General features: G+C 42.3%; 1 protein-coding gene across 1 annotated transcript; it reads left to right on the top strand.

The window, feature by feature from the left end:
* Positions 1–13,674: 13,674 nt before the first annotated feature.
* btbd3b (BTB (POZ) domain containing 3b) lies at positions 13,675–54,237 on the top strand. The gene is made up of 6 exons (XM_031800032.1): positions 13,675–14,769; positions 20,117–20,207; positions 41,295–41,413; positions 47,327–47,528; positions 48,821–49,015; positions 51,332–54,237. The coding sequence occupies exons 1-6, from the start codon at positions 14,429–14,431 to the stop codon at positions 51,965–51,967; spliced, it is 1,584 nt and encodes a 527-aa protein (XP_031655892.1). The 5' UTR covers positions 13,675–14,428; the 3' UTR covers positions 51,968–54,237.
* The last annotated feature ends 17,852 nt before the right edge of the window (positions 54,238–72,089 follow it).

Genomic DNA, 72,089 nt, shown 5'->3' on the forward strand with positions numbered 1-72,089 from the left:
TTCCTCCCCTTACCATTACATTCCTATACCATTAGGTCCCCCTTACCATTACATTCCTATACCATTAGGTCCCCCTTACCATTACATTCCTATACCATTAGGTCCCCTTACCATTACATTCCTATACCACTAGGTCCCATTCCTCCCCTTACCATTACATTCCTATACCATTAGGTCCCCCTTACCATTACATTCCTATACCATTAGGTCCCCTTACCATTACATTCCTATACCACTAGGTCCCATTCCTCCCCTTACCATTACATTCCTATACCATTAGGTCCCCCTTACCATTACATTCCTATACCATTAGGTCCCCTAACCATTACATTCCTATACCATTAGGTCCCCCTTACCATTACATTCCTATACCATTAGGTCCCCCTTACCATTACATTCCTATACCATTAGGTCCCATTCCTCCCCCTTACCATTACATTCCTATACCATTAGGTCCCCCTTACCGTTACATTCCTATACCATTAGGTCCCCCTAACCATTACATTCCTATACCACTAGGTCCCATTCCTCCCCCTTACCATTACATTCCTATACCATTAGGTCCCCCTAAACATTACATTCCTATACCATTAGGTCCCATTCCTCCCCCTTACCATTACATTCCTATACCATTAGGTCCCATTCCTCCCCCTTACCATTACGTTCCTATACCATTAGGTCCCATTCCTCCCCCTTACCATTACATTACTATACCATTAGGTCCCCCTTACCATTACATTCCTACACCATTAGGTCCCCCTTACCATTACATTCCTATACCATTAGGTCCCATTCCTCCCCCTTACCATTACATTCCTATACCATTAGGTTCCCCTTACCATTACATTCCTATACCATTAGGTCCCCCTTACCATTACATTCCTATACCATTAGGTCCCCCTTACCATTACATTCCTACACCATTAGGTCCCCCTTACCATTACATTCCTATACCATTAGGTCCCCCTAACCATTACATTCCTACACCATTAGGTCCCATTGCTCCCCTAACCATTACATTCCTATACCATTAGGTCCCCCTTACCATTACATTCCAATACCATTAGGTCCCCCTTACCATTACATTCCTATACCATTAGGTCCCCCTTACCATTAAATTCCTATACCATTAGGTCCCCCTTACCATTACATTCCTACACCATTAGGTCCCCCTTACCATTACATTCCTATACCATTAGGTCCCCCTAACCATAACATTCCTACACCATTAGGTCCCATTGCTCCCCTAACCATTACATTCCTATACCATTAGGTCCCCCTAACCATTACATTCCTATACCATTAGGTCCCATTCCTCCCCCTTACCATTACATTCCTATACCATTAGGTCCCCCTTACCATTACATTCCTATACCATTAGGTCCCCCTTACCATTACATTCCTATACCATTAGGTCCCCCTTACCATTACATTCCTATACCATTAGGTCCCCCTTACCATTACATTCCTATACCATTAGGTCCCTCTTACCATTACATTCCTATACCATTAGGTCCCATTCCTCCCCTTACCATTACATTCCTATACCATTAGGTCCCCCTTACCATTACATTCCTATACCATTAGGTCCCCCTTACCATTAAATTCCTATACCATTAGGTCCCCCTAACCATTACATTCCTATACCATTAGGTCCCATTGCTCCCCTAACCATTACATTCCTACACCATTAGGTCCCCCTAACCATTACATTCCTATACCATTAGGTCCCCTAACCATTACATTCCTATACCATTAGGTCCCATTGCTCCCCTAACCATTACATTCCTATGCCATTAGGTCCCATTCCTCCCCTAACCATTACATTCCTATACCATTAGGTCCCATTGCTCCCCTAACCATCACATTCCTATACCATTAGTTCCCCTAACCATTACATTCCTATACCATTAGGTCCCATTCCTCCCTTACCATTACATTCCTATACCATTAGGTCGCATTCCTCCCCCTTACCATTACATTCCTATACCATTAGGTCCCATTCCTCCCCTTACCATTACATTCCTACACCATTAGGTCCCCCTTACCATTACATTCCTATACCATTAGGTCCCATTCCTCCCCCTTACCATTACATTCCTATACCATTAGGTCCCCCTTACCATTACATTCCTATACCATTAGGTCCCCCTTACCATTACATTCCTATACCACTAGGTCCCATTCCTCCCCCTTACCATTACATTCCTATACCATTAGGTCCCCCTAACCATTACATTCCTATACCATTAGGTCCCATTCCTCCCCCTTACCATTACATTACTATACCATTAGGTCCCCCTTACCATTACATTCCTACACCATTAGGTCCCCCTTACCATTACATTCCTATACCATTAGGTCCCATTCCTCCCCCTTACCATTACATTCCTATACCATTAGGTTCCCCTTACCATTACATTCCTATACCATTAGGTCCCCCTTACCATTACATTCCTATACCATTAGGTCCCCCTTACCATTACATTCCTACACCATTAGGTCCCCCTTACCATTACATTCCTATACCATTAGGTCCCCCTAACCATTACATTCCTACACCATTAGGTCCCATTGCTCCCCTAACCATTACATTCCTATACCATTAGGTCCCCCTTACCATTACATTCCAATACCATTAGGTCCCCCTTACCATTACATTCCTATACCATTAGGTCCCCCTTACCATTAAATTCCTATACCATTAGGTCCCCCTTACCATTACATTCCTACACCATTAGGTCCCCCTTACCATTACATTCCTATACCATTAGGTCCCCCTAACCATAACATTCCTACACCATTAGGTCCCATTGCTCCCCTAACCATTACATTCCTATACCATTAGGTCCCCCTAACCATTACATTCCTATACCATTAGGTCCCATTCCTCCCCCTTACCATTACATTCCTATACCATTAGGTCCCCTTACCATTACATTCCTATACCATTAGGTCCCCCTTACCATTACATTCCTATACCATTAGGTCCCCCTTACCATTACATTCCTATACCATTAGGTCCCCCTTACCATTACATTCCTATACCATTAGGTCCCTCTTACCATTACATTCCTATACCATTAGGTCCCATTCCTCCCCTTACCATTACATTCCTATACCATTAGGTCCCCCTTACCATTACATTCCTATACCATTAGGTCCCCCTTACCATTAAATTCCTATACCATTAGGTCCCCCTAACCATTACATTCCTATACCATTAGGTCCCATTGCTCCCCTAACCATTACATTCCTACACCATTAGGTCCCCCTAACCATTACATTCCTATACCATTAGGTCCCCTAACCATTACATTCCTATACCATTAGGTCCCATTGCTCCCCTAACCATTACATTCCTATGCCATTAGGTCCCATTCCTCCCCTAACCATTACATTCCTATACCATTAGGTCCCATTGCTCCCCTAACCATCACATTCCTATACCATTAGTTCCCCTAACCATTACATTCCTATACCATTAGGTCCCATTCCTCCCCTTACCATTACATTCCTATACCATTAGGTCGCATTCCTCCCCCCTTACCATTACATTCCTATACCATTAGGTCCCATTCCTCCCCTTACCATTACATTCCTACACCATTAGGTCCCCTTACCATTACATTCCTATACCATTAGGTCCCATTCCTCCCCCTTACCATTACATTCCTATACCATTAGGTCCCCCTTACCATTACATTCCTATACCATTAGGTCCCCCTTACCATTACATTCCTATACCACTAGGTCCCATTCCTCCCCCTTACCATTACATTCCTATACCATTAGGTCCCCCTAACCATTACATTCCTATATCATTAGGTCCCATTCCTCCCCCTTACCATTACATTCCTATACCATTAGGTCCCATTCCTCCCCCTTACCATTACATTCCTATACCATTAGGTCCCATTCATCCCCCTTACCATTACATTCCTATACCATTAGGTCCCCCTTACCATTACATTCCTACACCATTAGGTCCCCCTTACCATTACATTCCTATACCATTAGGTCCCATTCCTCCCCCTTACCATTACATTCCTATACCATTAGGTCCCCCTTACCATTACATTCCTATACCATTAGGTCCCCCTTACCATTACATTCCTATACCATTAGGTCCCCCTTACCATTACATTCCTATACCATTAGGTCCCCCTAACCATTACATTCCTACAACCATTAGGTCCCATTGCTCCCCTAACCATTACATTCCTATACCATTAGGTCCCCCTTACCATTACATTCCAATACCATTAGGTCCCCCCTTACCATTACATTCCTATACCATTAGGTCCCCCTTACCATTAAATTCCTATACCATTAGGTCCCCCTTACCATTACATTCCTACACCATTAGGTCCCCCTTACCATTACATTCCTATACCATTAGGTCCCCCTAACCATTACATTCCTACACCATTAGGTCCCATTGCTCCCCTAACCATTACATTCCTATACCATTAGGTCCCCCTAACCATTACATTCCTATACCATTAGGTCCCATTCCTCCCCCTTACCATTACATTCCTATACCATTAGGTCCCCCTTACCATTACATTCCTATACCATTAGGTCCCCCTTACCATTACATTCCTATACCATTAGGTCCCCCTTACCATTACATTCCTATACCATTAGGTTCCCCTTACCATTACATTCCTATACCATTAGGTCCCCCTTACCATTACATTCCTATACCATTAGGTCCCATTCCTCCCCTTACCATTACATTCCTATACCATTAGTTCCCCTTACCATTACATTCCTATACCATTAGGTCCCCCTTACCATTAAATTCCTATACCATTAGGTCCCCCTTACCATTACATTCCTATACCATTAGGTCCCCCTTACCATTACATTCCTATACCATTAGGTCCCCCTTACCATTACATTCCTATACCATTAGTTCCCATTCCTCCCCTTACCATTACATTCCTATACCATTAGGTCCCCCTTACCATTACATTCCTATACCATTAGGTCCCCCTTACCATTAAATTCCTATACCATTAGGTCCCCCTAACCATTACATTCCTATACCATTAGGTCCCATTGCTCCCATAACCATCACATTCCTATACCATTAGTTCCCCTAACCATTACATTCCTATACCATTAGGTCCCATTCCTCCCCTTACCATTACATTCCTATACCATTAGGTCGCATTCCTCCCCCTTACCATTACATTCCTATACTATTAGGTCCCATTCCTCCCCTTACCATTACATTCCTACACCATTAGGTTCCCCTTACCATTAAATTCCTATACCATTAGGTCCCATTCCTCCCACTTAGCATTACATTCCTATACCATTAGGTCCCATTGCTCCCCTAACCATTACATTCCTATGCCATTAGGTCCCATTCCTCCTCTAACCATTACATTCCTATACCATTAGGTCCCATTGCTCCCCTAACCATTACATTCCTATACCACTAGGTCCCCTAACCATTACATTCCTATACCATTAGTTCCCCTAACCATTACATTCCTATACCATTAGGTCCCATTCCTCCCCTTACCATTACATTCCTATACCATTAGGTCCCATTCCTCCCCTTACCATTACATTCCTACACCATTAGGTCCCCCTTACCATTAAATTCCTATACCATTAGGTCCCATTCCTCCCACTTACCATTACATTCCTATACCATTAGGTCCCATTCCTCCCACTTACGATTAAATGCCTATACCATTAGGTCCCCCTTACCATTACATTCCTATACCATTAGGTCCCCCTTACCATTACATTCCTATACCATTAGGTCCCATTCCTCCCCCTTACCATTACATTCCTATACCATTAGGTCCCCCTTACCATTACATTCCTATACCATTAGGTCCCCCTAACCATTACATTCCTATACCACTAGGTCCCATTCCTCCCCCTTACCATTACATTCCTATACCATTAGGTCCCCCTAACCATTACATTCCTATACCATTAGGTCCCATTCCTCCCCCTTACCATTACATTCCTATACCATTAGGTCCCATTCCTCCCCCTTACCATTACATTCCTATACCATTAGGTCCCATTCCTCCCCCTTACCATTACATTCCTATACCATTAGGTCCCCCTTACCATTACATTCCTACACCATTAGGTCCCCCTTACCATTACATTCCTATACCATTAGGTCCCATTCCTCCCCCTTACCATTACATTCCTATACCATTAGGTCCCCCTTACCATTACATTCCTATACCATTAGGTCCCCCTTACCATTACATTCCTATACCATTAGGTCCCCCTTACCATTACATTCCTATACCATTAGGTCCCCCTAACCATTACATTCCTACACCATTAGGTCCCATTGCTCCCCTAACCATTACATTCCTATACCATTAGGTCCCCCTTACCATTACATTCCAATACCATTAGGTCCCCCTTACCATTACATTCCTATACCATTAGGTCCCCCTTACCATTAAATTCCTATACCATTAGGTCCCCCTTACCATTACATTCCTACACCATTAGGTCCCCCTTACCATTACATTCCTATACCATTAGGTCCCCCTAACCATTACATTCCTACACCATTAGGTCCCATTGCTCCCCTAACCATTACATTCCTATACCATTAGGTCCCCCTAACCATTACATTCCTATACCATTAGGTCCCATTCCTCCCCCTTACCATTACATTCCTATACCATTAGGTCCCCCTTACCATTACATTCCTATACCATTAGGTCCCCCTTACCATTACATTCCTATACCATTAGGTCCACCTTACCATTACATTCCTATACCATTAGGTCCCATTCCTCCCCTTACCATTACATTCCTATACCATTAGGTCCCCCTTACCATTACATTCCTATACCATTAGGTCCCCTCACCATTAAATTCCTATACCATTAGGTCCCCCTAACCATTACATTCCTATACCATTAGGTCCCATTGCTCCCCTAACCATTACATTCCTACACCATTAGTTCCCCCTTACCATTACATTCCTATACCATTAGGCCCCTAACCATTACATTCCTATACCATTAGGTCCCATTGCTCCCCTAACCATTACATTCCTATGCCATTAGGTCCCATTCCTCCCCTAACCATTACATTCCTATACCATTAGGTCCCATTGCTCCCCTAACCATTACATTCCTATACCACTAGGTCCCCTAACCATTACATTCCTATACCATTAGTTCCCCTAACCATTACATTCCTATACCATTAGGTCGCATTCCTCCCCCTTACCATTACATTCCTATACCATTAGGTCCCATTCCTCCCCTTACCATTACATTCCTACACCATTAGGTCCCCCTTACCATTAAATTCCTATACCATTAGGTCCCATTCCTCCCACTTACCATTACATTCCTATACCATTAGGTCCCATTGCTCCCCTAACCATTACATTCCTATGCCATTAGGTCCCATTCCTCCCCTAACCATTACATTCCTATACCATTAGGTCCCATTGCTCCCCTAACCATTACATTCCTATACCACTAGGTCCCCTAACCATTACATTCCTATACCATTAGGTCCCATTCCTCCCCTTACCATTACATTCCTATACCATTAGGTCCCATTCCTCCCCTTACCATTACATTCCTACACCATTAGGTCCCCCTTACCATTAAAATCCTATACCATTAGGTCCCATTCCTCCCACTTACCATTACATTCCTATACCATTAGGTCCCATTCCTCCCACTTACGATTAAATGCCTATACCATTAGGTCACCCTTACCATTAAATTCCTATACCATTAGGTCCCCCTTACCATTAAATTCCTATACCATTAGGTCCCATTCCTCCCCTTACCATTTAATTCCTATACCATTAGGTCCCATTCCTCTCCCTTACCATTAAATTCATATACCGTTAGGTCCCCCTTACCATTAACTTCCTACACCATTAGGTCCCATTCCTCCCCTTACCATTAAATTCCTATACCATTAGGTCCCATTCCTCCCACTTACCATTACATTCCTATACCATTAGGTCCCATTCCTCCCCTAACCATTACATTCCTATGCCATTAGGTCCCATTCCTCCCCTAACCATTACATTCCTATACCATTAGGTCCCATTGCTCCCCTAACCATTACATTCCTATACCACTAGGTCCCCTAACCATTACATTCCTATACCATTAGTTCCCCTAACCATTACATTCCTATACCATTAGGTCCCATTCCTCCCCTTACCATTACATTCCTATACCATTAGGTCCCATTCCTCCCCTTACCATTACATTCCTACACCATTAGGTCCCCCTTACCATTAAATTCCTATACCATTAGGTCCCATTCCTCCCACTTACCATTACATTCCTATACCATTAGGTCCCATTCCTCCCACTTACGATTAAATGCCTATACCATTAGGTCCCCCTTACCATTAAATTCCTATACCATTAGGTCCCCCTTACCATTAAATTCCTATACCATTAGGTCCCATTCCTCCCCTTACCATTAAATTCCTATACCATTAGGTCCCATTCCTCTCCCTTACCATTAAATTCATATACCGTTAGGTCCCCCTTACCATTAACTTCCTACACCATTAGGTCCCATTCCTCCCCTTACCATTAAATTCCTATACCATTAGGTCCCATTCCTCCCACTTACCATTACATTCCTATACCATTAGGTCCCATTCCTCCCACTTACGATTAAATGCCTATACCATTAGGTCCCCCTTACCATTAAATTCCTATACCATTAGGTCCCATTCCTCCCCCTTACCATTACATTCCTATACCATTAGGTCCCATTCCTCCCCTTACCATTACATTCCTACACCATTAGGTCCCCCTTACCATTAAATTCCTATACCATTAGGTCCCATTCCTCCCACTTACCATTACATTCCTATACCATTAGGTCCCATTGCTCCCCTAACCATTACATTCCTATGCCATTAGGTCCCATTCCTCCCCTAACCATTACATTCCTATACCATTAGGTCCCATTGCTCCCCTAACCATTACATTCCTATACCACTAGGTCCCCTAACCATTACATTCCTATACCATTAGGTCCCATTCCTCCCCTTACCATTACATTCCTATACCATTAGGTCCCATTCCTCCCCTTACCATTACATTCCTACACCATTAGGTCCCCCTTACCATTAAAATCCTATACCATTAGGTCCCATTCCTCCCACTTACCATTACATTCCTATACCATTAGGTCCCATTCCTCCCACTTACGATTAAATGCCTATACCATTAGGTCACCCTTACCATTAAATTCCTATACCATTAGGTCCCCCTTACCATTAAATTCCTATACCATTAGGTCCCATTCCTCCCCTTACCATTAAATTCCTATACCATTAGGTCCCATTCCTCTCCCTTACCATTAAATTCATATACCGTTAGGTCCCCCTTACCATTAACTTCCTACACCATTAGGTCCCATTCCTCCCCTTACCATTAAATTCCTATACCATTAGGTCCCATTCCTCCCACTTACCATTACATTCCTATACCATTAGGTCCCATTCCTCCCCTAACCATTACATTCCTATGCCATTAGGTCCCATTCCTCCCCTAACCATTACATTCCTATACCACTAGGTCCCCTAACCATTACATTCCTATACCATTAGTTCCCCTAACCATTACATTCCTATACCATTAGGTCCCATTCCTCCCCTTACCATTACATTCCTATACCATTAGGTCCCATTCCTCCCCTTACCATTACATTCCTACACCATTAGGTCCCCCTTACCATTAAATTCCTATACCATTAGGTCCCATTCCTCCCACTTACCATTACATTCCTATACCATTAGGTCCCATTCCTCCCACTTACGATTAAATGCCTATACCATTAGGTCCCCCTTACCATTAAATTCCTATACCATTAGGTCCCCCTTACCATTAAATTCCTATACCATTAGGTCCCATTCCTCCCCTTACCATTAAATTCCTATACCATTAGGTCCCATTCCTCTCCCTTACCATTAAATTCATATACCGTTAGGTCCCCCTTACCATTAACTTCCTACACCATTAGGTCCCATTCCTCCCCTTACCATTACATTCCTATACCATTAGGTCCCATTCCTCCCACTTACCATTACATTCCTATACCATTAGGTCCCATTCCTCCCACTTACGATTAAATGCCTATACCATTAGGTCCCCCTTACCATTAAATTCCTATACCATTAGGTCCCATTCCTCCCCCTTACCATTAAATGCCTATACCATTAGGTCCCCCTTACCATTAAATTCCTATACCATTAGGTCCCATTCCTCCCCCTTAACATTAAATTCCTATACCATTAGGTCCCATTCTCCCCCTTACCATTAAATTCCTATACCATTAGGTCCCCCTTACCATTAAATTCCTACACCATTAGGTCCCATTCCTCCCCCTTATCATTAAGTCCACATCCCCCCATGTCTACCGTCACCTTTTTCTGCCAGTCTTGATGCTGCTGTGGATATGGTTACCAAGGTAACGTCTCCAGTGGCTTTCAGGTTACAGTAGTTTATAATGTTGTTGCATGATGGGAGAACACACACACAGAGGGTACAGTATTATACAGCATTGCTGCATGGAGGAGTGATATATTGGCACTAGGCAGCCTGATATCTTCTAGAGGAGTGATATATTGGCACTAGGCAGCCTGATATCTTCTAGAGGAGTGAAACATTGGCATTAGACAGCCTGACATCTTCTAGAGGAGTGATATATTGGCACTAGGCAGCCAGATATCTTCTAGAGGAGTGAAACATTGGCATTAGACAGCCTGACATCTTCTAAAGGAGTGATATATTGGCACTAGGCAGCCAGATATCTTCTAGAGGAGTGAAACATTGGCATTAGACAGCCTGATATCTTCTAGAGGAGTGATATATTGGCACTAGGCAGCCAGATATCTTCTAGAGGAGTGAAACATTGGCACTAGGCAGCCTGATATCTTCTAGAGGAGTGAAACATTGGCACTAGGCAGCCTGATATCTTCTAGAGGAGTGATATATTGGCACTAGGCAGCCTGATATCTTCTAGAGGAGTGATATATTGGCACTAGGCAGCCTGATATCTGCTAGAGGAGTGATATATTGGCACTAGGCAGCCTGATATCTTCTAGAGGAGTGAAACATTGGATCTAGGAAGCCTGATATCTTCTAGAGGAGTGAAACATTGGCACTAGGCAGCCTGATATCTTCTATAGGAGTGAAACATTGGCACTAGGCAGCCTGATATCTGCTAGAGGAGTGAAACATTGGATCTAGGAAGCCTGATATCTTCTAGAGGAGTGAAACATTGGCACTAGGCAGCCTGATATCTTCTATAGGAGTGAAACATTGGCACTAGACAGCCTGACATCTTCTAAAGGAGTGATATATTGGCACTAGGCAGCCTGATATCTTCTAGAGGAGTGAAACATTGGCACTAGGCAGCCTGACATCTTCTAGAGGAGTGATATATTGGCACTAGGCAGCCTGATATCTTCTAGAGGAGTGATATATTGGCACTTGGCAGCCTGATATCTTCTAAAGGAGTGATATATTGGTACTAGGCAGCCTGATATCTACTAGAGGAGTGATATATTGGCACTAGTCAACCTGGTATCTCCTAGATGAGTGATATATTGGCACTAGTCAACCTGGTATCTTCTAGAGGAGTTATATGTTGGCACTAGTCCACCTGGTATCTTCTAGAGGAGTTATATGTTGGCACTAGTCAACCTGGTATCTCCTAGATGAGTGATATATTGGCACTAGTCAACCTGGTATCTCCTAGATGAGTGATATATTGGCACTAGTCAACCTGGTATCTTCTAGAGGAGTTATATGTTGGCACTAGTCAACCTGGTATCTTCTAGAGGAGTTATATGTTGGCACTAGTCAACCTGGTATCTCCTAGATGAGTGACATATTGGCACTAGTCAACCTGGTATCTCCTAGATGAGTGATATATTGGCACTAGTCAACCTGGTATCTCCTAGATGAGTGATATATTGGCACTAGTCAACCTGGTATCTCCTAGATGAGTGATATATTGGCACTAGTCAACCTGGTATCTTCTAGAGGAGTTATATGTTGGCATAGGGTTGGTTATTATTTTCCTCGGAACCATACATTTCAGACGAAGACCAAAAGGCTGACATGTAAGAGTAAACAGCAATGATACTGGCTTTTCTTATCTTTTCAGTTAACTTCACAAACACTACCAAATACCTCTTCGCATTGATAAGGAAGCACATAACTGTAGACTACTTACAGTGTGCTACAGTTAGATTTAAAAACATACCAAAATATTACAGTGTTGTACACATTGTCCTTTAGTAGCTGGTGTTAAAGGTGCTACGATTTATCTAATGAGAGTAACTTTTTTTTTGTCATCACGTGTAGAATCTCACTTAATTTCAAAACTTCACGTTAGAAAATCGATGCAATACCGTCATGCCCATTGAACAGTACTGCTGAATGAGAACAGTCTTACTTAGACATAGTTGCTTCAATGTGTTACACATAGAGTGGCTTGGATTTATAGCCCAAAGAGACCAAGGCAGGTCAAAGACAGCAGCATGTTCTGGCCGGGATATAAATAAAGAATTACCTGCAGTGACATTGGCTCCCTTATAAACACAAATATAATAATTATAGTAGTAAATAACTGATTATTGTATCCTACAAAACGAACAATCCTACAATTAAACGACCTTCCTTGAAATGTCCCTAACTAAGTAAATATACTGTATTAACATTTGTGTGACTGAATCCCCGTGTGGAATTCAACTCTATGAATTTAGAATGTAAGAAAATATATATCTACTTTTTTTTAAAGCAAATTCAACCCTTACAAAGACGCTTAGAAATTAGCGTTTGTATTTACATTATTTACAATATCAAATACATATGTGGGAGAGGCAGAATGCTTGAAGTTTAGATTGAAGCTAAAACAGAGTATGTAAATAAAACAGTATATGAATATGTTGTATGTGTTCTCGTCCAAAATGTCACCCTATTCACTATAAACTACATTAGATAGGATCAGAGCTCTAAATAGGGAATAGGGTGCAGCCAAATAGTGTATCATTATTAGGGGCCATGGCTGTCACTTTAATAGAAAGAGTTCACTTAGCATATCCTAGTAGGTACCGCACTCAGCTGCGGCCAATCAGGAGGCCTGAGCGTGCCTATTGGCCGAGGCTGTGGAGTATGCCTTGTGCCGTTTGATGGGGGGGGGGGGATTTCTCTAGTTTTCTCTCTCTTCTCTCCTCTTTTCTGTGCTCATCCATTCATCCGCTGTAGTCAGCATAATACAGGAGGTGGGGAGAGGAGCCAGAGACCGGAGAGACAGGAGCTGAGAAACGGAAAGAGAGAGAGAGAGACAGAGAGAGAGACAGAGAGAGAGAGAGAGACACACACACAGAGAGAGAGAGAGAGAGAGGGGGAGAGAGAGAGAGAGAGAGACAGGAGCTGAGAAACGGAGAGAGAGAGAGACAGAGAGAGAGAGAGACAGAGAGAGAGAGAGAGAGAGAGAGAGAGAGAGAGACAGAGAGAGAGAGATAGAGAGAGAGAGACAGAGAGAGAGAGACAGAGACAGAGAGAGAGAGAGAGAGAGAGAGAGAGAGAGAGAGAGAGATAGAGAGAGAGAGCGAGAGAGACAGAGAAAGAGAGACAGAGACAGAGAGAGAGAGAGAGAGAGAGAGAGAGAGAGAGAGAGAGAGAGAGAGAGAGAGAGAGAGAGAGAGAGAGGAAGAGAAAAAGAACAGGCTGTCTGCCTCAGGACCACTGCATCTCCACTAAATCTCTAGGCTGTCACACCAGCGCACAGCATAGGAGAGGAGGAGAGAGCGGCGAAGAGTGATTTCAATAAGGACATCATTGGTACGTTATCTGGGACAAACATCGTCTGTCACAAAGATCAAACTTAAAAAGGAAAACTAGGTGAAAGGAAACGTCCCTTAGGATCATCCATTGGATTGTCAGATTGTTCCTGTTTCTCTTCAGAAAAAAACATCGGATTCTGTCTATATTCAGAAAAAAGTCAAGGCGTGAGAAGGATAACCCGTACTGGGACTGTTTGCTCCCTAAAAGCTGAGTCAATCATACAGTAGGAGTACAGGGGTGTTTCTGAGCTGGTTTCTCTGCACTACTCTCTCATTCTGCTACTGAAGACACATTTGGAGTAGGAGAGGATTTCTCAATGTCTGACACATTCTTACTGACTGATTTCCTACTCAAGTATTTATTTTTCACTGACTGATGAACTGAGCTCGTTGCTCGTTGTTGCTGCTGTTTTTCTGCTACTGCACAACTCTCTGATACCACTGTCCTGTCTGAGCATCCTCCTTCTCCCCCTCCTCGGCACCTCTGTCCTCCTCTTCCACTTCTACTCTGCCAGTTGATGTCTTTTCTCTGCATACTCTCCCACTGCTCTGCAGAACAACACACTCATGGTCGATGCCAAGGACCGGAAAATGAAATGTCTGACCTTCCTCTTGATGCTCCCAGAGTCAGTTAAGAGCAAGTCGGCGAGTTCGAAGAGCTCCAAAAAGACAGTTAACGTCGGTGGCGCTTCCGGGGGTAGTACCGGGTCCAAGCTGCCGCCGGTGTGCTACGAGATCATTACCCTGAAGAAGAAGAAGAAGATGGCAGCAGATATATTCCCCAGTGCTAAGAAGCAGGGTGGAGGGTCGTCGGCCACAGTGCAGGAGTACCAACAACAGAACCTGAATAATAACAATACAATTCAGAACTGTAACTGGCAGGGGCTGTACTCTACTATACGAGAGAGGTAGGTGACACTAACTAACTAACTAACTCATATACAAGAGAGGTTGGTGACACTAACTAACTCACTCACTCATATACTAGAGAGGTAGGTCACACTAAATAACTAACTAACTAACTAACTCATATACTAAAGAGGTAGGTAAAACTAACTAACTAACTCATATACCATAGTGGTAGGTGACACTAACTAGATAACTAACTAACTCATATACTAGATAGATAGGTGACACTAACTAACTAACTACCCTAATGTATGAGAGAGGAAGGTGACACTAACTAACTAACTAACTAGCTAACTAACTCATATACTAAAGAGGTAGGTGAAACTAATGAACTAACTAACTCATATACCAGAGAGGTAGGTGACACTAACTAGATAACGCATATACTAGAGAGGTAGTTTATTCGTTTATACTAACTATCTAACTCATATACCAGAGAAGTAGGTGACACTAACTAACTAACTTATACACAAGAGAGGTAGGTGACAATAACTAACTAACTCATATACCAGAGAAGTAGGTGACATTAACTATCTAACTCATATACTAGAGAGGTAGGTGACAATAACTAACTAACCAATATAGTAGATAGGTAAGTTACACGAACTAACTAACTAACTAAGAAATTAACTAACTAACTAATCCATATACTAGAGAGGTAGGTTACACTAACACACTAACTAACTAAACCATATACTAGAAAGGTAGGTGATGCTAACTAACTAAATCAAATACTAGAGATTTAGGTGACACTAGCGAACAAAACTAACTAACTAATTAAATAACTAACTAACTAACTGAATATCTAACCCATTAACTAGAGAGGTAGGTGACACTAACTAACAAACTCTCTACCTAACTGAACAACTAACTGACTAACTAGAACACTCATACACTAGATAGGTAGGTGACACTAACTAACTAACTAACTAACTAACTTATATACCAGAGAGGTAGGTAACACGAACTAACTAACTAACTAACTCTAATACTAGAGAGGTAGGTAACACTAACTAACAAACTTTCTAACTAACTGAACAATTAACTGACTAACTAGCACACTCATACACTAGACAGTTGGGAACACGAACTAACGAAGTCATTAACTAGAGAGATAGGTGACACTAACTAACTAACTCATATACTAGAGAGGTTGGTGACACTAACTAACTAACTAATGCATGTACTAACTAAGTAAATAACTACCTCATGTACTAGAGAGTTAGGTGGCACTAACTTTGGAACTAACTAACTAACCCATATACCTAGTAGGTAGGTGACACTAACTAGCTAAATCATTAACTAGAGAGGTAGGTGACACAAACGAATAAACTCATATACTAGAGAGGTAGGTTACACGAACACAGTAACTAACTATACCATATACTAGAGAGGTAGGTGACATTAACTAACTTACTAACTAACCCCTATTATAGAGAGGTAGGTGACACTAACTAACTAACAAACTCATATACTAGACAGGTAGGTGACACTAACTAACTAACTAACTCATATACTAGACAGGTAGGTGACACTAACTAACTACCTAACTAACTCATATACTATAGAGGTAGGTTACACTAACTAACTAAATCATATACTAGAGAGGTAGGTGGCAGTAACTAACTAACTAACTAACTCATATACTAGAGAGGTAGGTTACACTAACTAACTAACTCATTTACTGGAGAGTTAGGTGACACTAACTAAGTCGTATACTAGAGAGGTAGGTTACCCTAACTAACTAAATAATTAACTAGGTAGGTGAGACTAACTAACTAACCCATAACAAACCCATATGCTAGCGAGTTAAGTTACACTAACTAACTTATATACTAGAGAGGTAGGTGACACTAACTAACTAACTTATATACTAGAGAGGTAGGGCACACTAACTAACTAATATACTAGAGAGGTAGGTTACATTAACTATCTAACTCATACGCTAGAGAGGTATGTGACACTAACTAACTCTTATAATAGAGAGCTAATTGACACTAACTAACTCATATATTAGAGAGGGAGGTGACATTAACTATCTAACTCATATACTAGAGAGGTAAGTGACACTAACTCATATATTAGAGAGGTAGGTGACACTAACTAACTAACTCATACTAGAGAGGTAGGTTACACTAACTAACTAACTCATATACTAGAGAGGTTGGTGACACTAACTAACTAATGTACAAGAGAGGCAGGTGACACTAAGTAACTAATTAACTCACTAACTAATGTGTGTACTAGAGAGCTTGGTGACACTAACTAACTCATATACTCTAGAGGTAGGTGACTAACTATCTAACTCGTATACTAGAGAGGTAGGTGACGCCAACTAACTAACTAACTAACTAACCCCTATTCTAGAGAGGTAGGTGACACTAACTAACTAACTCATATACTAGACAGGTAGGTGACACTAACTAACTAACTAATATACTAGACAGGTAGGTGACACTAACTAACTCATATACTAGGAGAGTAGGTGACACTAACTAACTAACTAACTCATATGCTACAGAAGTAGGTGACACTAACTTACTCATGTTCACTAGCTCCTTTTGGATATTTACACTTTGCTGTTCTGGGTCAGGTCCCAGGCTGGACAGTGAGCAGAGACCAGGGAATCATACTGTAATGTAACCTCAACATCTTCTAGAACAGAGACCAGAGAATCATACTATAACAGAATCTCAACATGTTCTAGAACACAGACCAGGGAATCATACTGTAACAGAATCTCAACATGTTCTAGAACACAGACCAGGGAATCATACTGTAACAGAATCTCAATATGTTCTAGAACACAGACCAGGGAATCATACTGTAATGTAACCTCAACATCTTCTAGAACACAGACCAGGGAATCAAACTGTAATGTTACCTCAGCATATTCTAGAACACAGACCAGGGAATAATACTGTAATGTAACCTCAGCATCTTCTAGAACACAGACCAGGGAATCATACCGTAATGTAACCTCAGCACTTGGTAGAGCAGGTGTATTCATATCTTACCCCACGAAGTCTGTTGTAGTGGTGGTCTTAATCAGTCCCTTATATGAGAGGAAGAATGAAAAATATAATGGATCTGACTTCAAGGTCCAGAGCTCAGTTTGGGGGCTCTCAACCCAGAACAGGTTTGTACACTACTATATGAGTGAGATAGGTACAGTAACTGTGTACCACAGGCTGAACAGGAATCATCATCTTGTAGACCCACGCACAGGCAATCATATTGTAACTTGGCCTGAGCACCGAGCATCTACTATAGATCCAGGACCAGCCTGGGTACTCTCCTCTAGAGCCTGGACCAGCCTGGGTACTCTCCTCTAGAGCCAGGACCAGCCTGGTTATTCTACTATAGATCCAGGACCAACCTGGGTACTCTCCTCTAGAGCCTGGACCAGCCTGGGTACTCTCCTCTAGAGCCAGGACCAGCCTGGGTACTCTCCTCTAGAGCCTGGACCAGCCTGGGTACTCTCCTCTAGAGCCTGGACCACCCTGGGTACTCTCCTCTAGAGCCAGGACACAGAGCAGGATATTCTCCTCTGGAGCCAGGACCAGCCTGGGTACTCTCCTCTAGAGCCAGGACCAGCCTGGGTACTCTCCTCTAGAGCCCGGACCAGCCTGGGTACTCTGCTCTGGAGCCTGGACCAGCCTGGGTACTCTCCTCTAGAGCCTGGACCAGCCTGGGAACTCTCCTCTAGAGCCCGGACCATCCTGGGTACTCTCCTCTAGAGCCAGGACCAGCCTGTTTATTCTCCTCTAGAGCTTGGACCAGCCTGGGTACTCTCCTCTAGAGCCTGGACCACCCTGGGAACTCTCCTCTAGAGCCCGGACCATCCTGGGTACTCTCCTCTAGAGCCCGGACCATCCTGGGTACTCTCCTCTAGAGCCAGGACCAGCCTGTTTATTCTCCTCTAGAGCCTGAACCAGCCTGGGAACTCTCCTCTAGAGCCAGGACACAGAGCAGGTTATCAGGGTATTGAGTAGGGGTAAAACATTACAGTAACGTTCCCCAAACTCCCTGGTTTTCCAGAAACCCTTTTAGTAGGAGTGCAGATATAGGATTAGTTTAACCTGTAGATCACAACGAACACCACTATTGTATATGGACGGTGAGGACCAGGGTCAGTATCAGAGTAGGAGTGGTGATCTAGGATCAGGTCATAAAGAATCTCAGAGTAGGTGATCTAGTATCAGGTCATAAAGTGTCTCAGAGTAGCTGATCTAGGATCAGGTCATAAAGAGTCTCAGAGTAGGTGATCTAGGATCAGGTCATAAAGCGTCTCAGTAGGAATGGTGATCTAGGATCAGGTCATAGTCTCAGTAGAAGTGGTGATCTAGGATCAGGTCATAAAGAGTCTCAGTAGGAGTGCTGATCTAGGATCAGGTCATAAAGAGTCTCAGAGTAGGTGATCTAGTATCAGGTCATAAAGTGTCTCAGAGTAGCTGATCTAGGATCAGGTCATAAAGAGTCTCAGAGTAGGTGATCTAGGATCAGGTCATAAAGCGTCTCAGAGTAACTGATCTAGGATCAGGTCATAAAGAGTCTCAGTGGTGGTGATCTAGGATCAGGTCATAAAGAGTCTCAGTAGGAGTGGTGATCTAGGATCAGGTCATAAAGAGTCTCAGAGTAGGTGATCTAGTATCAGATCCGCTCTCTTATTCATTATGATTTAAAAGGCAAACTGATCTTGGATCAGCGATCATACTCTGATACACTCAAGTTAACAATCGGGTAATGACATTTGTTATATTCTTTCCAATGTGCTGAATTCTGCATTAAGGGGTGTTAATGTGAGGAATGATTCCCATCTCTGTAAGCTAAAGAGTTGTAATTAACCGAGTATTGAATTCTTGCCAAAAGCTAGTAGACCATTTAACAGCTGCATCCAGAGTTCTTCTGTTTTCTCCTGAGCAACAGAACAAAGTAGAGGCCATGTAGTCAATTCAGTTTCTGAAATTAAATTGTGTGAGATTGAATGTGATTGCCTGTGGCTATAAATCCGTGTAGTAGTAGGAGTTACCTTTTTCATATTGATTCTCCTTGATTTATTTAATTCCATTTTTAATTGTCCTTGTCAATCCCTCTCTTGAGATCTCTCTCTCTCTCTCTCTCTCTCTCTCTCTCTCCCCCCTTTCTCTTTCCATCTCTCTCTCAATCTAGATAGTACTCTATGTGACAGATTCGATCAAAACAGTGACAGTACGGTCAAAGATCCCCCTGACACAACCTTTCTCTCTGTCGACCAGTAATATATTAGGGGTTGACATAAAATACCGAACAGATTACTACTCTGCCCAATGAAGTCCTTCAATCATTCTCTGATCTGTTTCTCAGGAACTCTGTGATGTTCAACAATGAGTTGATGGCCGACGCTCACTTTGTGGTTGGACAAACAGGAGGGACGCAGAGACTACCAGGACACAGGGTAAGGGCCGCCAGTATCCTTAGTATCATTACTGTCAGTATCCTTACTGTTAGTATCATTAGTGTTAGTATCATTACTGTTAATTTCATTAGTGTCAGTATCCTTACTGTTAGTATCATTACTGTTAGTATCATTAGTGTTAGTATCATTAGTGTTAGTATCATTACAGTTAGTATGATTACTGTTAGTATCGTTAGTGTTAGTATCATTAGTGTTAGTATCATTACTGTTAGTATCATTACTGTTAGTATCATTAGTGTTAGTATCATTAGTGTTAGTATCATTACTGTTAGTATCATTAGTGTTAGTATCATTACTGTTAGTATCATTACTGTTAGTATCATTACTGTTAGTATCATTAATATCATTACTGTTAGTATCATTACTGTTAGTATCATTAGTGTTAGTATCATTACTGTCAGTATCATTAGTGTTAGTATCATCCGTGTTAGTATCATTACTGTTAGTATCATTACTGTTAGTATCATTAATATCATTACTGTTAGTATCATTACTGTTAGTATCATTAGTGTTAGTATCATTACTGTTAGTATCATTACTGTTAGTATCATTAGTGTTAGTATCAATACTGTTAGTATCATTAGTGTTAGTATCATTAGTGTTAGTTTCATTACTGTTAGTATCATTACTGTTAGTATCATTAGTATCATTACTGTTACTATCATTACTGTTAGTATCATTAGTGTTAGTATCATTACTGTTAGTATCATTACTCTTAGTATCATTAGTATCATTACTGTTAGTATCATTACTGTTGGTATCATTACTGTTAGTATCATTAGTATCATTAGTGTTAGTATCATTACTGTTAGTATCATTAATAGCATTACTGTTAGTATCATTACTGTTAGTATCATTACTGTTAGTATCATTAATATCATTACTGTTAGTATCATTACTGTTAGTATCATTAATATCCTTACTGTTAGTATCATTAGTGTTAGTATCATTACTGTTACTATCATTACTGTTAGTACCATTAGTGTTAGTATCATTACTGTCAGTATCATTAATATCATAACTGTTAGTATCATTAATATCATAACTGTTAGTATCATTAATATCATAACTGTTAGTATCATTACTGTTAGTATCATTACTGTTAGTATCATTACTGTTAGTATCATTAATATCATCACTGTTAGTATCTTTAATATCATTTCTGTTAGTATCATTAATGTTAGTATCATTAGTGTTAGTATCATTACTGTTAGTATCATTAGTGTTGGTATCATTACTGTTAGTATCATTACTGTTAGTATCATTACTGTTAGTATCATTTCTGTTAGTATCATTAGTGTTAGTATCATTACTGTTAGTATCATTAATATCATTACTGTTAGTATCATTAATATCATTACTGTTAATATCATTAGTGTTAGTATCATTACTGTTAGTATCATTAATATCATTACTGTTAGTATCATTAATATCATTACTGTTAGTATCATTACTGTTAGTATCATTACTGTTAGTATCATTCATACCATTACTGTTAATATCACTAGGGTTAGTATCATTACTGTTACTATCATTGATATCATTACTTTTAGTATCATTAATATCATTACTGTTAGTATCATTACTGTTAGTATCATTCATATCATTATTGTTAATATCATTAGTGTTAGTATCATTACTGTTAGTATCATTGATATCATTACTGTTAGTATCATTAATATAACTACTGTAAGTATCATTACTGTTAGTATCATTAATATCATTACTGTTAGTATCATTACTGTTAGTATCATTAATATCATTACTGTTAGTATCATTACTGTTAGTATCATTAATATCATTACTGTTGGTATCATTAATATCATTACTGTTAATATCATTAGTGTTAGTATCATTACTGTTAGTATCATTAATATAACTACTGTAAGTATCATTACTGTTAGTATCATTAATATCATTACTGTTAGTATCATTACTGTTAGTTTCATTAATATCATTACTGTTAGTATCATTACTGTTAGTATCATTAGTGTTAGTATCATTACTGTTAGTATCATTAATATCATTACTGTTAGTATCATTAATATCATTACTGTTAGTATCATTACTGTTAGTATCATTAATATCATTACTGTTAGTATCATTACTGTTAGTATCATTAGTGTTAATATCATTACTGTTAGTATCATTAATATCATTACTGATAGTATCATTACTGTTAGTATCATTACTATTAGTATCATTACTGTTAGTTTCATTAATATCATTACTGTTAGTATCATTACTGTTAGTATCATTAATATCATTACTGTTAGTATCATTACTGTCAGATTATAAACCTAGAGAGGAACCAGGCTATGTGGGGTGGCCAGTCCTCTTCTGGCTGTGCCGGGTGGAGATTATAACAGAACATGGCCAAGATGTTCAAATGTTCATAAATGAACAGCATGTTCGAATAATAAGAAGGCAGAACAGTTGAAACTGGAGCAGCAGCACGGCCAGGTGGACTGGGGACAGCAAGGAGTCATCATGTCAGGTAATCCTGGGGCATGGTCCTAGGGCTCAGGTCCTCCGAGCGAGAGAAAGAAAGAGAGAAGGAGAGAATTAGAGAACGCACACTTAGATTCACACAGGACACCGAATAGGACAGGAGAAGTACTCCAGATATAACAAACTGACCCTAGCCCCCCGACACATAAACTACTGCAGCATAAATACTGGAGGCTGAGACAGGAGGGGTCAGGAGACACTGTGGCCCCATCCGAGGACACCCCCAGACAGGGCCAAACAGGAAGGATATAACCCCACCCACTTTGCCAAAGCATAGCCCCCACACCACTAGAGGGATATCTTCAACCACCAACTTACCATCCTGAGACAGGGCCGAGTATAGCCCACAAAGATCTCCGCCATGGCACAACCCAAGGGGGGGCGCCAACTCAGACAGGATGACCACATCAGTGAATCAACCCACTCAGGTGACGCACCCCTTCCAGGGACGGCATGAGAGAGCCCCAGTAAGCCAGTGACTCAGCCCCTGTAATAGGGTTAGAGGCAGAGAATCCCAGTGGAAAGAGGGGAACCGGCCAGGCAGAGACAGCAAGGGCGGTTCGTTGCTCCAGAGCCTTTCCATTCACCTTCCCACTCCTGGGCCAGACTACACTCAATCATATGACCCACTGAAGAGATGAGTCTTCAGTAAAGACTTAAAGGTTGAGACCGAGTTTGCGTCTCTGACATGGGGAAGCAGACCGTTCCATAAAAATGGAGCTCTGTAGGAGAAAGCCCTGCCTCCAGCTGTTTGCTTAGAAATTCTAGGGACAATTAGGAGGCCTGCGTCTTGTGACCGTAGCGTACGTGTAGGTATGTACGGCAGGACCAAATCAGAGAGATAGGTAGGAGCAAGTCCATGTAATGCTTTGTAGGTTAGCAGTAAAACCTTGAAATCAGCCCTTGCTTTGACAGGAAGCCAGTGTAGAGAGGCTAGCACCGGAGTAATATGATCACATTTTTTGGTTCTAGTCAGGATTCTAGCAGCCGTATTTAGCACCAACTGAAGTTTATTTAGTGCTTTATCCGGGTAGCCGGAAAGTAGAGCATTGCAGTAGTCTAACCTAGAAGTGACAAAAGCATGGATTAATTTTTATGCATAATTTTTGGACAGAAAGTTTCTGATTTTTGCAATGTTACGTAGATGGAAAAAAGCTGTCCTTGAAATGGTCTTGATATGTTCGTCAAAAGAGAGATCAGGGTCCAGAGTAACGCCGAGGTCCTTCACAGTTTTATTTGAGACGACTGTACAACCATTAAGATTAATTGTCAGATTCAACAGAAGATCTCTTTGTTTCTTGGGACCTAGAACAAGCATCTCTGTTTTGTCCGAGTTTAAAAGTAGAAAGTTTGCAGCCATCCACTTCCTTATGTCTGAAACACATGCTTCTAGCAAGGGCAATTTTGGGGCTTCACCATGTTTCATTGAAATGTACAGCTGTGTGTCATCCGCATAGCAGTGAAAGTTAACATTATGTTTTCGAATAACATCCCCAAGAGGTAAAATATATAGTGAAAACAATAGTGGTCCTAAAACGGAACCTTGAGGAACACCGAAATTTACAGTTGATTTTGTCAGAGGACAAACCATTCAGGAAGGCAGTAAGTTGCTGCGCAACAGCCTTTTCAAAAAAAATTGAGAGGAATGGAAGATTCGATAGTTTTTTATATTTTCTGGATCAAGGTTTGGCTTTTTCAAGAGAGGCTTTATTACTGCCACTTTTAGTGAGTTTGGTACACATCCGGTGGATAGAGAGCCGTTTATTATGTTCAACATAGGAGGGCCAAGCACAGGAAGCAGCTCTTTCAGTAGTTTAGTTGGAATAGGGTCCAGTATGCAGCTTGAAGGTTTAGAGGCCATGATTATTTTCATCATTGTGTCAAGAGATATATTACTAAAACACTTGAGCGTCTCTCTTGATCCTAGGTCCTGGGAGAGTGTTAGTATCATTACTAGGAACAGTGGGTTAACTGCCTGTTCAAGGGCAGAACGACAGATTAGTACCTTGTCAGCTCGGGGGTTTGAACTTGCAACCTTCCGGTTACTAGTCCAACACTCTAACCACTAGGCTACCCTAATATCATTACTGTTAGTATCATTACTGTTAGTATCATTACATCATCATCTGTCAGTATCGGTACCGTTACTATCATCACATAGACTCTGCTTCCTCGCTTCATAGCAGACAACACTGTAGGTTTAGAAGGAGGAATCCTTTGTGTTCCTCTTTCACTTCCTTCGCCATGTGTCTTTCAGACGCCACTCAATTATTTAACTACATGAGGCTAAAGGATGAAGGGAGGGAGACAGGAGTCAAGGATAAGGAGGAGGATGAGGGGGAGGGGGAGGATGGAGAGACTGAGACAGACAGTTGAGTGAAGGAGGATAAGGAGGAAGAGGAGGAAAGATGGAGAGAGGGAGTGGAGTGGAGGAGGAGGAGAAGGACGGAGAGACTGAGACAGACAGTTGAGTGAAGGAGGAGGAGGAAGAGGAAGAGGAGGAAAGATGGAGAGAGGGAGTGGAGGAGGAGAAGGAGGGGAAGGATGGAGAGACTGAGACAGACAGTTGAGTGAAGGAGGAGGAGGAAGAGGAAGAGGAGGAGAGATGGAGAGAGGGAGTGGAGAGATGAAGGGAGGGAGTGTAGTGAAGGTGGAGGTGGAGGAAGAGGATGGAGAGATGAAGGGAGGGAGTGTAGTTTTAAAACATTTAATAATTGTACCTTTATAAAACTAGGAAAGTCAGTTAAGAACAAATTCTTATTTTCAAAGACGGCCTAGGAACAGTGGGTTAACTGCCTGTTCAGGGGCAGAACGACAGATTTGTACCTTGTCAGCTCAGGGATTTGAACATGAAACTTTTCAGTTACTAGTCCAAAGCTCTAACCACTAGGCTACCCTGCCGCCCCAAAGTGAAGGTGGAGGTGGAGGAGGAGGGTGGCGAGATGAAGGGAGTGAGTATAGTGGTGGAGGAGGTGGAGGAGGAGGAGGAGGATGGAGAGATGAAGAGAGTGTAGTGGAGGAGGAGGTGGAGGAGGTGGATGGAGAGATGAAGAGAGTGTAGTGGAGGAGGAGGTGGAGGAGGAGGTGGAGGAGGTGGAGGAGGAGGTGGAGGAGGAAGATGGAGAGATGAAGAGAGTGTAGTGGAGGAGGAGGTGGAGGAGGAGGATGGAGAGATGAAGAGAGTGTAGTGGTGGAGAAGGTGGAGGAGGAGGATGGAGAGATGAAGAGAGTGTAGTGGAGGAGGAGGTGTAGGAGGAGGAGGATGGAGAGATGAAGAGAGTGTAGTGGTGGAGGAGGTGGAGGAGGAGGATGGAGAGATGAAGAGAGTGTAGTGGAGGAGGAGGTGGAGGAGGAGGATGGAGAGATGAAGAGAGTGTAGTGGAGGAGGAGGTGGAGGAGGAGGATGGAGAGATGAAGAGAGTGTAGTGGTGGAGAAGGTGGAGGAGGAGGATGGAGAGATGAAGAGAGTGTAGTGGAGGAGGAGGTGTAGGAGGAGGAGGAGGAGGATGGATAGACTGGAATACGACATGTCTGTAGACACACCTCCACCACACCTTCTTATCTTTGATCTCTAGCGCCTACAAATAGTGGATGAATAACATACTATTCTCCTGCTTAAGTTCAAGGTCAGAATACGCATAGAGAGAAAAGTGCATAGAAAGGGAATTACCTTCCATTTATGTGCATTAGTGTATAGCTACTCAGACAGATCTGGGACCACACTGTGTTTGATTATTTTAGGACATCGTGACATATATTGCTGTCTCCCCCAGGGACCCAAGTACGGTAGTCCGGCCCTGTGAGCATAGATTTACATATAAAAGGATCTCTGTGATTTTCTGCGGATCATAGAAATAGATTAAATAGAAAGGTCATGACTATACTGAAGGGCTATTACCGTTCTAGGAATAATATTTCTACGTGCTGTTTTACCCCGACCTTCTCTGCCTGACATCATTGTGTTTACCAGATGTTTGCATTAATTATTGCTCACCCCCCCCCCCCCCCCCCCCCCCGATTCATAACATTTTCATGGACCTATGCTTCACCCATGAACAGAACATTATCATCACATATGACTAGCTAGCGACAACATACTCTGCTAAAACACATAAGGCCATTTTTCCCTGACCCAGATTATACCTGGTGCTGGGTTTAAAGGACGCTCAATGGAGAATCTACACACATGGCCAGTTTCCGAGACACATATTACGCCTATAGTGCTGGAATCAAAAACATTATCAACGGAGATTGATCAAATGTGTATACCCAGCTAGCACATAACGTTCTGAGAACCATGTGTTTCTTAGGTGGAAATGCAGCATCACATTTTAGGGAGGTTTCCTCATGATTCTATTTAAAGCCATGTTCTCAGAATGTTCAGAGAACGTTAAGAAACAACGTTCTTCTGTTGGAATTTTAGTACTTGAGCGTAACGTTTTTTTTTCTGCATGTTTCCTCATGGTTCTATTTAAGAACATTATCATCACTGTTCTCAGAACGTTAAGAAAACGTTCCATATAAAACCACAAGACAACTAGTGAACGTTCAAAGAACATTCTAAGAATGTTCATTTTAAAACACGTACATTCCGTTCTCAGCGTTACAACAAACTCTCTCTCTATCCTCTTATCTTGTTAATTAAGTGTGTTCAGGTGTGTTGGCCGTAACCCACTAATTGTCCACAGCTGATCTTAATGAGTCCTTGTTTCCTTTGAAATGGGGTCTGTTTGAATAGACAAAAAATGAACAGCTTCATATGAGTTAAAAAACAACAACATAGCATTCTATCTCCATCCTGGTGGTGCAGTGGACTAAATCCATGGATAGAGAACAAAAGATCATAGGTTTGGATCTCACTGATGCCGCGCCACCTTACAAATACATGTGTTTACAAGAGTAATGCCTAAGCAAATTTAATTCCCATGAGTCTTAATTGTGCTTGGAGTTCAAAACAGTTAACCCTAGGTTGCACTGTTACAGTCGTATTGAAAACATGTTATCAGAACGTTAACACAACCTTCAAATAATAACCTAGAATTTACGTTCTGGAAACGTTCATAAAATTTCCCGGGAACCATAGTAAAATAATCTTAAAACATCTCTGCAACCAAAAAATGTTCCCAGAACATGCAACCTTTCTAGTTCCGTTCTCAGCATGTTTAAAAACAAAAAAGCTCCGTTTTACCAGTCAGGAAACGTATGGCTTTGTTCCCAGAACATGCAACCTTTCTAGTTCCGTTCTCAGCATGTTTAAAAACAAAAAAGCTCCGTTTTACCAGTCAGGAAACGTATGGCTTTGTTCCCAGAACATGCAACCTTTCTAGTTCCGTTCTCAGCATGTTTAAAAACAAAAAAGCTCAGTTTTACCAGTCAGGAAACGTATGGTTTTGTTCCCAGAACATGCAACCTTTCTAGTTCCGTTCTCAGCATGTTTAAAAACAAAAAAGCTCAGTTTTACCAGTCAGGAAACGTATGGTTTTGTTCCCAGAACATGCAACCTTTCTAGTTCCGTTCTCAGCATGTTTAAAAACAAAAAAGCTCAGTTTTACCAGTCAGGAAACGTATGGTTTTGTTCCCAGAACATGCAACCTTTCTAGTTCCGTTCTCAGCATGTTTAAAAACAAAAAAGCTCAGTTTTACCAGTCAGGAAACGTATGGCTTTGTTCCCAGAACATGCAACCTTTCTAGTTCCGTTCTCAGCATGTTTAAAAACAAAAAAGCTCAGTTTTACCAGTCAGGAAACGTATGGTTTTGTTCCCAGAACATGCAACCTTTCTAGTTCCGTTCTCAGCATGTTTAAAAACAAAAAAGCTCAGTTTTACCAGTCAGGAAACGTATGGTTTTGTTCCCAGAACATGCAACCTTTCTAGTTCCGTTCTCAGCATGTTTAAAAACAAAAAAGCTCAGTTTTACCAGTCAGGAAACGTATGGTTTTGTTCCCAGAACATGCAACCTTTCTAGTTCCGTTCTCAGCATGTTTAAAAACAAAAAAGCTCAGTTTTACCAGTCAGGAAACGTATGGTTTTGTTCCCAGAACATGCAACCTTTCTAGTTCCGTTCTCAGCATGTTTAAAAACAAAAAAGCTCAGTTTTACCAGTCAGGAAACGTATGGCTTTGTTCCCAGAACCAACGGGAAACCAATGGGAAATTGAAAACGTACGTTCCCACAAATTCCAAGGAACCAAATGTGCTAATTGGGTGGTTTGTTAGTCCAGAAACTAGGCTTCATGGGGGTCAGGGAAAAAGACCCATAGAGTCGGTGTGGGTGGCAATGGGCTGCAATATTTACTAGCTGTTCAATGTACATATGACTTATGATCTAGTGCAGAGGTATTCCAGGCTGCATCACAACCGGCCGTGATCGGGAGCCCACAGGGCGGCGCACAATTGGCCCCAGCGTCGTCTGGGTTTGGCCCCGGGTAGGCCGTCATTGTAAATAGGGAATTTGTTCTTAATTAACCTGACTTGCCTGGTTAAATAAAGGTTAAATAAATATATATATATATATATATATATATACAGTGCCTTGCGAAAGTATTCGGCCCCCTTGAACTTTGCGACCTTTTGCCACAATTCAGGCTTCAAACATAAAGATATAAAACTGTATTTTTTTGTGAAGAATCAACAACAAGTGGGACACAATCATGAAGTGGAACGACATTTATTGGATATTTCAAACTTTTTTAACAAATCAAAAACTGAAAAATTGGGCGTGCAAAATTATTCAGCCCCTTTACTTTCATTGCAGCAAACTCTCTCCAGAAGTTCAGTGAGGATCTCTGAATGATCCAATGTTGACCTAAATGACTAATGATGATAAATACAATCCACCGGTGTGTAATCAAGTCTCCGTATAAATGCACCTGCACTGTGATAGACTCAGAGGTCCGTTAAAAGCGCAGAGAGCATCATGAAGAACAAGGAACACACCAGGCAGGTCCGAGATACTGTTGTGAAGAAGTTTAAAGCCGGATTTGGATACAAAAAGATTTCCCAAGCTTTAAACATCCCAAAGAGCACTGTGCAAGCAATAATATTGAAATGGAAGGAGTATCAGACCACTGCAAATCTACCAAGACCTGGCCGTCCCTCTAAACTTTCAGCTCATACAAGGAGAAGACTGATCAGAGATGCAGCCAAGAGGCCCATGATCACTCTGGATGAATTGCAGAGATCTACAGCTGAGGTGGGAGACTCTGTCCATAGGACAACAATCAGTCGTATATAGCACAAATCTGGCCTTTATGGAAGAGTGGCAAGAAGAAAGCCATTTCTTAAAGATATCCATAAAAAGTGTCGTTTAAAGCTTGCCACAAGCCACCTGGGAGACACACCAAACATGTGGAAGAAGGTGCTCTGGTCAGATGAAACCAAAATGTCAACTTTTTGGCAACAATGCAAAACGTTATGCTTGGCGTAAAAGCAACACAGCTCATCACCCTGAACACACCATCCCCACTGTCAAACATGGTGGTGGCAGCATCATGGTTTGGGCCTGCTTTTCTTCAGCAGGGACAGGGAAGATGGTTCAAATTGATGGGAAGATGGATGGAGCCAAATACAGGACCATTCTGGAAGAAAACCTGATGGAGTCTGCAAAAGACCTGAGACTGGGACGGAGATTTGTCTTCCAACAAGACAATGATCCAAAACATAAAGCAAAATCTACAATGGAATGGTTCAAAAATAAACATATCCAGGTGTTAGAATGGCCAAGTCAAAGTCCAGACCTGAATCCAATCGAGAATCTGTGGAAAGAACTGAAAACTGTTCACAAATGCTCTCCATCCAACCTCACTGAGCTCGAGCTGTTTTGCATGGAGGAATGGGAAAATATTTCAGTCTCTCGATGTGCAAAACTGATAGAGACATACCCCAAGCGACTTACAGCTGTAATCGCAGCAAAAGGTGTCGCTACAAAGTATTAATTTTAGGGGGCTGAATAATTCTGCACTCCCAATTTTTCAGTTTATGATTTGTTAAAAAAGTTTGAAATATCCAATAAATGTCGTTCCACTTCATGATTGTGTCCCTCTTGTTGTTGATTCTTCACAAAAAAATACAGTTTTATATCTTTATGTTTGAAGCCTGAAATGTGGCAAAAGGTCGCAAAGTTCAAGGGGGCCGAATACTTTCGCAAGGCACTGTATATATATATTCACCTCCTACCCTATGAGGTCTGCAGCCTGCAGGTTTTCTGTTTTACCTGATAATGAATTGCACACACCTGGTGTCCCAGGCAGAAGTCCCTGATTAGACGGGAACTATATATATATATATTTTTTTTTATGTCCGGAGTTGAGTTTGAAGGATATACGGTATACCAATTGACTCCTGAATTAAGGGTTGTGCTTTGAAAATTGACTCTGCAGCCTTCTGCTCATATTCATTCCCAGAATACATACAAGAGCTGAGCCAAGCATGAGTCATCGCTCTGTTCATTTTAGGGTGAAATATATTGGCCTGTGATTGGTTGGCAGGGATGCACTTTGCTCATTTTATGGAATGCAGTTATGGAAAGGCATTGTGGATAATTGGCTGAGTCTACATCTCAAATAGCCTCCTATAACCCTACATAGTGCACTACTTTTGATTGGAGTCCGTAAGGCCCTGGTTGAAAGTAGTGCACTACATCGGGAAAAGGATACCATTACAAAACGATTCAGAGCCAGTACAGTCTGCAAATGCGGCATGCGATTATGACGATCTGTAGAGCAGGACTTTATGACGTGTGTGTGTGTGTGTGTGTGTGTGTCTGATATCCATTTTGCAGGCGTTCAGATATGCATTATGATTTCATTGACCAAGTTATGATGGGGTGAGCAGCAGTAACTGTACTGGCAACGTTAATGATTTACAATAGTACGATACCGTACTCTGAAATCTGTGTCCAGCTGAATTTCAATTGGCCTCTCTCTAAAGAACATAACAATAATAACCATCTCTACCGATCCCAGCTTGACCAACCCTGATAGATGTCCACTTTTATCAAAATAAGATCTTACTCAAAGTGGTGTTTATTTTTTATTTTTACTGTAGACACTGGGTCATATTACTGTAAACACTGCGCCATATTACTGTAAACACTGGGTCATATTACTGTAGACACTGGGACATATTACTGTAGACACTGGGTCATATTACTGTAGACACTGGGTCATATTACTGTAAACACTGGGTCATATTGCTGTAGACACTGGGACATATTACTGTAGACACTGGGTCATATTACTGTAGACACTGGGTCATATTACTGTAAACACTGGGTCATATTACTGTAAACACTGGGTCATAATACTGTAGACACTGGGTCATATTACTGTAAACACTGGGTCATATTACTGTAAACACTGGGTCATATTACTGTAGACACTGGGTCATATTACTGTAAACACTGGGTCATATTACTGTAGATACTGGGTCATATTACTGTAAACACTGGGTCATATTACTGTAGACACTGGGCCATATTACTGTAGACACTGGGTCATATTACTGTAAATACTGGGTCATATTACTGTAAACACTGGGTCATATCACTGTAGACACTGGGCCATATTACTGTAAACACTGGGTCATATTACTGTAAACACTGGGTCATATTACTGTAGACACTGGGTCATATTACTGTAAACACTGGGTCATATTACTGTAAACACTGGGTCATATTACTGTAGACACTGGGTCATATTACTGTAAACACTGGGTCATATTACTGTAGACACTGGGTCATATTACTGTAAACACTGGGTCATATTACTGTAGACACTGGGCCATATTACTGTAGACACTGGGCCATATTACTGTAGACACTGGGCCATATTACTGTAAACACTGCGCCATATTACTGTAGACACTGGGCCATATTACTGTAGACACTGGGCCATATTACTGTAAACACTGGGTCATATTACTGTAGACACTGGGTCATATTACTGTAGACACTGGGTCATATTACTGTAGACACTGGGTCATATTGCTGTAGACACTGGGCCATATTACTGTAGACACTGGGTCATATTGCTGTAGACACTGGGCCATATTACTGTAGACACTGGGTCATATTACTGTAAACACTGGGTCATATTACTGTAAACACTGGGTCATATTACTGTAGACACTGGGTCATATTACTGTAGACACTGGGCCATATTACTGTAGACACTGGGTCATATTACTGTAGACACTGGGTCATATTACTGTAGACACTGGGCCATATTACTGTAAACACTGGGTCATATTACTGTAGACACTGGGTCATATTACTGTAGACACTGGGTCATATTACTGTAAACACTGGGTCATATTACTGTAAACACTGGGTCATATTACTATAGACACTGGGTCATATTACTGTAGACACTGGGTCATATTACTGTAAACACTGGGTCATATTACTGTAGACACTGGGTCATATTGCTGTAGACACTGGGCCATATTACTGTAGACACTGGGTCATATTGCTGTAGACACTGGGCCATATTACTGTAGACACTGGGTCATATTACTGTAAACACTGGGTCATATTACTGTAAACACTGGGTCACATTACTGTAGACACTGGGTCATATTACTGTAGACACTGGGCCATATTACTGTAGACACTGGGTCATATTACTGTAGACACTGGGTCATATTACTGTAGACACTGGGTAATATTACTGTAGACACTGGGTCATATTGCTGTAGACAATGGGTCATATTGCTGTAGACACTGGGTCATATTACTGTAGAAACTGGGCCATATTACTGTAGACACTGGGTCATATTACTGTAGACACTGGGTCATATCACTGTAGACACTGGGGCATATTACTGTAGACACTGGGTCATATTACTGTAGACACTGGGTCATATTACTGTAGACACTGGGTCATATTACTGTAAACACTGGGTCATATTACTGTAAACACTGGGTCATATTACTGTAGACACTGGGTCATATTGCTGTAGACACTGGGTCATATTACCTTATACACTGGGTCATATTTAACATGGTCAGTTAGACCATTTTTGCTGACCGATTAGTCCTATTTTAAGATGTTTTTTTTTAACACATCAACTGTCCCCTACTTAAAATTGATTCCACTTGAGTCATGCATTTCCATTCTCCTCTCCCTCTCCTCTCCAGTTCTTCTCCCTAACGTATCTTTCTCCTCTTCCTCTCCTCTCCCTCTTTTCTCCCTAAACTGTCTCTCTGTCCTCTTCCTCTCCTCTTACTCTCCTCTCCCTAATGTCTCTCTCCTCTCTCTCTCCTCTCCCTCTCTTCTCCCTAAACTGTCTCTCTTTCCTCTTCCTCTCCTCTTCCTCTCTTCTCCCTAATGTCTCTCTCCTCTCTCTCTCCTCTCCCTCTCTTCTACCTAACCTCTCTCTCTCTCCACTTCCTCTCTCTCCCTAACATCTCTCTTTCTCCTCTTCCTCTCCTCTCTCCTCTTCCTCTCTTCTCCCTAACGTCTCTCTCTCGTCTTCCTCTCTTCTCCCTCACGACTGTCTCTCCCCTCTTCCTCTCCTCTCTCTCTCTCTTCTCCCTAATGTTTCTCTCTCCTCTTCCTCTCTTCTCCCTAACGTCTCTCTCTCTTTCTCTTCTTCCTCTCTTCTCTTTAACGTCTCTCCCTCTCCTCTCCCTCTCTTCTATCTCTCTTCTCCCTAACATCTCTCTCTCTATTCTCCCTCTCTTCTCCCTCTCTTCTTCCTAACATCTCTCTCTCTATTCTCACTCTCTTCTCCCTCTCTTTTCCCTAACATCTCTCTCTCTATTCTCCCTCTCTTCTCCCTCTCTTCTCCCTAACATCTCTCTCTCTATTCTCCCTCTCTTCTCCCTCTCTTCTCCCTAACATCTCTCTCTATATTCTCCCTCTCTTCTCCCTCTCTTCTCCCTAACATCTCTCTCTCTATTCTCCCTCTCTTCTCCCTAACATCTCTCTCTCTATTCTCCCTCTCTTCTCCCTCTCTTCTCCCTAACATCTCTCTCTCTATTCTCTCTCTATTCTCCCTCTCTTCTCCCTCTCTTCTCCATAACATCTCTCTCTCTATTCTCTCTCTATTCTCCCTCTCTTCTCCCTCTCTTCTCCCTAACACCTCTCTCTATTCTCCCTCTCTTCTCCCTAACACCTCTCTCTATTCTCCCTCTCTTCTCCCTAACATCTCTCTCTATTCTCCCTCTCTTCTCCTTAACGTCTCTCCCTATCCTCTCCCTCTATTCTCCCTCTCTTCTCCCTCTCTTTTCCCTAACATCTCTCTCTCTATTCTCCCTCTCTTCTCCCTCTCTTATCCCTAACATCTCTCTCTCTATTCTCCCTCTCTTCTTCCTCTCTTCTTCCTAACATCTCTCTCTCTATTCTCCCTCTCTTCTCCCTCTCTTCTCCCTAACATCTCTCTCTCTATTCTCCCTCTCTTCTACCTCTCTTCTCCCTAACATCTCTCTCTCTATTCTCCCTCTCTTCTCCCTCTCTTCTCCCTAACATCTCTCTCTCTCTATTCTCCCTCTCTTCTTCCTCTCTTCTTCCTAACATCTCTCTCTCTATTCTCCCTCTCTTCTCCCTCTCTTCTCCCTAACATCTCTCTCTCTCTATTCTCCCTCTCTTCTACCTCTCTTCTCCCTAACATCTCTCTCTCTATTCTCCCTCTCTTCTACCTCTCTTCTCCCTAACATCTCTCTCTCTCTATTCTCCCTCTCTTCTACCTCTCTTCTCCCTAACATCTCTCTCTCTCTATTCTCCCTCTCTTCTACCTCTCTTCTCCCTAACATCTCTCTCTCTCTATTCTCCCTCTCTTCTCCCTCTCTTCTCCCTAACATCTCTCTCTCTATTCTCCCTCTCTTCTACCTCTCGTCTCCCTAACATCTCTCTCTCTCTATTCTCCCTCTCTTCTCCCTCTCTTCTCCCTAACATCTCTCTCTCTATTCTCCCTCTCTTCTACCTCTCTTCTCCCTAACATCTCTCTCTCTATTCTCCCTCTCTTCTACCTCTCTTCTCCCTAACATCTCTCTCTCTCTATTCTCCCTCTCTTCTACCTCTATTCTCCCTAACATCTCTCCTCTTGGGGCGGCAGAAGTAGCCTAGTAGTTAAAGCGTTTGGCCAGTAACCAAAAGGTAGCTGGATCAAATCCCCAAGCTGACCATTTAAAATCTGTCCTTCTGCCCCTGAGCAAAGCAGTTAACCTACTGTTCCCCGGGCGCTGTGGTTGTCGATTAAGGTAGCCCTCCACACCTCTCTGATTCAAACGGGTTGGGTTAAGTGTGAAAGACACATTTCATTTTACTTCCCTCTCTGTCTTCTCTCTCTTCTCTGTTCCTCTGTCTGTCCTGTCTTTCTGTGTATCATCTGCGGTGTGGTGATCATTACCAGAGAAAGTTCATTAGCAACATAGAAAAGAGTCTTCAGCACCCTCTTCTCTTCTCATTATAAAACACTGGATGTGTAAAATGGCACCCTATTGTCTACATAGTACACTACTTAGGGCTCTAATGCACTCTAACGGGAATAGGGTGTCATTGGGATACTCTGGTTCTTCTCCGGAGTGAGAGAAGAGGCAGGTACATTATTAATAGAACAGGGGGTATGTCCAAAATGACACCCTATTGCCTTTATAGTGCACTACTGTTGACCAGAGCCCTATTCCCTATATAGTGCACTACTGTTGACCAGAGCCCTATTCCCTATATAGTGCACTACTGTTGACCAGAGCCCTATTCCCTATATAGTGCACTACTGTTGACCAGAGCCCTATTCCCTATATAGTGCACTACTGTTGACCAGAGCCTCATTCCCTATATAGTGCACTACTGTTGACCAGAGCCCCATTCCCTATATAGTGCACTACTGTTGACCAGAGCCCTATTCCCTATATAGTGCACTACTGTTGACCAGAGCCCTATTCCCTATATAGTGCACTACTGTTGACCAGAGCCCCATTCCCTATATAGTGCACTACTGTTGACCAGAGCCCTATTCCCTATATAGTGCACTACTGTAGACCAGAGCCCTATTCCCTATATATTACACTACTTTAGACCAGAGCCCTATTCCCTATATAGTACACTACTATAGACCAGAGCCCTATTCCCTATATAGTGCATTACTGTTGACCAGAGCCCTATCCCCTATATAGTGCACTACTATAGACCAGAACCCTATTCTCTATATAGTACTCTACTTTAGACCAGAACCCTATTCCCTATATAGTACACTACTGTTGACCAGAGCCCTATTCCCTATATAGTACACTACTTTAGACCAGAACCCTATTCCCTATATAGTACACTACTTTAGACCAGAACCCTATTCCCTATATAGTACACTACTTTAGACCACAACCCTATTCCCTATATAGTACACTACTGTAGACCAGAGCCCTATTCCCTATATAGTACACTACTGTAGACCCGAGCCCTATTCCCTTTATAGTGCACTACTGTTGACCAGAGCCCTATTCCCTATATAGTGCACTACTTTGCCATTTGGGACCCAGCCTGTGTATCCTTCTGGCCGCCCGGGGGGCAATTGTGATACTTACAACTGTAGTTAACCATTGCTGCTGATTGTGGGGAATCTTTGTGTGTGCTCCAGCATATTGCATGGTCAAATAAACTCTATGGGAGAGAGTAGAGTGGAGAGTGGAGAGTGGAGAGTGGAGAGAGGAGAGTGGAGAGTGGAGAGAGGAGAGAGGAGAGAGGAGAGAGGAGAGTGGAGAGAGGAGAGAGGAGAGTGGAGAGAGAAGAGAGGAGAGTGGAGAGAGGAGAGAGGAGAGGAGAGTGGAGAGAGAAGAGAGGAGAGTGGAGAGAGGAGAGTGGAGAGGAGAGAGGAGAGAGGAGAGAGGAGAGAGGAGAGAGGAGAGAGGAGAGAGGAGAGAGGAGAGAGGAGAGAGGAGAGAGAGGAGAGGAGAGTGGAGAGAGTAGAGTGGAGAGAGTAGAGTGGAGAGAGGAGAGTGGAGTGGAGAGAGGAGAGAGGAGAGTTAAGAGTGGAGAGTGGAGAGTGGAGAGAGGAGAGTGGAGAGTGGAGAGAGGAGAGAGGAGAGAGGAAAGTGGAGAGAGAAGAGAGGAGAGTGGAGAGAGGAGAGAGGAGAGTGAGAGGAGAGAGGAGAGAGGGGAGAGGAGAGGGGAGAGGAGAGTGGAGAGAGAAGAGAGGAGAGAGGAGAGTGAAGAGGAGAGAGGAGAGAGGAGAGTGGAGAGTGGAGTGGAGAGAGTGGAGAGGAGAGAGTGGAGAGAGGGGAGAGGAGAGGGGAGAGGAGAGTGGAGAGAGAAGAGAGGAGAGAGGAGAGTGAAGAGGAGAGGAGAGGAGAGGAGAGGAGAGGAGAGGAGAGGAGAGGAGAGGAGAGGAGAGGAGAGGAGAGGAGAGGAGAGGAGAGGAGAGGAGAGGAGAGGAGAGGAGAGGAGAGGAGAGGAGAGGAGAGGAGAGGAGAGGAGAGGAGAGGAGAGGAGAGGAGAGGAGAGGAGAGAATGGATAGTGGAGAGTGGAGAGAGTGGAGAGGAGAGGAGAGAGGAGGGTGGAGAGAGGAGTGAAGAGAGTGGAGTGGAGAGAGTGGAGTGGAGAGAGTGGAGAGGAGAGAGTGGAGAGAGGAGAGAGGAGAGAGGAGAGAGTAGAGTGGAGAGGAGAGAGTGGAGAGAGGAGAGGGGAGAGAGGAGAGGAGAGAGTGGAGAGAGGAGAGGGGAGAGAGGAGAGAAGAGAGAGGCGAGAGGAGAGAGGAGAGAGGGAAGAAGCTGTACAAGACAATGATTCATATGGATGTACTGTATAGACTAAAAACAACTAGAGTGATTGGAGTGATTGCATGAATCAGCATACATTCCGCCTCTATCTCTTTCTCTATCTAAATGTACTGGTACAGTTCAACTATCTCTCTCTCTCTCAATTCAATTCAATGCAATTCAATGGGAAACATATGTTGATAAGTGAAATGGATGAACAGAAATGAGATGAACAATAACAAAATAGACAGTTACACTCACAAATGATCCAAAAGAAAAAATACAATTCAAATGTCATATTATGTGCAAATAGTTAAAAGTAAAAAAAAGGAAAATAAATAAACATAAATATGGGTTGTATTTACAATGGTGTTTGTTCTTCACTGGTTGCCCTTTTCTTGTGGCAACAGGTCACAAATCTTGCTGCTGTGATGGCACTGTGGAATTTCACCCAGTAGATATGGGAGTTTTTCAAAATTTGATTGTTTTTTGAATTCTTTGTGGATCTGTGTTATCTGAGGGAAATATGTCTCTCTAATATGGTCATACATTGGGCAGGAGGTTAGGAAGTGCAGCTCAGTTTCCACCTCATTTTGTGGGCAGTGAGCACATAGCCTGTCTTCTCTCGAGAGCCATGTCTGCCTACAGCGACCTTTCTCAATAGCAAGGCTATGCTCACTGAGTCTGTACATAGTCAAAGCTTTCCTTAATTTTGGGTCAGTCACAGTGGTCAGGTATTCTGCCGCTGTGTACTCTCTGTTTAGGGCCAAATAGCATTATAGTTTGATCTGTTTTTTGTTAATTCTTTCCAATGTGTCAAGTAATTATCTTTTTGTTTTCTCATGATTTGATCGGGTCTAATTGTGTTGCTGTCCTGGGGCTCTGTAGGGTCTGTTTGTGTTTGTGAACAGAGTCCCAGGACCAGCTTGCTTAGGGGACTCTTCTCCAGGTTCATCTCTCTGTAGGTGATGGCTTTGTTATGGAAGGTTTGGGAATCACTGCCTTTTAGGTGGTTGTAGAATTTAACAGCTCTTTTCTGGATTTTGATAATTAGTGGGTATCGGCATAACTCTGCTCTGCAGAATTGGTGTTTTACATTGCACATGAAGGATATTTCAGCAGAATTCTGCAAGCAGAGTTTCAATTTGGTGTTTGTCCCATTTTGTGAATTCTTGGACCTCACAACCATAAAGGGCAATGGGTTCTATAACTGATTCAAGTATTTTTAGCCTGATCCTAATTGGTATGTGAAATTTGATGTTCCTTTTGATGGCATAGAAAGCCCTTCTTGCCTTGTCTCTCAGATGGTTCACAGCTTTGTGGAAGTCACCTGTGGCGCTGATGTTTAGGCCGAGGTATGTATCGTTTTTGTTGTGCTCCAGGGCAACGGTGTCCAGAAAGAATTAGTATTTGTGGTCATGGTCATGGTCATGGTGACCAAACCTTTTTTGGAACACCATTAATTTTGTCTTACTGAGATTTACTGTCAGAGCCCAGGTCAGACAGAATCTGTGCATAAGATCTAGGTGCTGCTGTAGGCCCTCCTTGGTTGGTGACAGAAGCACCAGATCATCATCAAACAGCAGACATTTGACTTCAGGTTCTAGTAGGGTGAGACCGGCTGCTGCAGAATGTTCTAGTGCCCTCTCCAATCCGTTGATAGGTATGTTGAAGAGGGTGGGGCTTAAGCTGCATCCCTGTCTCACCGCACGACCCTGTGTGAAGAAATTTGCTGATATTTATGTAGAAGAAGGTGGGGCTTAAAAAAAAATATTTAACCGCACACTTGTTGTTTGTGTATATAGATTTCATAATGTTGAATGTTTTTCCCCCCAACACCACTTTCCAGTTTGTAGACCCTCAGGCCAAATTCAGTCAAAAGCTTTTTTGAAGTAAAGAAAGCATGAGAAGACTTTGCCTTTGTTTTGGTATGTTTGATTGTCAATTAGGGTGTGCAGGGTGAATATATGGTCTGTCGTATGATAATTTGGTAAAAAGGACATTTGGCATTTGCTCAGTACATTGTTTTCACTGAGGAAATGTACGAGTCTGCTGTTAATGATAATGCAGAGGATTTTCCCAAGGTTGCTGTTGACAGATATATCCCACCGTAGTTAAATTTGTCTCCACCTTTTTGGATTGGGGTGATCAGTCCTTGGTTCCAAATATTGGGGAAGATGCCAGAGCTAAGGATGATGTTAAAGAGTTGTGATCTGTATATTTATCATTTCATTTAGGATACCCCACAGGCCTTTTTGGGTTGGAGGGTTTGTATTTTGTCCTGTAGTTCATTCAATGTGATTGGAGAATCCAGTGGCTTCTGGTCTCTAATAGTTGATTCTAATATTAGTATTTGATCATGGTTTTACTGTTTGTTCTGTGTTATTGAGGTTTATTCTCACATCTCAGTTTTGGATAGATAACTCGTGTTGTTGTTTGTTTAGTGTTTTCCAAATCTCTCTCTCTTTTTATTTATTTTACCTTTATTTAACTAGGCAAGTCATTTAAGAACAAATTCTTAATTTCAATGACGGCCTAGGAACAGTGGGTTAACTGCCTGTTCAGGGGCAGCACGAGTCTCTCCTTCCTCTCTCCCCTTCTCTCTCTCTCCCCTTCTCTCTCTCTCTCTCTCTCTCTCTCTCTCTCCCTCTCTCTCTCTCTCTCTCTCTCTCTCTCTCTCTCTCTCTCTCTCTCTCGCTCTCTCTCCCTTTCTCTCTCTCTCTCTCTCTCTCTCTCTCTCGCTCTCTCTCCCTTTCTCTCTCTCTCTCTCTCTCGTTCTCTCTCCCTTTCTCTCTCTCTCTCTCTCTCTCTCTCTCTCTCTCTCTCTCTCTTTCTCTCTCAACTTATTTTCTCTCTGTCCAACAGTATGTTCTGGCTGTTGGTAGTTCTGTGTTCCACGCCATGTTTTATGGAGAGCTGGCGGAAAACAAGGATGAAATCCGAATTCCGGACGTGGAGCCTGCAGCATTCTTGGCCATGTTGAAGTAAGGAAGGATTCTACTCCGCTTTCACCTCCCTCTTCCTCTCTCTTCTTCTCTTTCACCTCCCTCTTCCTCTCTCCTGTCCTCTTCTCCTCTTTCACCTCCCCTCTCTTCTTTCACCTCCCTCTCCCTCTCTCCTCTCCTCTTCTCCTCTTTCTTTCACCTCCCTCTTCCTCTCTCCTCTTCTCCTCTTTCACCTCCCCTCTCTTCTTCTCCTCTTTCACCTCCCTCTTCCTCTCTCCTCTCTTCTCTCCTCCCTCTTCCTCTCTCCTCTCCTCTTCTCCTCTTTCACCTCCCCTCTCTTATTCTCCTCTTTCACCTTCCCCTTCCTCTCTCCTCTCTTCACTCCTCTTTCACCTCCCTCATCCTCCCTCCTCTCCTTTTCACCTCCATCTTCCTCTCTCCTCTCCTCTTCTCCTCTTTCACCTCCCTCTTCCTCTCTCCTCTCTTCTCTCCTCTTTCACCTCCCTTTTCCTCTCTCCTCTCTTCTCTCCTCTTTCACCTCCCTCTTCCTCTCTCCTCTTCACTCCTCTTTCAACTCCCTCTTCCTCTCTCCTCTCCTCTTTCACCTCCCTCTTCCTCTCTCCTCTCCTCTTCTCCTCTTTCACCTCCCCTCTCTTCTTCTCCTCTTTCACCTCCCTCTTCCTCTCTCCTCTCTTCTCTCCTCTTTCACCCCCCCTTCCTCTCTCCTCTCCTCTTCTCCTCTTTCACCTCCCCTCTCCTCTTTCACCTCCCTCTTCCTCTCTCCTCTTCTCCTCTTTCTTTCACCTCCCTCTTCCTCTCTCCTCTTCTCCTCTTTCACCTCCCCTCTCTTCTTCTCCTCTTTCACCTCCCTCTTCCTCTCTCCTCTCTTCTCTCCTCCCTCTTCCTCTCTCCTCTCCTCTTCTCCTCTTTCACCTCCCCTCTCTTATTCTCCTCTTTCACCTTCCCCTTCCTCTCTCCTCTCTTCACTCCTCTTTCACCTCCCTCATCCTCCCTCCTCTCCCTTTTCACCTCCATCTTCCTCTCTCCTCTCCTCTTCTCCTCTTTCACCTCCCTCTTCCTCTCTCCTCTCTTCTCTCCTCTTTCACCTCCCTTTTCCTCTCTCCTCTCTTCTCTCCTCTTTCACCTCCCTCTTCCTCTCTCCTCTCTTCACTCCTCTTTCAACTCCCTCTTCCTCTCTCCTCTCCTCTTTCACCTCCCTCTTCCTCTCTCCTCTCCTCTTCTCCTCTTTCACCTCCCCTCTCTTCTTCTCCTCTTTCACCTCCCTCTTCCTCTCTCCTCTCTTCTCTCCTCTTTCACCCCCCCTTCCTCTCTCCTCTCCTCTTCTCCTCTTTCACCTCCCCTCTCCTCTTTCACCTCCCTCTTCCTCTCTCCTCTCTTCTCTCCTCTTTCACCTCCCTCTTCCTCTCTCCTCTCCTCTTCTCCTCTTTCACCTCCCCTCTCTTCTTCTCCTCTTTCACCTCACTCTTCCCCTCGCTTCCTTTCTCACTCTGCTCTTTCCTCCTCTCCTCGTCTTTCACCTCCCTCTTTCTCCTCTCCTCTCCTCTCCTCTCCTCTCCTCTCCTCTCCTCTCCTCCCCTCTCCTCTCCTCTCCTCTCCTCTCCTCTCCTCTCCTCTCCTCTCCTCTCCTCTACTCTACTCTACTCTACTCTACTCTACTCTCCCATTGTTCTCTCTCTCCCATTGTTCTCCTGTATCTCTGTAGCACAAATAAACCTCCTACTAACACATAAGACACTTGTGAAGATGAGAAAATTGGATAAATTGAAGCAATATGGTCACATTTCCACACAGCCACCCCGTCAAACTCTCTCTCTCTCTCTCTCTTTCTCTCTTTCTCTCTCTCTCAATTAAATTCAAATGGCTTTATTGGCATGGGAAACATATGTTAACATTGTCAAAGCAAGTACAATAGATAATAAACAATCAAAAATAAACAATAAATATTACACTTGCAAAAGTTACGTAGTTATAGAGACATTTCAAATGTAATATTATGGTTACATACAGTGCTCTAAAAATGTATAGATATATAAACATGGTTCCCTTTCTCTCTCTCACCATCTCTGCTGTTTCTCTCCTGTGTGAGTCGTGTTGTTCCTGCCCCTGTGTGGGTACTGAGTGGTATATAAGCTCAGTTCTAACTCTCAAATGGTGCCCTATTCCCTATGTAGTGCACTGCTTTAGACCAGCGTCCAATAGGCCTTCATAGGGGCTCCGGTCGAAAGTAGTGCACTATGTAGTGTGTTTCACTATGTAGGAGACAGTGGGGGCCATTTGGGAGGCATAAGTGTGTAGGAGTATACCAGCTGCTGTGTTACTGCAAAATGGATTAAACTCTGTGTTCCTGCCTCCAGCCCTATATCTCTTCACTGTAGTTAATATCTATTTTTACCTTTCACATATTCCCAGTCCTCACACCAGTGTCAGAAAATACATTGTTGTTGTGCTTTACGGGATACATCTGAAATATGAAAACAAATGGTGTCCTCTAGGCTGCCTGAATAATACATCCAGTGCTGCTTGCTCGCCAAATTGCACCCTATTCCGAATGTAGTGCACTACTTTTGACCAGGGTCCTATGCAGCGAATAGGGTGCCATTTGAGTTGCTGACGTTGTTATGTGTTTGACCCTCAGCGCAGTCTGTGTTGTCCTCTCATGAATATACATTTGGTAAATGAATCTGTCCTGTAGCAACCTCTACCTAATACATACTGTCAACAGTTGGTCACATTCTTTATACACTGCATCTGGAAAATATTCAGACCCCTTTACTTATTCAAAATGTTGCTACGTTACAAACCTATTCTAAAATGGATGAAAAATATATATATTCTCATCAATCTACACACAATACCCCATAATGACATCACAATACCCTATAATGACATCACAATACCCCATAATGACAAAGCAAAAAAACAGGTGGTTAATTGTTAAAACAGAACGTTTTCAGACCCTTTTTCAGTACTTTGTTGAAGCACCTTTGTTGGCAAAGATTATAGCCTCGAGTCTTCTTGGGTATGACGCTACAAGCTTGGCACACCTGTATTTGGGGAGTTTCACCCATTATTTTCTGCAGATCCTCTCAAGCTCTGTCGTGTTGTATGGGGAACGTCGCTGCACAGCTATTTTCAGGTCTCTAAAGAGATGATAGATCGAGTTCAAGTCCGGGCGTTCAGAGGCTTGTCCCGAAGCCATTCCTGCCTTGTCTTGGCTGAGTGCTTAGAGTCATTGTCCTGTTGGAAGGTTAACCTTTATCTGAAGTCTTGAGCGCTCTGGAGCAGTTTTTCATCAAGGATCTCTCTGTCCTTTAAAATCAGTTGATCTTCCCTTGATCCTGACTAGTCTCCCAGTCCCTGCTGCTGAAAAACATCCCCACAGCATGATGCTGCCAACACCATGCTTCACCGTAGAGATGGTGCCAGGTTTCCTTCAGACTTGACGCTTGGCATTCAGGCCAAAGATTTCAATCTTGGTTTCATCAGACCGAAGAATCTTTTTTATCATGGTCTGAGAGTCTTTAGGTGCCTTTTGGTAAACTCCAAGTGGGCTGTCATGTGCCTTTTACCACTCTTTAAAAGGTCTGATTGGTGGAGTGCTGCAGAGATGGTTGTCCTTCTGGAAGGTTCTCCCATCTCCGCTGATGAACTCTGGAGTCCTGTCAGAGTGACCATCGGGTTCTTGGTCACCTCCCTGACCAAGTCCCTTCTCCCCCGATTGCTCAGTTTGGTTGGGCGGCCAGCTCTAGGAAGAGTCTTGGTGGTTCCAAACTTCTTCCATTTAAGAATGATGGAGGCCACTGTGTTCCCGGGGACCTTCAATGCTGCAGAAATGTTTTGGTTCCCTTCCCCCGATCTCTGCCTCGACACAATCCTTTCCCGGAGCTCTACGGACAATTACTTCAACCTCATAGCTTGGTTTTGCTCTTAAATGCACTGTCAACTGTGCCATTCCAAATCATGTCCAATCCATTGAATTTACCACAGGTGGACTCCAATCAAGTTGTAGAAACATCTCAAGGATGATCAATGGAAACAGGATACACCTGAGCTCAATTTTGAGTCTCATAGCAAAAGGTCTGAATACTGATGTAAATAACGTATTTCTCTTTTAGTTTTTAATACATTTGCCCAAATCTCTTAAAACCTGTTTTCACTTTGTACTTATGGGGTATTAGAACAAGGTTTTAAGTTAACAAAATGGGGTCTGAATGCACTTTATACAGTGCCTTGCGAAAGTATTCGGCCCGCTTGAACTTTGCAACCTTTTGCCACATTTCAGGCTTCAAACATAAAGATATAAAACTGTATTTTTATGTGAAGAATCAACAACAAGTGGGACACAATCATGAAGTGGAATGACATTTATTGGATATTTCAAACTTTTTTAACAAATCAAAAACTGAAAAATTGGGCGTGCAAAATTATTCAGCCCCTTTACTTTCAGTGCAGCAAACTCTCTCCAGAAGTTCAGTGAGGATCTCTGAATGATCCAATGTTGACCTAAATGACTAATGATGATAAATACAATCCACCTGTGTGTAATCAAGTCTCCGTATGAATGCACCTGCACTGTGATAGTCTCAGAGGTCCGTTAAAAGCACAGAGAGCATCATGAAGAACAAGGAACACACCAGGCAGGTCCGAGATACTGTTGTGAAGAAGTTTAAAGCCGGATTTGGATACAAAAAGATTTCCCAAGCTTTAAACATCCCAAGGAGTACTGTGCAAGCGATATTATTGAAATGGAAGGAGTATCAGACCACTGCAAATCTACCAAGACCTGGCCGTCCCTCTAAACTTTCAGCTCATACAAGGAGAAGACTGATCAGAGATGCAGCCAAGAGGCCCATGATCACTCTGGATGAACTGCAGAGATCTACAGCTGAGGTGGGAGACTCTGTCCATAGGACAACAATCAGTCGTATATTGCACAAATCTGGCCTTTATGGAAGAGTGGCTAGAAGAAAGCCATTTCTTAAAGATATCCATAAAAAGTGTTGTTTAAAGCTTGCCACAAGCCACCTGGGAGACACACTAAACATGTGGAAGAAGGTGCTCTGGTCAGATGAAACCAAAATGGAACTTTTTGGCAACAATGCAAAACGTTATGCTTGGCGTAAAAGCAACACAGCTCATCACCCTGAACACACCATCCCCACTGTCAAACATGGTGGTGGCAGCATCATGGTTTGGGCCTGCTTTTCTTCAGCAGGGACAGGGAAGATGGTTCAAATTGATGGGAAGATGGATGGAGCCAAATACAGGACCATTCTGGAAGAAAACCTGATGGAGTCTGCAAAAGACCTGAGACTGGGACGGAGATTTGTCTTCCAACAAGACAATGATCCAAAACATAAAGCAAAATCTACAATGGAATGGTTCAAAAATAAACATATCCAGGTGTTAGAATGGCCAAGTCAAAGTCCAGACCTGAATCCAATCGAGAATCTGTGGAAAGAACTGAAAACTGCTGTTGCCACAAATGCTCTCCATCCAACCTCACTGAGCTCGAGCTGTTTTGCAAGGAGGAATGGGAAAAAATGTCAGTCTCTCGATGTGCAAAACTGATAGAGACATACCCCAAGCGACTTACAGCTGTAATCGCAGCAAAAGGTGGTGCTACAAAGTATTAACTTAAGGGGACTGAATAATTTTGCACGCCCAATTTTTCAGTTTTTTGATTTGTTAAAAAAGTTTGAAATATCCAATAAATGTCGTTCCACTTCATGATTGTGTCCCACTTGTTGTTGATTCCTCACAAAAAAATACAGTTTTATATCCTTATGTTTGAAGCCTGAAATGTGGCAAAAGGTCGCAAAGTTCATGGGGGCCGAATACTTTCGCAAGGCACTGTATGTATCCACTGCCCTGGAAATATGTTTTGTTGACAACCTGTCGACTAAACCAACTCCTCTACCTGTTCCCCAGGTACATCTATTGTGACGAGATAGACCTGAGTGCTGACACAGTGCTGGCCACGCTCTACGCTGCTAAGAAGTACATCGTGCCTCACCTGGCCAGAGCCTGTGTTAACTTCCTAGAGACTAGCCTGTCCGCTAAGAATGCCTGCGTCCTGCTGTCACAGAGCTGTCTGTTCGAAGAGCCCGAACTCACACAACGCTGCTGGGAGGTGAGTGATGTATATGTGGTCACACTTTATTTGGTTACTCCGGATCTGTTACTAAGGTTAGGGTTAGAAAAAGGGTTAGGGTTAGGGTTAGAATAAGGGTTAGGGTTAGGATAAGGGTTAGGGTTAGGTTTAGAATAAGAGTTAAGGTTAGAATAAGGTTTAGGGTTAGGGTAAGGTTTAGGGTTAGGGTTAGAAAAAGGGTTAAGTTTATGGTTAGGATAAGGGGTAGGGTTTAGGTTTAGAATAAGGGTTTAGGGTTAGAATAAGGGTTTAGGGTTAGAATAAGGGTTAGGGCTAGGTTTAGAATAAGGGTTAAATTTATGGTTAGGGTTAGAATAAGGGTTAAGTTTAGGGTTAGGATAAGGATTGTGTTTAGGGTTAGGATAAGGGGTTAGGTTTAGGGTTAGATATAGGATAAGGGTTTAGGGCTAGGGTTAGGGTTAGGATAAGGGTTTAGGGTTAAGGTAAGGGTTAGAATAAGGGTTAGGGTAAGGGTTAGAATAAGGGTTAGGGTTAGAATAAGGGTTAGGGTAAGGGTTAGAATAAGGGTTAGGGTTAGAATAAGGGTTAGGGTAAGGGTTAGAATAAGGGTTAGGGTAAGGGTTAGAATAAGGGTTAGGGTAAGGGTTAGAATAAGGGTTAGGGTAAGGGTTAGAATAAGGGTTAGAATAAGGGTTAGAATAAGGGTTAGGGTAAGGGTTAGAATAAGGGTTAGAATAAGGGTTAGGGTAAGGGTTAGAATAAGGGTTAGGGTAAGGGTTAGAATAAGGGTTAGGGTAAGGGTTAGAATAAGGGTTAGGGTTAGGGTTAGAATAAGGGTTAGGGTTAGAATAAGGGTTAGGGTAAGGGTTAGAATAAGGGTAAGGGTTAGAATAAGGGTTAGGGTTAGGGTTAGAATAAGGGTAAGGGTTAGAATAAGGGTTAGGGTAAGGGTTAGAATAAGGGTTAGGGTTAGAATAAGGGTTAGGGTAAGGGTTAGAATAAGGGTTAGGGTTAGAATAAGGGTTAGGGTAAGGGTTAGAATAAGGGTTAGGGTAAGGGTTAGAATAAGGGTTAGGGTAAGGGTTAGAATAAGGGTTAGGGTTAGGGTTAGAATAAGTGGTTAACTCCATCACATTTGATTCCAAGCCCAAGTCTAATTCCTTTATACTTGAGTCCTAGTTCAGTGACGAGTCATTTGGCTAAAAGAGGAAACTTGGCCCTTTAGTTATGGCCAAAACGATCTCTGTGTAGAAAATTCAATGAATCATTCCAGACTAGCTACATTCTGCTGTCCACCTCCATCCCACCAGGTTATTGACGCTCAGGCAGAGCTGGCCCTGCGGTCGGAGGGTTTCACTGACATCGATTCCCAGACACTAGAGAGTATCCTCCAGAGAGAGACCCTCAACGCCAAGGAGGAGGTGGTGTTTGAGGCAGCGCTGAGCTGGGCCGAGGCAGAGTGTCAGAGACAGGACCTCACCACCTCCATAGACAACAAGAGAAAGGTATTTCTGATGGTAGATTTTGATGAAATGTATCTGTGGAGTAAAGTACATATACTTGTAGTGTATCAGTTCACTACATTCCTTGAAGAAATACTTTATTTGATTTATTATTTATTTATTTCACCTTTATTTAACCAGGTAGGCTAGTTGAGAACACCTTTATTTAACCAGGTAGGCTAGTTGAGAACACCTTTATTTAACCAGGTAGGCTAGTTGAGAACACCTTTATTTAACCAGGTAGGCTAGTTGAGAACACCTTTATTTAACCAGGTAGGCTAGTTGAGAACACCTTTATTTAACCAGGTAGGCTAGTTGAGAACACCTTTATTTAACCAGGTAGGCTAGTTGAGAACACCTTTATTTAACCAGGTAGGCTAGTTGAGAACACCTTTATTTAACCAGGTAGGCTAGTTGAGAACACCTTTATTTAACCAGGTAGGCTAGTTGAGAACACCTTTATTTAACCAGGTAGGCTAGTTGAGAACACCTTTATTTAACCAGGTAGGCTAGTTGAGAACACCTTTAATTAACCAGGTAGGCTAGTTGAGAACACCTGTATTTAACCAGGTAGGTTAGTTGAGAACACCTTTATTTAACCAGGTAGGCTAGTTGAGAACACCTTTATTTAACCAGGTAGGCTAGTTGAGAACACCTTTATTTAACCAGGTAGGCTAGTTGAGAACACCTTTATTTAACTAGGTAGGCTAGTTGAGAACACCTTTATTTAACCAGGTAGGCTAGTTGAGAACACCTTTATTTAACCAGGTAGGCTAGTTGAGAACACCTTTATTTAACCAGGTAGGCTAGTTGAGAACACCTTTAATTAACCAGGTAGGCTAGTTGAGAACACCTGTATTTAACCAGGTAGGTTAGTTGAGAACACCTTTATTTAACCGGGTAGGCTAGTTGAGAACACCTTTATTTAACCAGGTAGGCTAGTTGAGAACACCTTTATTTAACCAGGTAGGCTAGTTGAGAACACCTTTATTTAACCAGGTAGGCTAGTTGAGAACACCTTTATTTAACCAGGTAGGCTAGTTGAGAACACCTTTATTTAACCAGGTAGGCTAGTTGAGAACACCTTTATTTAACCAGGTAGGCTAGTTGAGAACACCTTTATTTAACCAGGTAGGCTAGTTGAGAACACCTTTATTTAACCAGGTTGGCTAGTTGAGAACACCTTTATTTAACCAGGTAGGCTAGTTGAGAACACCTTTATTTAACCAGGTAGGCTAGTTGAGAACACCTTTATTTAACCAGGTAGGCTAGTTGAGAACACCTTTATTTAACCAGGTAGGCTAGTTGAGAACACCTTTATTTAACCAGGTAGGCTAGTTGAGAACACCTTTAATTAACCAGGTAGGCTAGTTGAGAACACCTTTATTTAACCAGGTAGGCTAGTTGAGAACACCTGTATTTAACCAGGTAGGCTAGTTGAGAACACCTTTATTTAACCAGGTTGGCTAGTTGAGAACACCTTTATTTAACCAGGTAGGCTAGTTGAGAACACCTTTATTTAACCAGGTAGGCTAGTTGAGAACACCTTTATTTAACCAGGTTGGCTAGTTGAGAACACCTTTATTTAACCAGGTAGGCTAGTTGAGAACACCTTTATTTAACCAGGTAGGCTAGTTGAGAACACCTTTATTTAACCAGGTAAGCTAGTTGAGAACACCTGTATTTAACCAGGTAGGCTAGTTGAGAACACCTTTATTTAACCAGGTAGGCTAGTTGAGAACACCTGTATTTAACCAGGTAGGCTAGTTGAGAACACCTGTATTTAACCAGGTAGGCTAGTTGAGAACACCTTTATTTAACCAGGTAGGCTAGTTGAGAACACCTGTATTTAACCAGGTAGGCTAGTTGAGAACACCTTTAATTAACCAGGTAGGCTAGTTGAGAACACCTTTATTTAACCAGGTAGGCTAGTTGAGAACACCTTTATTTAACCAGGTAGACTAGTTGAGAACACCTTTAATTAACCAGGTAGGCTAGTTGAGAACACCTTTATTTAACCAGGTAGGCTAGTTGAGAACACCTTTATTTAACCAGGTAGGCTAGTTGAGAGCAAGTTCTCATTTTGCACCTGCGACCTGGCCAAGATAAAGCATAGCAGTTCGACACATACAACAACACAGAGTTACACATGGAATAAACAAAACATACAGTCAATAATACAGTAGAAAAATAAGAAAAGAAAAAGTCTAATATTCCCTTGCATTTCCCCTGACACGCTAACATACTTGTTACATAGGAAATGCTCTTGTAGCAAAGCAACGTTGATATGGTTCCAATGTGTACTGTATTCTATTCAAGGTTCTCGGCAAGGCCGTGTTCCTGATCCGTATCCCCACCATGGCATTGGACGACTTCGCCAATGGTGCCGCCCAATCGGGCGTCCTGACCCTGAATGAGACAAATGACATCTTCCTGTGGTACACCGCTGCCAGGAAACCGGACCTCCTGTTCGCCAGCCAGCCACGGAAGGGGTTATCTCCGCAGCGCTGCCACCGGTTCCAATCCTGCGCCTACCGCAGCAACCAATGGCGTTACCGAGGGCGGTGCGACAGCATCCAGTTCGCCGTGGACAAACGCGTCTTCATCGCCGGGTTCGGACTCTACGGCTCCAGCTGCGGCTCGGCAGAGTACTCGGCTAAGATCGAGCTCAAGCGCCAAGGCATTCTCCTTGGACATAACCTGAGTAAATACTTCTCTGACGGTTCTAGTAACACGTTCCCCGTGTGGTTTGAGTACCCCGTGCAGATAGAACCCGATACGTTCTACACGGCTTCTGTAGTTTTGGATGGGAACGAGTTGAGTTACTTTGGTCAGGAAGGAATGACAGAGGTGCAGTGTGGGAAGGTGACGTACCAGTTCCAATGTTCGTCAGACAGCACCAATGGGACAGGAGTACAGGGCGGTCAGATACCTGAACTCATTTTCTACGCCTAAAGGAACACAATGAAATGGATATTACCATTACTGACTTTAGTGAGGTGGGGTAAAAGTTGCCCCAAGTCGCTGATGTTGGGTCAGTTTTACATTTGCCCCACTAGTAGTTAAGGTTAGGATTAAGGTAGGGGAAACTGATCCAAGATCTGTACCTAGAGGAAACGTCATCCCGGAGTGACTTTGATGCCCATGGAGATGTGCTTGTTTTTATAGTACTTATTACTGACTTTGGTTTGATGGGTGAAACATGTCCATTGCGAGGACTGATTGGGAATGGATTGATCTAGATGACACTTCCTTTGCGAGTGCTTGACTGTCACCATTGTGATGACATACTATTCCATTGCTGACTATGTATGTTCTATAAATCTTGTTCTTTTTCTCTCTTTCTTTATATGCGGAATTATGGAATTGAACCATTCATGATTGAGGATTCCCAGCAAACAGGGGACATCTTGAGGACATTTCCATTAGGTCCCTTAAAAGGGTTTCTGCACAACGTTATCTCACAGACGCTCTGAGAACATTCTAAGAACATTGCATGATGGTCCCCAATGGAACGTTCACTGGGGGACCTTTTTCTAGTTCCCAGTTGGTCCCGGGGGACATTTTTAGGACGTTGTGTCATGGTCCTGGTCACGGGGACGTCCCCTGAGGATATTTTAAGGACATTCCTGGGACGTTGTGTCATGGTCCCCTAGAGGTTTTTTTTGTCACGTGATGGATTGACATGATCGTACAGACTTTTCAACATGACCCCACCTAGAATTTGAACTCACAGCCGCTGGATTTGCAGTATGCTGTGCCAAAAAGTCTGTAGATTGTCACAAGTCCCTTAAACATTTGTTACCTATAATACATCTTCTCTGCGCTTAGAAAAAAAGAGTGCCAACTGCCCTGCTATTTTAGCTAGCGGTTAATCTGATTATTCTCTTATCCTTGAATTCCTTATTATTATTATACTTATTTCAGCAATTTGAGGGTTTTCAGTATAGTTGTCTAATGTTGGTGAGGCTGAATTATTCTGTTACTCCTCAAACATGATAAATATAATACTTTTTTCTTGAGTGTATATTTTTTACAGGGATGAAATTTGCTTTGAAGAGCAAAGTGTAGGAATACAGGTATAATCAATCATTGGCACAGACATGGTGACGTAGCAGGAAGAATGTTAAAATCCCAGGTGAGGACGTGTGGAATAATCATTCCTGTGTGAATAAACGTACACAACGTATTAGATCTACGTCAAAGTGTGTCACGTATGGAAGTTGAAACAACGTACGTTGAAACGTACCTTTTTGTGTAAGTTTCCCTAAACATTTCCAAAAAAAGTATTAGTTGTAAATGGATCAGTTGATCAGCAATCAGACAAAAGAAACAAGGGTTGATGTGTAATGGGGGGACTGTCTCTTTCTGACCATCATGAACAAGCCGGAAACTAGACAAAACCTCCAGGGGACCATGACACAAAGTCCTGACCACTTTATGGGGACCATTTCAAGACGTCCTGAGGACGTCCTAAGAACTTAATTTTGTTTGCTGGGTTTACTTTTGGTACTGTGGATGGTCAGCACTTTGTTCAACGAGTTCCTCAAACGGACTCCTTAACCTCAAATAACTCAACAACAGACATCTCACTGGAACGGATCATCATTGGATTATATAACAGGAATTCCGATTAAAAAAAGGAATTGACTCCGTGTGAAGGAGTTTTTTTCCCCAATTTCTCACCACTGTTAGGAATCGTGAATATATTATTTTTTGGGGAATCAACTCCCAGCCCTAATGTGTGTATGCACTGTATATAGTGTAATATATAGCTCAGAGGGTATCTTATGACTAATATGCTATATGTTTCCTATTTTGATGCTTGAACATGATGCACATGATACAGAACAGCAATACTTCACTGCCTAATATATTCTAGGAATTGATTGATTGACGTTACGCACGCCTCTGTGAAGACGGAACGCAACACCCCTGCTACGACTCAATTGATTGATCGCTCTCTGTTTTAGCTAATGAATTGCACTTCACAAAGCACCCCACCCCACATCAATATTTATATTTTTAGAACTGGTGACAATGGAGAGACAATGTTGATATTTAAACACCAAACACTTACTCGTGTAGCCCTACAGTTACAGGTATGTGACAAATAAAGTATTTGTAAAGAAGATATGTCACAAAGAAGAGACATACAGAAAAACAGTTCAATGTCACTATTTTGACAAATTATCAACGTATTAAAAATATAAGTTTAAAAAACAAAAGAATTAGCACTGTAAGAGTCGTTGTTGATTATTATTGTTATTTGGTTTACTTTGATATGAGGCAGCCTTTTCTTTTGCTACTTTAACTGGTTACTGTCTACTAACTGGTATAGATTCACCTTACTGGGACTGGTTACTGTCTACTAATTGGTATAGATTCACCTTACTGGGACTGGTTAATGTCTACTAACTGGTATAGATTCACCTTACTGGGACTGGTTACTGTCTACTAACTGGTATAGATTCACCTTACTGGGACTGGTTACTGTCTACTAACTGGTATAGATTCACCTTACTGGGACTGGTTACTGTCTACTAACTGGTATAGATTCACCTTACTGGGACTGGTTACTGTCTACTAACTGGTATAGATTCACCTTACTGGGACTGGTTACTGTCTACTAACCGGTATAGATTCACCTTACTGGGACTGGTTACTGTCTACTAACTGGTATAGATTCACCTTACTGGGACTGGTTACTGTCTACTAACTGGTATAGATTCACCTTACTGGGACTGGTTACTGTCTACTAACTGGTATAGATTCACCTTACTGGGACTGGTTACTGTCTACTAACTGGTATAGATTCACCTTACTGGGACTGGTTACTGTCTACTAACTGGTATAGATTCACCTTACTGGGACTGGTTACTGTCTACTAACTGGTATAGATTCACCTTACTGGGACTGGTTACTGTCTACTAACTGGTATAGATTCACCTTACTGGGACTGGTTACTGTCTACTAACTGGTATAGATTCACCTTACTGGGACTGGTTACTGTCTACTAACTGGTATAGATTCACCTTACTGGGACTGGTTACTGTCTACTAACTGGTATAGATTCACCTTACTGGGACTGGTTACTGTCTACTAACTGGTATAGATTCACCTTACTGGGACTGGTTACTGTCTACTAACTGGTATAGATTCACCTTACTGGGACTGGTTACTGTCTACTAACTGGTATAGATTCACCTTACTGGGACTGGTTACTGTCTACTAACTGGTATAGATTCACCTTACTGGGACTGGTTACTGTCTACTAACCGGTATAGATTCACCTTACTGGGACTGGTTACTGTCTACTAACTGGTATAGATTCACCTTACTGGGACTGGTTACTGTCTACTAACTGGTATAGATTCACCTTACTGGGACTGGTTACTGTCTACTAACTGGTATAGATTCACCTTACTGGGACTGGTTACTGTCTACTAACTGGTATAGATGCACCTTACTGGGACTGGTTACTGTCTACTAACTGGTATAGATTCACCTTACTGGGACTGGTTACTGTCTACTAACTGGTATAGATTCACCTTACTGGGACTGGTTACTGTCTACTAACTGGTATAGATTCACCTTACTGGGACTGGTTACTGTCTACTAACTGGTATAGATTCACCTTACTGGGACTGGTTACTGTCTACTAACTGGTATAGATGCACCTTACTGGGACTGGTTACTGTCTACTAACTGGTATAGATTCACCTTACTGGGACTGGTTACTGTCTACTAACTGGTATAGATTCACCTTACTGGGACTGGTTACTGTCTACTAACCACTAACTGGTATAGATTCACCTTACTGGGACTGGTTACTTGTCTACTAACTGGTATAGATTCACCTTACTGGGACTGGTTACTGTTTACTACCCACTAACTTGTATAGATTCACCTTACTGGGACTGGTTACTGTCTACTAACTGGTATAGATTCACCTTACTGGGACTGGTTACTGTCTACTAACCGGTATAGATTCACCTTACTGGGACTGGTTACTGTCTACTAACTGGTATAGATTCACCTTACTGGGACTGGTTACTGTCTGCTAACCACTAACTGGTATAGATTCACCTTACTGGGACTGGTTACTGTCTACTAACCACTAACTTGTATAGATTCACCTTACTGGGACTTGTTACTGTCTACTAACTGGTATAGATTCACCTTACTGGGACTGGTTACTGTCTACTAACCGGTATAGATTCACCTTACTGGGACTGGTTACTGTCTACTAAATGGTATAGATTCACCTTACTGGGACTGGTTACTGTCTACTAACTGGTATAGATTCACCTTACTGGGACTGGTTACTGTCTACTAACTGGTATAGATTCACCTTACGGGGACTGGTTACTGTCTACTAACTGGTATAGATTCACCTTACTGGGACTGGTTACTGTCTACTAACTGGTATAGATTCACCTTACTGGGACTGGTTACTGTCTACTAACTGGTATAGATTCACCTTACTGGGACTGGTTACTGTCTACTAACTGGTATAGATTCACCTTACTGGGACTGGTTACTGTCTACTAACTGGTATAGATGCACCTTACTGGGACTGGTTACTGTCTACTAACTGGTATAGATTCACCTTACTGGGACTGGTTACTGTCTACTAACTGGTATAGATTCACCTTACTGGGACTGGTTACTGTCTACTAACTGGTATAGATTCACCTTACTGGGACTGGTTACTGTCTACTAACCACTAACTGGTATAGATTCACCTTACTGGGACTGGTTACTTGTCTACTAACTGGTATAGATTCACCTTACTGGGACTGGTTACTGTTTACTACCCACTAACTTGTATAGATTCACCTTACTGGGACTGGTTACTGTCTACTAACTGGTATAGATTCACCTTACTGGGACTGGTTACTGTCTACTAACCGGTATAGATTCACCTTACTGGGACTGGTTACTGTCTACTAACTGGTATAGATTCACCTTACTGGGACTGGTTACTGTCTGCTAACCACTAACTGGTATAGATTCACCTTACTGGGACTGGTTACTGTCTACTAACCACTAACTTGTATAGATTCACCTTACTGGGACTTGTTACTGTCTACTAACTGGTATAGATTCACCTTACTGGGACTGGTTACTGTCTACTAACAGGTATAGATTCACCTTACTGGGACTGGTTACTGTCTACTAACTGGTATAGATTCACCTTACTGGGACTGGTTACTGTCTACTAACCGGTATAGATTCACCTTACTGGGACTGGTTACTGTCTACTAACTGGTATAGATTCACCTTACTGGGACTGGTTACTGTCTACTAACTGGTATAGATTCACCTTACTGGGACTGGTTACTGTCTACTAACTGGTATAGATTCACCTTACGGGGACTGGTTACTGTCTACTAACTGGTATAGATTCACCTTACTGGGACTGGTTACTGTCTACTAACTGGTATAGATTCACCTTACTGGGACTGGTTACTGTCTACTAACTGGTATAGATTCACCTTACTGGGACTGGTTACTGTCTACTAACTGGTATAGATTCACCTTACTGGGACTGGTTACTGTCTACTAACTGGTATAGATGCACCTTACTGGGACTGGTTACTATCTACTAACTGGTATAGATTCACCTTACTGGGACTGGTTACTGTCTACTAACTGGTATAGATTCACCTTACTGGGACTGGTTACTGTCTACTAACCACTAACTGGTATAGATTCACCTTACTGGGACTGGTTACTGTCTACTAACTGGTATAGATTCACCTTACTGGGACTGGTTACTGTCTACTAACTGGTATAGATTCACCTTACTGGGACTGGTTATGGTCTACTAACTGGTATAGATTCACCTTACTGGGACTGGTTACTGTCTACTAACCGGCATAGATTCACCTTACTGGGACTGGTTACTGTCTACTAACTGGTATAGATTCACCTTACTGGGACTGGTTACTGTCTACTAACCACTAACTGGTATAGATTCACCTTACTGGGACTGGTTACTGTCTACTAACCGGTATAGATTCACCTTACTGGGACTGGTTACTGTCTACTAACTGGTATAGATTCACCTTACTGGGACTGGTTACTGTCTACTAACTGGCATAGATTCACCTTACTGGGACTGGTTACTGTCTACTAACCGGTATTGATTCACCTTACTGGGACTGGTTACTGTTTACTAACCACTAACTTGTATAGATTCAACTTACTGGGACTGGTTACTGTCTACTAACTGGTATAGATTCACCTTACTGGGACTGGTTACTGTCTACTAACCGGTATAGATTCACCTTACTGGGACTGGTTACTGTCTACTAACTGGTATAGATTCACCTTACTGGGACTGGTTACTGTCTACTAACCACTAACTGGTATAGATTCACCTTACTGGGACTGGTTACTGTCTACTAACTGGTATAGATTCACCTTACTGGGACTGGTTACTGTCTACTAACTGGTATAGATTCACCTTACTGGGACTGGTTACTGTCTACTAACTGGTATAGATTCACCTTACTGGGATTGGTTACTGTCTACTAACTGGTATAGATTCACCTTACTGGGACTGGTTACTGTCTACTAACTGGTATAGATTCACCTTACTGGGACTGGTTACTGTCTACTAACTGGTATAGATGCACCTTACTGGGACTGGTTACTGTCTACTAACTGGTATAGATTCACCTTACTGGGACTGGTTACTGTCTACTAACTGGTATAGATTCACCTTACTGGGACTGGTTACTGTCTACTAACCACTAACTGGTATAGATTCACCTTACTGGGACTGGTTACTGTCTACTAACTGGTATAGATTCACCTTACTGGGACTGGTTACTGTCTACTAATTGGTATAGATTCACCTTACTGGGACTGGTTACTGTCTACTAACTGGTATAGATTCACCTTACTGGGACTGGTTACTGTCTACTAACTGGTATAGATTCACCTAACGGGGACTGGTTACTGTCTACTAACTGGTATAGATTCACCTTACTGGGACTGGTTACTATCTACTAACTGGTATAGATTCACCTTACTGGGACTGGTTACTGTCTACTAACTGGTATAGATTCACCTTACTGGGACTGGTTACTGTCTACTAACTGGTATAGATTCACCTTACTGGGACTGGTTACTGTCTACTAATTGGTGTAGATTCACCTTACTGGGACTGGTTACTGTCTACTAACCACTAACGGGTATAGATTCACCTTACTGGGACTGGTTACTGTCTACTAACTGGTATAGATTCACCTTACTGGGACTGGTTACTGTCTACTAACTGGTATAGATTCACCTTACTGGGACTGGTTACTGTCTACTAACTGGTATAGATTCACCTTACTGGGACTGGTTACTGTCTACTAACCGGTATAGATTCACCTTACTGGGACTGGTTACTGTCTACTAACTGGTATAGATTCACCTTACTGGGACTGGTTACTGTCTACTAACCACTAACTGGTATAGATTCACCTTACTGGGACTGGTTACTGTCTACTAACTGGTATAGATTCACCTTACTGGGACTGGTTACTGTCTACTAACTGGTATAGATTCACCTTACTGGGACTGGTTACTGTCTACTAACTGGTATAGATGCACCTTACTGGGACTGGTTACTGTCTACTAACTGGTATAGATTCACCTTACTGGGACTGGTTACTGTCTACTAACTGGTATAGATTCACCTTACTGGGACTGGTTACTGTCTACTAACCACTAACTGGTATAGATTCACCTTATTGGGACTGGTTACTGTCTACTAACTGGTATAGATTCACCTTACTGGGACTGGTTACTGTTTACTACCCACTAACTTGTATAGATTCACCTTACTGGGACTGGTTACTGTCTACTAATTGGTATAGATTCACCTTACTGGGACTGGTTACTGTCTACTAACCGGTATAGATTCACCTTACTGGGACTGGTTACTGTCTACTAACTGGTATAGATTCACCTTACTGGGACTGGTTACTGTCTGCTAACCACTAACTGGTATAGATTCACCTTACTGGGACTGGTTACTGTCTACTAACCACTAACTTGTATAGATTCACCTTACTGGGACTTGTTACTGTCTACTAACTGGTATAGATTCACCTTACTGGGACTGGTTACTGTCTACTAACCGGTATAGATTCACCTTACTGGGACTGGTTACTGTCTACTAACTGGTATAGATTCACCTTACTGGTACTGGTTACTGTCTACTAACTGGTATAGATTCACCTTACTGGGACTGGTTACTGTCTACTAACCGGTATAGATTCACCTTACTGGGACTGGTTACTGTCTACTAACTGGTATAGATTCACCTTACTGGGACTGGTTACTGTCTGCTAACCACTAACTGGTATAGATTCACCTTACTGGGACTGGTTACTGTCTACTAACCACTAACTTGTATAGATTCACCTTACTGGGACTTGTTACTGTCTACTAACTGGTATAGATTCACCTTACTGGGACTGGTTACTGTCTACTAACAGGTATAGATTCACCTTACTGGGACTGGTTACTGTCTACTAACTGGTATAGATTCACCTTACTGGGACTGGTTACTGTCTACTAACCGGTATAGATTCACCTTACTGGGACTGGTTACTGTCTACTAACTGGTATAGATTCACCTTACTGGGACTGGTTACTGTCTACTAACTGGTATAGATTCACCTTACTGGGACTGGTTACTGTCTACTAACTGGTATAGATTCACCTTACGGGGACTGGTTACTGTCTACTAACTGGTATAGATTCACCTTACTGGGACTGGTTACTGTCTACTAACTGGTATAGATTCACCTTACTGGGACTGGTTACTGTCTACTAACTGTATAGATTCACCTTACTGGGACTGGTTACTGTCTACTAACTGGTATAGATTCACCTTACTGGGACTGGTTACTGTCTACTAACTGGTATAGATGCACCTTACTGGGACTGGTTACTATCTACTAACTGGTATAGATTCACCTTACTGGGACTGGTTACTGTCTACTACTGGTATAGATTCACCTTACTGGGACTGGTTACTGTCTACTAACCACTAACTGGTATAGATTCACCTTACTGGGACTGGTTACTGTCTACTAACTGGTATAGATTCACCTTACTGGGACTGGTTACTGTCTACTAACTGGTATAGATTCACCTTACTGGGACTGGTTATGGTCTACTAACTGGTATAGATTCACCTTACTGGGACTGGTTACTGTCTACTAACCGGCATAGATTCACCTTACTGGGACTGGTTACTGTCTACTAACTGGTATAGATTCACCTTACTGGGACTGGTTACTGTCTACTAACCACTAACTGGTATAGATTCACCTTACTGGGACTGGTTACTGTCTACTAACCGGTATAGATTCACCTTACTGGGACTGGTTACTGTCTACTAACTGGTATAGATTCACCTTACTGGGACTGGTTACTGTCTACTAACTGGCATAGATTCACCTTACTGGGACTGGTTACTGTCTACTAACCGGTATTGATTCACCTTACTGGGACTGGTTACTGTTTACTAACCACTAACTTGTATAGATTCAACTTACTGGACTGGTTACTGTCTACTAACTGGTATAGATTCACCTTACTGGGACTGGTTACTGTCTACTAACCGGTATAGATTCACCTTACTGGGACTGGTTACTGTCTACTAACTGGTATAGATTCACCTTACTGGGACTGGTTACTGTCTACTAACCACTAACTGGTATAGATTCACCTTACTGGGACTGGTTACTGTCTACTAACTGGTATAGATTCACCTTACTGGGACTGGTTACTGTCTACTAACTGGTATAGATTCACCTTACTGGGACTGGTTACTGTCTACTAACTGGTATAGATTCACCTTACTGGGATTGGTTACTGTCTACTAACTGGTATAGATTCACCTTACTGGGACTGGTTACTGTCTACTAACTGGTATAGATTCACCTTACTGGGACTGGTTACTGTCTACTAACTGGTATAGATGCACCTTACTGGGACTGGTTACTGTCTACTAACTGGTATAGATTCACCTTACTGGGACTGGTTACTGTCTACTAACTGGTATAGATTCACCTTACTGGGACTGGTTACTGTCTACTAACCACTAACTGGTATAGATTCACCTTACTGGGACTGGTTACTGTCTACTAACTGGTATAGATTTCACCTTACTGGGACTGGTTACTGTCTACTAATTGGTATAAGATTCACCTTACTGGGACTGGTTACTGTCTACTAACTGGTATAGATTCACCTTACTGGGACTGGTTACTGTCTACTAACTGGTATAAGATTCACCTAACGGGGACTGGTTACTGTCTACTAACTGGTTATAGATTCACCTTACTGGGACTGGTTACTATCTACTAACTGGTAATAGATTCACCTTACTGGGACTGGTTACTGTCTACTAACTGGTATAGATTCACCTTACGGGACCTGGTTACTGTCTACTAACTGGTATAGATTCACCTTACTGGGACTGGTTACTGTCTACTAATTGGTGTAGATTCACCTTACTGGGACTGGTTACTGTCTACTAACCACTAACGGGTATAGATTCACCTTACTACTGGGACTGGTTACTGTCTACTAACTGGTATAGATTCACCTTACTGGGACTGGTTACTGTCTACTAACTGGTATAGATTCACCTTACTGGGACTGGTTACTGTCTACTAACTGGTATAGATTCACCTTACTGGGACTGGTTTACTGTCTACTAACCGTATAGATTCACCTTACTGGGACTGGTTACTGTCTACTAACTGGTATAGATTCACCTTACTGGGACTGGTTACTGTCTACTAACCACTAACTGGTATAGATTCACCTTACTGGGACTGGTTACTGTCTACTAACTGGTATAGATTCACCTTACTGGGACTGGTTACTGTCTACTAACTGGTATAGATTCACCTTACTGGGACTGGTTACTGTCTACTAACTGGTATAGATGCACCTTACTGGGACTGGTTACTGTCTACTAACTGTATAGATTCACCTTACTGGGACTGGTTACTGTCTACTAACTGGTATAGATTCACCTTACTGGGACTGGTTACTGTCTACTAACCACTAACTGGTATAGATTCACCTTATTGGGACTGGTTACTGTCTACTAACTGGTATAGATTCACCTTACTGGGACTGTTACTGTTTACTACCCACTAACTTGTATAGATTCACCTTACTGGACTGGTTACTGTCTACTAATTGGTATAGATTTCACCTTACTGGGACTGGTTACTGTCTACTGACCTAACGGGTATAGATTCACCTTACTGGGACATGGTTACTGTCTACTAACTGGTATAGATTCACCTTACTAGGGACTGGTTACTGTCTGCTAACGCACTAACTGGTATAGATTCACCTTACTGGGACTGGTGACATGTCCTACTACCACTACGGTATATGATTCATCCCTTACTGGGACTTGGTACTGTTTATAAACCACTAACTGTATAGATTAACCTTACTGGGACCTGGGTTACCTGTCTACTAACTGGTATAGATTCAACCTTACTGGGAACTTGGTTACTGTCTTACTAACCTGGTCATAGATTCACCTTACTGGGTACTTGGTTACTGTCTACTAACTGGTATAGATTCACCTTACCCTGGGACTGGTTACTGCTACAAACCACTAACTGGTATAGATCACCTTACTGGGGACTGGTTACTGTCTACTAACTGGGTATAGATTCACCTTACTGGGACTGGTTACTGTCTACTAACTGGTATAGATTCACCTTACTGGGACTGGTTACTGTCTACTAACTGTATAGATTCACCTTACTGGACTGGTTACTGTCTACTAACTGGTATAGATTCACCTTACTGGGACTGGTTACTGTCTACTAACTGGTATAGATTCACCTTACTGGGACTGGTTACTGTCTACTAACTGGTATAGATTCACCTTACTGGGACTGGTTACTGTCTACTAACTGGTATAGATTCACCTTACTGGGACTGGTTACTGTCTACTAACTGGTATAGATTCACCTTACTGGGACTGTTACTGTCTACTAACGGTATAGAATTCACCTTACTGGGACTGGTTACTGTCTACTAACTGGTATAGATTCACCTTACTGGGACTGGTTACTGTCTACTAACTGGTATAGATTCACCTAACGGGGACTGGTTACTGCTACTAACTGGTATAGATTCACCTTACTGGGACTGGTCTATGTCGACTACCTGGTTATAGATTCACCTTACTGGGACTGTTACTGTCTACTAACTGGTATAGATTCACTTACTGGGACTGGTTACTGTCTACTAACTGGTATAGATTCACCTTACTGGGACTGGTTACTGTCTACTAATTGGTGTAGATTCACCTTACTGGGACTGGTTACTGTCTACTAACACTACGGTTATAGATTCACCTTACTGTGACTGGTTTACTGTCCTACTACCTGTATAGATTCACCTTACTGGGACTGGTTACTGTCTACTAACTGGTAGTAGATTCACCTTACCTGGGACTGGTTCCGTCTCTACTGTACTAGATCACCTTACTGCGACTGGTTACTGTCTACTAACTATAGATTCACCTTACTGGGACTGGTTACTGTCATACTAAATTGGTATAGATTCACCTTACTGGGACTGGTTACTGTCTACTAACCCTAACGGGTATAGATTCCCACCTTACCTGGACTGGTTACCGGTCTACTAACTGGTTATAGATTCACCTTACTGGGACTGGTTACTGTCTACTAACCGGGGATTCATAGATTCCACCCTACTGGGACTGGTTACTGTCCTACTAACCTGGTATGATTCACCTACGGGGACTGGTTAACTGTCTACTAACCACTAACGGGTATAGATTCACCTTACTGGGACTGGTTACTGTCTACTAACTGGTATAGATTCACCTTACTGGGACTGGTTACTGTCTACTAACTGGTATAGATTCACCTTACTGGGACTGGTTACTGTCTACTAACCGGTATTGATTCACCTTACTGGGACTGGTTACTGTTTACTAACCACTAACTGGTATAGATTCACCTTACTGGGACTGGTTACTGTCTACTAACTGGTATAGATTCACCTTACTGGGACTGGTTACTGTCTACTAACTGGTATAGATTCACCTTACTGGGACTGGTTACTGTCTACTAACTGGTATAGATTCACCTTACTGGGACTGGTTACTGTCTACTAACCACTAACTGGTATAGATTCACCTTACTGGGACTGGTTACTGTCTACTAACTGGTATAGATTCACCTTACTGGGACTGGTTACTGTCTACTAACTGGTATAGATTCACCTTACTGGGACTGGTTACTGTCTACTAACTGGTATAGATTCACCTTACTGGGACTGGTTACTGTCTACTAACTGGTATAGATTCACCTTACTGGGACTGGTTACTGTCTACTAACTGGTATAGATTCACCTTACTGGGACTGGTTACTGTCTACTAACTGGTATAGATTCACCTTACTGGGACTGGTTACTGTCTACTAACTGGTATAGATTCACCTTACTGGGACTGGTTACTGTCTACTAACTGGTATAGATTCACCTTACTGGGACTGGTTACTGTCTACTAACTGGTATAGATTCACCTTACTGGGACTGGTTACTGTCTACTAACTGGTATAGATTCACCTTACTGGGACTGGTTACTGTCTACTAACTGGTATAGATTCACCTTACTGGGACTGGTTACTGTCTACTAACTGGTATAGATTCACCTTACTGGGACTGGTTACTGTCTACTAACCACTGGTATAGATTCACCTTACTGGGACTGGTTACTGTCTACTAACTGGTATAGATTCACCTTACTGGGACTGGTTACTGTCTACTAACTGGTATAGATTCACCTTACTGGGACTGGTTACTGTCTACTAACTGGTATAGATTCACCTTACTGGGACTGGTTACTGTCTACTAACTGGTATAGATTCACCTTACTGGGACTGGTTACTGTCTACTAACTGGTATAGATTCACCTTACTGGGACTGGTTACTGTCTACTAACCACTAACTGGTATAGATTCACCTTACTGGGACTGGTTACTGTCTACTAACTGGTATAGATTCACCTTACTGGGACTGGTTACTGTCTACTAACTGGTATAGATTCACCTTACTGGGACTGGTTACTGTCTACTAACTGGTATAGATTCACCTTACTGGGACTGGTTACTGTCTACTAACTGGTATAGATTCACCTTACTGGGACTGGTTACTGTCTACTAACTGGTATAGATTCACCTTACTGGGACTGGTTACTGTTTACTACCACTAACTGGTATAGATTCACCTTACTGGGACTGGTTACTGTCTACTAACTGGTATAGATTCACCTTACTGGGACTGGTTACTGTCTACTAACTGGTATAGATTCACCTTACTGGGACTGGTTACTGTCTACTAACTGGTATAGATTCACCTTACTGGGACTGGTTACTGTCTACTAACCACTAACTGGTATAGATTCACCTTACTGGGACTGGTTACTGTCTACTACTAACTGGTATAGATTCACCTTACTGGGACTGGTTACTGTCTACTAACTGGTATAGATTCACCTTACTGGGACTGGTTACTGTCTACTAACTGGTATAGATTCACCTTACTGGGACTGGTTACTGTCTACTAACTGGTATAGATTCACCTTACTGGGACTGGTTACTGTCTACTAACTGGTATAGATTCACCTTACTGGGACTGGTTACTGTCTACTAACTGGTATAGATTCACCTTACTGGGACTGGTTACTGTCTACTAACTGGTATAGATTCACCTTACTGGGACTGGTTACTGTCTACTAACTGGTATAGATTCACCTTACTGGGACTGGTTACTGTCTACTAACTGGTATAGATTCACCTTACTGGGACTGGTTACTGTCTACTAACTGGTATAGATTCACCTTACTGGGACTGGTTACTGTCTACTAACTGGTATAGATTCACCTTACTGGGACTGGTTACTGTCTACTAACTGGTATAGATTCACCTTACTGGGACTGGTTACTGTCTACTAACTGGTATAGATTCACCTTACTGGGACTGGTTACTGTCTACTAACTGGTATAGATTCACCTTACTGGGACTGGTTACTGTCTACTAACTGGTATAGATTCACCTTACTGGGACTGGTTACTGTCTACTAACTGGTATAGATTCACCTTACTGGGACTGGTTACTGTCTACTAACTGGTATAGATTCACCTTACTGGGACTGGTTACTGTCTACTAACTGGTATAGATTCACCTTACTGGGACTGGTTACTGTCTACTAACTGGTATAGATTCACCTTACTGGGACTGGTTACTGTCTACTAACTGGTATAGATTCACCTTACTGGGACTGGTTACTGTCTACTAACTGGTATAGATTCACCTTACTGGGACTGGTTACTGTCTACTAACTGGTATAGATTCACCTTACTGGGACTGGTTACTGTCTACTAACTGGTATAGATTCACCTTACTGGGACTGGTTACTGTCTACTAACTGGTATAGATTCACCTTACTGGGACTGGTTACTGTCTACTAACTGGTATAGATTCACCTTACTGGGACTGGTTACTGTCTACTAACTGGTATAGATTCACCTTACTGGGACTGGTTACTGTCTACTAACTGGTATAGATTCACCTTACTGGGACTGGTTACTGTCTACTAACTGGTATAGATTCACCTTACTGGGACTGGTTACTGTCTACTAACTGGTATAGATTCACCTTACTGGGACTGGTTACTGTCTACTAACTGGTATAGATTCACCTTACTGGGACTGGTTACTGTCTACTAACTGGTATAGATTCACCTTACTGGGACTGGTTACTGTCTACTAACTGGTATAGATTCACCTTACTGGGACTGGTTACTGTCTACTAACTGGTATAGATTCACCTTACTGGGACTGGTTACTGTCTACTACTAACTGGTATAGATTCACCTTACTGGGACTGGTTACTGTCTACTAACTGGTATAGATTCACCTTACTGGGACTGGTTACTGTACTACTAACTGGTATAGATTCACCTTACTGGGACTGGTTACTGTCTACTAACTGGTATAGATTCACCTTACTGGGACTGGTTACTGTCTACTACCACTAACGGTATAGATTCACCTTACTGGGACTGGTTACTGTCTACTAACTGGTATAGATTCACCTTACTGGGACTGGTTACTGTCTACTAACTGGTATAGATTCACCTTACTGGGACTGGTTACTGTCTACTAACTGGTATAGATTCACCTTACTGGGACTGGTTACTGTTACTAACCACTAACTGGTATAGATTCACCTTACTGGGACTGGTTACTGTCTACTAACTGGTATAGATTCACCTTACTGGGACTGGTTACTGTCTACTAACTGGTATAGATTCACCTTACTGGGACTGGTTACTGTCTACTAACTGGTATAGATTCACCTTACTGGGACTGGTTACTGTCTACTAACCACTAACTGGTATAGATTCACCTTACTGGGACTGGTTACTGTCTACTAACTGGTATAGATTCACCTTACTGGGACTGGTTACTGTCTACTAACTGGTATAGATTCACCTTACTGGGACTGGTTACTGTCTACTAACTGGTATAGATTCACCTTACTGGGACTGGTTACTGTCTACTAACTGGTATAGATTCACCTTACTGGGACTGGTTACTGTCTACTAACTGGTATAGATTCACCTTACTGGGACTGGTTACTGTCTACTACTAACTGGTATAGATTCACCTTACTGGGACTGGTTACTGTCTACTAACTGGTATAGATTCACCTTACTGGGACTGGTTACTGTCTACTAACTGGTATAGATTCACCTTACTGGGACTGGTTACTGTCTACTAACTGGTATAGATTCACCTTACTGGGACTGGTTACTGTCTACTAACTGGTATAGATTCACCTTACTGGGACTGGTTACTGTCTACTAACTGGTATAGATTCACCTTACTGGGACTGGTTACTGTCTACTAACTGGTATAGATTCACCTTACTGGGACTGGTTACTGTCTACTAACTGGTATAGATTCACCTTACTGGGACTGGTTACTGTCTACTAACTGGTATAGATTCACCTTACTGGGACTGGTTACTGTCTACTAACTGGTATAGATTCACCTTACTGGGACTGGTTACTGTCTACTAACTGGTATAGATTCACCTTACTGGGACTGGTTACTGTCTACTAACTGGTATAGATTCACCTTACTGGGACTGGTTACTGTCTACTAACTGGTATAGATTCACCTTACTGGGACTGGTTACTGTCTACTAACCACTAACTGGTATAGATTCACCTTACTGGGACTGGTTACTGTCTACTAACTGGTATAGATTCACCTTACTGGGACTGGTTACTGTCTACTAACTGGTATAGATTCACCTTACTGGGACTGGTTACTGTCTACTAACTGGTATAGATTCACCTTACTGGGACTGGTTACTGTCTACTAACTGGTATAGATTCACCTTACTGGGACTGGTTACTGACTAGTTGTGTATAAGAGACATTGTTACTGTCTACTAACTGGTATAGATTCACCTTACTGGGACTGGTTACTGTTTACTACCACTAACTGGTATAGATTCACCTTACTGGGACTGGTTACTGTCTACTAACTGGTATAGATTCACCTTACTGGGACTGGTTACTGTCTACTAACTGGTATAGATTCACCTTACTGGGACTGGTTACTGTCTACTAACTGGTATAGATTCACCTTACTGGGACTGGTTACTGTCTACTAACCACTAACTGGTATAGATTCACCTTACTGGGACTGGTTACTGTCTACTAACCACTAACTGGTATAGATTCACCTTACTGGGACTGGTTACTGTCTACTAACTGGTATAGATTCACCTTACTGGGACTGGTTACTGTCTACTAACTGGTATAGATTCACCTTACTGGGACTGGTTACTGTCTACTAACTGGTATAGATTCACCTTACTGGGACTGGTTACTGTCTACTAACTGGTATAGATTCACCTTACTGGGACTGGTTACTGTCTACTAACTGGTATAGATTCACCTTACTGGGACTGGTTACTGTCTACTAACTGGTATAGATTCACCTTACTGGGACTGGTTACTGTCTACTAACTGGTATAGATTCACCTTACTGGGACTGGTTACTGTCTACTAACTGGTATAGATTCACCTTACTGGGACTGGTTACTGTCTACTAACTGGTATAGATTCACCTTACTGGGACTGGTTACTGTCTACTAACTGGTATAGATTCACCTTACTGGGACTGGTTACTGTCTACTAACTGGTATAGATTCACCTTACTGGGACTGGTTACTGTCTACTAACTGGTATAGATTCACCTTACTGGGACTGGTTACTGTCTACTAACTGGTATAGATTCACCTTACTGGGACTGGTTACTGTCTACTAACTGGTATAGATTCACCTTACTGGGACTGGTTACTGTCTACTAACTGGTATAGATTCACCTTACTGGGACTGGTTACTGTCTACTAACTGGTATAGATTCACCTTACTGGGACTGGTTACTGTCTACTAACTGGTATAGATTCACCTTACTGGGACTGGTTACTGTCTACTAACTGGTATAGATTCACCTTACTGGGACTGGTTACTGTCTACTAACTGGTATAGATTCACCTTACTGGGACTGGTTACTGTCTACTAACTGGTATAGATTCACCTTACTGGGACTGGTTACTGTCTACTAACTGGTATAGATTCACCTTACTGGGACTGGTTACTGTCTACTAACTGGTATAGATTCACCTTACTGGGACTGGTTACTGTCTACTAACTGGTATAGATTCACCTTACTGGGACTGGTTACTGTCTACTAACTGGTATAGATTCACCTTACTGGGACTGGTTACTGTCTACTAACTGGTATAGATTCACCTTACTGGGACTGGTTACTGTCTACTAACTGGTATAGATTCACCTTACTGGGACTGGTTACTGTCTACTAACCACTAACTGGTATAGATTCACCTTACTGGGACTGGTTACTGTCTACTAACTGGTATAGATTCACCTTACTGGGACTGGTTACTGTCTACTAACTGGTATAGATTCACCTTACTGGGACTGGTTACTGTCTACTAACTGGTATAGATTCACCTTACTGGGACTGGTTACTGTCTACTAACTGGTATAGATTCACCTTACTGGGACTGGTTACTGTCTACTAACTGGTATAGATTCACCTTACTGGGACTGGTTACTGTCTACTAACTGGTATAGATTCACCTTACTGGGACTGGTTACTGTCTACTAACTGGTATAGATTCACCTTACTGGGACTGGTTACTGTCTACTAACTGGTATAGATTCACCTTACTGGGACTGGTTACTGTCTACTAACTGGTATAGATTCACCTTACTGGGACTGGTTACTGTCTACTAACTGGTATAGATTCACCTTACTGGGACTGGTTACTGTCTACTAACTGGTATAGATTCACCTTACTGGGACTGGTTACTGTCTACTAACTGGTATAGATTCACCTTACTGGGACTGGTTACTGTCTACTAACTGGTATAGATTCACCTTACTGGGACTGGTTACTGTCTACTAACTGGTATAGATTCACCTTACTGGGACTGGTTACTGTCTACTAACTGGTATAGATTCACCTTACTGGGACTGGTTACTGTCTACTAACTGGTATAGATTCACCTTACTGGGACTGGTTACTGTCTACTAACTGGTATAGATTCACCTTACTGGGACTGGTTACTGTCTACTAACTGGTATAGATTCACCTTACTGGGACTGGTTACTGTCTACTAACTGGTATAGATTCACCTTACTGGGACTGGTTACTGTCTACTAACTGGTATAGATTCACCTTACTGGGACTGGTTACTGTCTACTAACTGGTATAGATTCACCTTACTGGGACTGGTTACTGTCTACTAACTGGTATAGATTCACCTTACTGGGACTGGTTACTGTCTACTAACTGGTATAGATTCACCTTACTGGGACTGGTTACTGTCTACTAACTGGTATAGATTCACCTTACTGGGACTGGTTACTGTCTACTAA

This window comes from Oncorhynchus kisutch, linkage group LG20 (assembly GCF_002021735.2).
Source record: "Oncorhynchus kisutch isolate 150728-3 linkage group LG20, Okis_V2, whole genome shotgun sequence".
NCBI lineage: Eukaryota > Metazoa > Chordata > Actinopteri > Salmoniformes > Salmonidae > Oncorhynchus > Oncorhynchus kisutch.

Excerpts from the sequence above, each read along its gene's own strand:
- btbd3b (XM_031800032.1), top strand. The coding sequence starts at position 14,429 with ATGGTCGATGCCAAGGACCGGAAAATGAAATGTCTGACCTTCCTCTTG. Across the intron at positions 14,770-20,116 it reads TACTCTACTATACGAGAGAG|GAACTCTGTGATGTTCAACA; the intron begins GTAGGTGACACT and ends TCTGTTTCTCAG. Across the intron at positions 20,208-41,294 it reads AGAGACTACCAGGACACAGG|TATGTTCTGGCTGTTGGTAG; the intron begins GTAAGGGCCGCC and ends TCTGTCCAACAG.